The sequence below is a fragment of the Fusarium oxysporum genome, chromosome 15 (genome assembly GCF_000149955.1).
Source record: "Fusarium oxysporum f. sp. lycopersici 4287 chromosome 15, whole genome shotgun sequence".
Classification (NCBI taxonomy): domain Eukaryota; kingdom Fungi; phylum Ascomycota; class Sordariomycetes; order Hypocreales; family Nectriaceae; genus Fusarium; species Fusarium oxysporum.
In genome coordinates this window covers 180,951-250,265 of record NC_031000.1, presented here as the reverse complement: position 1 = coordinate 250,265, position 69,315 = coordinate 180,951, and the positions used below count along the sequence as shown (strand labels likewise).

General features: G+C 48.9%; 14 protein-coding genes across 14 annotated transcripts; 6 read left to right on the top strand and 8 right to left on the bottom strand.

The window, feature by feature from the left end:
- Nucleotides 1-2,296: 2,296 nt before the first annotated feature.
- Nucleotides 2,297-4,393, bottom strand: FOXG_16690 (uncharacterized protein; the record flags this gene model as incomplete). Its single annotated transcript, XM_018396712.1, has 2 exons — nucleotides 2,297-2,855; nucleotides 2,910-4,393. The coding sequence occupies 2 exons, from the start codon at nucleotides 4,391-4,393 to the stop codon at nucleotides 2,297-2,299; spliced, it is 2,043 nt and encodes a 680-aa protein (XP_018257449.1).
- A 6,674-nt stretch (nucleotides 4,394-11,067) lies between these two features.
- FOXG_16689 (uncharacterized protein) lies at nucleotides 11,068-12,705 on the top strand (the record flags this gene model as incomplete). The annotated part of the gene is made up of 1 exon (XM_018396711.1): nucleotides 11,068-12,705. One exon carries the CDS (start codon nucleotides 11,068-11,070, stop codon nucleotides 12,703-12,705), a length of 1,638 nt encoding a protein of 545 aa, XP_018257448.1.
- Nucleotides 12,706-17,891: 5,186 nt separating this feature from the next.
- On the bottom strand, nucleotides 17,892-19,304 carry FOXG_16688 (uncharacterized protein; the record flags this gene model as incomplete). The annotated part of the gene is made up of 1 exon (XM_018396710.1): nucleotides 17,892-19,304. The coding sequence occupies one exon, from the start codon at nucleotides 19,302-19,304 to the stop codon at nucleotides 17,892-17,894; it is 1,413 nt and encodes a 470-aa protein (XP_018257447.1).
- Nucleotides 19,305-23,606: 4,302 nt separating this feature from the next.
- Nucleotides 23,607-31,206, bottom strand: FOXG_22554 (uncharacterized protein; the record flags this gene model as incomplete). The annotated part of the gene is made up of 7 exons (XM_018402969.1): nucleotides 23,607-25,768; nucleotides 25,827-27,065; nucleotides 27,115-27,325; nucleotides 27,372-27,858; nucleotides 27,917-29,033; nucleotides 29,425-29,992; nucleotides 30,049-31,206. 7 exons carry the CDS (start codon nucleotides 31,204-31,206, stop codon nucleotides 23,607-23,609), a joined length of 6,942 nt encoding a protein of 2,313 aa, XP_018257446.1.
- A 3,964-nt stretch (nucleotides 31,207-35,170) lies between these two features.
- On the bottom strand, nucleotides 35,171-35,635 carry FOXG_22553 (uncharacterized protein; the record flags this gene model as incomplete). Its single annotated transcript, XM_018402968.1, has 1 exon — nucleotides 35,171-35,635. One exon carries the CDS (start codon nucleotides 35,633-35,635, stop codon nucleotides 35,171-35,173), a length of 465 nt encoding a protein of 154 aa, XP_018257445.1.
- Nucleotides 35,636-40,343: 4,708 nt separating this feature from the next.
- On the bottom strand, nucleotides 40,344-40,958 carry FOXG_16685 (uncharacterized protein; the record flags this gene model as incomplete). The annotated part of the gene is made up of 1 exon (XM_018396709.1): nucleotides 40,344-40,958. One exon carries the CDS (start codon nucleotides 40,956-40,958, stop codon nucleotides 40,344-40,346), a length of 615 nt encoding a protein of 204 aa, XP_018257444.1.
- A 560-nt stretch (nucleotides 40,959-41,518) lies between these two features.
- FOXG_16684 (uncharacterized protein) lies at nucleotides 41,519-42,156 on the bottom strand (the record flags this gene model as incomplete). The annotated part of the gene is made up of 2 exons (XM_018396708.1): nucleotides 41,519-41,869; nucleotides 41,923-42,156. 2 exons carry the CDS (start codon nucleotides 42,154-42,156, stop codon nucleotides 41,519-41,521), a joined length of 585 nt encoding a protein of 194 aa, XP_018257443.1.
- A 1,108-nt stretch (nucleotides 42,157-43,264) lies between these two features.
- On the bottom strand, nucleotides 43,265-44,304 carry FOXG_16683 (uncharacterized protein; the record flags this gene model as incomplete). Its single annotated transcript, XM_018396707.1, has 4 exons — nucleotides 43,265-43,405; nucleotides 43,469-43,635; nucleotides 43,694-44,126; nucleotides 44,197-44,304. The coding sequence occupies 4 exons, from the start codon at nucleotides 44,302-44,304 to the stop codon at nucleotides 43,265-43,267; spliced, it is 849 nt and encodes a 282-aa protein (XP_018257442.1).
- An 812-nt stretch (nucleotides 44,305-45,116) lies between these two features.
- Nucleotides 45,117-46,688, bottom strand: FOXG_16682 (oxidoreductase; the record flags this gene model as incomplete). The annotated part of the gene is made up of 5 exons (XM_018396706.1): nucleotides 45,117-45,316; nucleotides 45,391-45,471; nucleotides 45,521-45,967; nucleotides 46,015-46,458; nucleotides 46,514-46,688. The coding sequence occupies 5 exons, from the start codon at nucleotides 46,686-46,688 to the stop codon at nucleotides 45,117-45,119; spliced, it is 1,347 nt and encodes a 448-aa protein (XP_018257441.1).
- A 6,363-nt stretch (nucleotides 46,689-53,051) lies between these two features.
- On the top strand, nucleotides 53,052-53,885 carry FOXG_16681 (uncharacterized protein; the record flags this gene model as incomplete). Its single annotated transcript, XM_018396705.1, has 1 exon — nucleotides 53,052-53,885. One exon carries the CDS (start codon nucleotides 53,052-53,054, stop codon nucleotides 53,883-53,885), a length of 834 nt encoding a protein of 277 aa, XP_018257440.1.
- A 2,599-nt stretch (nucleotides 53,886-56,484) lies between these two features.
- FOXG_16680 (uncharacterized protein) lies at nucleotides 56,485-57,981 on the top strand (the record flags this gene model as incomplete). Its single annotated transcript, XM_018396704.1, has 1 exon — nucleotides 56,485-57,981. One exon carries the CDS (start codon nucleotides 56,485-56,487, stop codon nucleotides 57,979-57,981), a length of 1,497 nt encoding a protein of 498 aa, XP_018257439.1.
- Nucleotides 57,982-60,226: 2,245 nt separating this feature from the next.
- On the top strand, nucleotides 60,227-63,014 carry FOXG_16679 (uncharacterized protein). Its single transcript, XM_018396703.1, has 2 exons — nucleotides 60,227-60,556; nucleotides 60,656-63,014. Exons 1-2 carry the CDS (start codon nucleotides 60,422-60,424, stop codon nucleotides 62,921-62,923), a joined length of 2,403 nt encoding a protein of 800 aa, XP_018257438.1. The 5' UTR covers nucleotides 60,227-60,421; the 3' UTR covers nucleotides 62,924-63,014.
- A 1,516-nt stretch (nucleotides 63,015-64,530) lies between these two features.
- On the top strand, nucleotides 64,531-65,424 carry FOXG_22552 (uncharacterized protein; the record flags this gene model as incomplete). The annotated part of the gene is made up of 1 exon (XM_018402967.1): nucleotides 64,531-65,424. The coding sequence occupies one exon, from the start codon at nucleotides 64,531-64,533 to the stop codon at nucleotides 65,422-65,424; it is 894 nt and encodes a 297-aa protein (XP_018257437.1).
- A 2,145-nt stretch (nucleotides 65,425-67,569) lies between these two features.
- FOXG_16678 (uncharacterized protein) lies at nucleotides 67,570-68,137 on the top strand (the record flags this gene model as incomplete). Its single annotated transcript, XM_018396702.1, has 3 exons — nucleotides 67,570-67,819; nucleotides 67,907-68,009; nucleotides 68,080-68,137. The coding sequence occupies 3 exons, from the start codon at nucleotides 67,570-67,572 to the stop codon at nucleotides 68,135-68,137; spliced, it is 411 nt and encodes a 136-aa protein (XP_018257436.1).
- Between the last annotated feature and the right edge of the window lie 1,178 nt (nucleotides 68,138-69,315).

The window sequence follows — 69,315 nt, the reverse complement described above, 5'->3', positions numbered from 1 at the left end:
TTGCAATGTCATTGGCTGATAATCCTTGTATTAACCCCGCATTCCACTTTCACCTGAAAGAGGGTTCTCAATATATATGCTCGGAGCAGAGTTTAAGCCAAAGTGGTGATCTCGCTATTTCATTGGTCGACTTTGCTTTTTTTTATTAAAGAGTTTCGACTTTAAGCTATTTAAATGACCTAAACGCGTCAACGCGTATATAACGTGTATCCTAGTCAGCTACATGTTCAGGCATAGGCGCTCTGAGCAATTGGAGAGTTCTATTACTATCACCCTCTTAAGCCATCTGCAGTATCGATCCTGAAATCGAGATATCCATATTATAAAAAGACCATTCGAGAGTAGTCAAACTGATCGTGTCGCGGTTCCTGGAACGAGCGAGATGACCCCATGGCCCTAACATACCCGCTGGGCCGAGCTGTTCCGTAACAGATCACTCGAAATCATTACCGCCATGGCTAAGCAACCAGCCTTACAAGCAAGTAGAAATTATCTGCTTAGCCAGGGTCCCCTTTATGGAGCTCTGCCGAAACTGAGGCCTAGCTGTAGATTATCCTTTATAGGCTAGACTTGATGTTCAATAAGGCAAGAGCTACACTCGATTGTATGCTATATATCTCTCGCTGTTGGCTAAACATATTTGCGAAAGATGCTTTTTGGCCGCATGGCTTTCGGCTTATACTAAGCTTTAAGCGATATTTAGCAATATAGAAAAGATTTATCTGCTTTATATTTCGCATTCTATAGTACCTGCCACTATAACGCCAGGAAGTATATAACTTACGTCTAGGATCCAACAAGGTAAAGATAATACAGTATATACTGTACTTGGTCGAATAACTATAACTAGGAGGAGATAATTATATTAGTAATAGCTTAGACAGCGAAGATAATAGGCCCCATGTCGAGGACTGGCATGATAACTGCGAAATTCCTTCTAATCCTGAAAATCTAAATACAGATAAAGATTTCAACGAAAGCATAAACAAAAATATTAACTCTGAAGAAGATAAGGAAGTAGAAAACGATTATATATCAGACTGTAAAGGAACCGACTTCTATCTTCCGACTGGCTATTAGCTGCAGCTATCCAAGGCCTTATTCCAGCTCTTAATAATATTCTAGACATATTAGGATCCTGCTGGAAATATGTTATCTTCGGCCATAATTTACTATATTGCTATTATAGGTATATAATAATACACTCTCGCCTTTAATCCGGCGCATAACTCTATATCCGAATTAGCAGGGTTGATTTAGATTAGCCGGCTCTTATTCCTCGAATATGCCCTGCCGGTCTATAGCTATACTACACTAGTCTATAAATAGCCATGCCGTGATTATTATCTATTGCAGCCTGACCGCCTGGATATAATTCGCAAGAAGTACTTGATCCGAGGCTGTTATACCCCATTTAGGGAAATCATTAAGCTTAAAGCTTTTGCTAAGTTAATTATTAAGAGAGAAGGTATTCCAGGAAACCTTTCCTGGGATCTAGACGGGTAATCATTCACGATCAGATATAACAAAAAGTTTAAGCTTTCTGAATTCTGCGTGACCTATTTAAAAGCCATCAAGCTTATGCAAGAGCAAGTAGACGAGATGATGCTAGGACTGGAAGTAGATATCAACATAGATAAGATAGAAGATAATCTTACTTGCCGAAAAGCTGGATGGTCTTTTATCCAAGATACCAAAAACAAGCTAGCGGATTCAGTGACATTCCGAACTATGAGGAGAGCTTGCCTGTCACGGTTGATATCATGGTAGCTCGAGGGTGCGATGGTCTAATTTCTAGACTAGCGCAGGATCTTGTCGAAAGTGGTATACTGAAAGTCCCAAAGGCTGGCGGAAATCTTACTGGAGCATCGATCTTGTTCTAATTTAAAGTCTTGTTTTTAAGGCGAGAGTACTATTAAATCAGAAATGCCTTTCAGGTGTGAAGCGAAGCAATAGTCTAATTAACTCTTTTATGTAAACAAGATGCACGATTTGACTGCATTTATTAGTTAGCTATGGTTGTAAGTGGCTTCGACTTCATTTCTTCCTAGGAAGGGTCTCCAGCAAGCTGCCAAAGGCTGCCCCGCCAAATTTCCCAGACAATACTCTATAATGACTTCTACTGCTGCACTAAAAATTGCTGCAAGAAAGGATACTGCAAGAACACGACCAAAGTTTGTAGCGAGAGAAGAAAGTATTAATAAATCTAGGAGGTGTGAGTGAAGGCCAGTGAAGTCCTATGCATGTGACACAGGAGCCTCCCAGCGAGGTTCAAGTTGCGAACCCTGTCGTGGCTTTAAACAAGATCAACATGCCGCCACTCGGTGTGCTTCGCAATAGCCGCCCCATTCATGACTCCATGCACATAGGCCTCGCCAATAAGACTAAATTGATCCGTTTCTGGTTCCAATCTTCGCAGGACGAGCGGCGAAGGGCATACAGCCAACACCCATATCTCATCTCCCGGAATTGTAGACCCCGAAGCGTGAGCTAGGTGTCCGCCAGCCGTGAGTGCGATGCATCGGTTAAATATAGTGCCTGACAAGATCATGAGGAGCCCTGATCCGTTGTCGAACACCTTCGCCCTGAAAGCGTCGCTTTCCTCCTCGGATACTGGTATATCGTGCTCTAGAGTGGGGAGAAATCCTTTTCCCTTGCAGTAAGTTCGGATAGTTTCAGTACCTTCGACAGCGCCAGGATATCTCTTGGCCAGCGTGTCAAGACCGCACCACGACTCGATGTGCTTCTCTATGGATTCGGCGCCATTCTTGGCAAATTCCCTACGGACAAAGCCTAATGCCTGGATCAGCAGAACATCTCTGAAATGCTCGGTTCCGACGAGCTTCGATGAGCGGCTCGACAAGTCTTGATCATGAATCAGTGTTCACCAAAAGGCTTCAACCGCTGACTGCCCAGTCAAGGGGTAGGTGTCTTCCATTTCCAACAAGATTCCGACCCATTTGCCGAATTTCCCGTACTCTATCTCGTCGGCTCTTTCTCCTATGGCCTGGACCGGGCCAAGAGGAAATCCCCTGAGTTTCAGCGTGCCTCCCCGGACGCCTGGCAACAAACTCCGCGTTAGCCCCTCAATGTGACCGCCTGCCTTCACGGGTGTGACAGATTTGAGTTGAGGGCCGCTGATAGGGTGACTGCTGAGAGGCGACGAGAAGTCCGGGCACCATGATGGCAGCTCTGTAGAGGAACGCTGTTCGGGATCTTTGACAAGCGTGAGCAGTATCAGCGTGCCAGATGTCTCGAGGATCTCTGTTGCCACACTGTGAAAGACGTCGGATACACTCATGTCGTAACTGGGGCGCAAATGCTCCGGCATCTTGAGATACTGAGTGCTGGCTATATGTCGCACTATCCCCCACAGCCCGAATACACTATCTCGGGGATCCGTCGCTTTGAAGCCAATCGTCCAAAGCAGAAGCTTTGTGAGAACCAGACCCACCGTCTCTTCTCCGACTCTCTCTGACCCATTCTGAATCCCGGCTGTGAAGTCGACTAACGGCAACAACTCCTGCCACAAGCTCTGGTCTCCGAAGCACCACTCTCGCAGTATCTGTATCCTTTCGGCCCTGAAGAGAAAGTTCCCTTCAAGCAGATCGACGTTGCGGTCAATTCGTGCAAGTGCATGAGAGATCGCTATACACAAACCACTTACGTGCAGAAATGCTGCCACCGTTCCGAACTTATCAAACGCCATTATGCTGTCGCCATTGATGACGCCAACTTTCTTTGCGAGAGCGACCTCTTGGATGACCCATACTCTGCCAAACCAGCGACTCGCGTATACATCCATGAGTGCTTCCATTTCCTCGTTTGTCAATAGTTCCAACCCGTACCTGTCTTGGATATCGCCTATATCCAAAGTGAAATCATATTGCTGCGCTCTGATAATGCGACTGACTTCGCGAAAGGCCACTTTGTAGATGCGGTCAATCACCTCAAAGCCTAACTGCAATTGCGGAAATGGCTTCCCTAACCAGATCGCTACAAGACTAGCGTTGCTGTAGATCTTGTCCATGATCGCTACTTGGACTTGGCGCTCCTTTGTATCCTCCTGGTTGATGCATAGAGCGTCGATCCATACTAGCTTTTGCGGGTAAAACTGATAGAGATGCTCAAGGGCATCGTGTAGGTTCGGCTGGACCTGGTAGTAACGACCGTTCAACAAGATTGGATGCGTCTTAATCTCTGGCTCGCTTGGCGCAGGTGCCCTTGGAGGTCCCCATGTGTATGAGAGGGCATAATAGCCAAGAGCTGTCGCATCACGCAGTTCGTGCGTGCTCAGGGTGATGCTTAGAATCTGAGCATCTTCCCTTTGAGTGCGGTCGATGGATGCGAGACGAAACGACGTAGATGTCAAAAAGTCGATGTGTGCCGACATCATGGAGGCTGCTCGGGAAAAGTACCTAATTCTTTGGCAAGAGTTTAATAGAAAATTTGAGGGATTAATGGATCTGGATTTGTGAGTGGAGTGAATCAAGTCAGCTTAAGATTGACCCAAAGAAGTTAGCCAGAGTAACATAGTGTCCCAAGGTTCTAATACCCCCCTGCTTCCAAATATCTCATCTCTTTAGTAGTGTGGGGTTTAAGCTAATAGAAGCGCGAACAATACTATAAGTAGTTTATTGGTTCTTTACTTAATTATGTAATAAGTTTTAATGTGATAACGTGTATGATAAGCGAGTGAGCCAGACAAGCGAGTGAGCCACATATCTTAACTTTCCAAATGAAATTCGCAATAAAAACACCACAACCTATCTGATCAATTAAAATTAATCGCTATACTATTCCCTATTGACTTCAATTGCCTCCTGACAGGTCCTTGCATTATGCCCGGTCTTTCCGCAAATACTACACTGCCGGACCTTTGCTCCTTGTGACCTTCCGCGACCACCTCTCGAGGCTTCAGCTGTTACCTGCGCATCAATATCTATCTGATCAATTGCTTGTGATGCTTCCCCTATAGTTAAAGGCCCTTCTTTTTGTACCCTAGTCCTTTTTCCCCTCCGGCGTCGCCCTACTATCTTATTTTGTTGTTCAAGTTGTTGATTCCTATTATGTAGTAAGACCATCTTATCCATAAGAACAGTTGTTGCCTTCTCAAAATGCTTTACGGCTTTAATTATTGACTCAGGGGAGCTGCTCTTATGATTTCTGATCCTTCCTTGCAGATACTTGGAGTGCGATTGGGCCTCTAGTACTGTCTTTGGGGTCCTTGCAGTCCAAGGGGTCGATGGTATTGTAACCTCTACGGGAGGCGTTGGAGTCCGTAGCTGCACATCAAGCTTCGAGATGACATTTTCTGGGTCAAAGGGAGCAAGTCCAGCTCCTCTAAAACCTCCCTTAATATTGCTTTCTGTAATAGCAGCTTGGTGGGCGACATGAAAGGCAGGAAAGATCTCGGTCTTGGTAATATGGGTTATAAAGCATCTGATCAGATGCTCTATTTCTCGACCGTATGCCTTTTTCAGCGGCCCAAAGCACCCTACGTCAAGAGGCTGAAGTAGATGAGAGGCATGAGCAGGCATACAGAGTGTGATAATCTTGTTCTCCTTGCAATATTCCTCGAATTCGACGGAGTGGTGACTTTCATGACCATCAAGGATCAAGAGGCGATAGCGACTGTTCGTTCGCTTAGCTGTAGCCTGATCAAAATGCTTTAGCCACTCAAGGCCCAGCTTATTATCAGTTCATCCTTTCTCACTCAATGCAATAACCCAATCGCCGGGAAGGTCGCATTCTTGGTACCAATTGGCGAGGTGATCCTTACCTGCACCAATGATAAACGGCGGGATCGATTGGCCTTCCGCATTAATCCCCTCGATCACAGTAATCCATTCGCGGTTTCCAGGCTGTACTTGCTTTGGTCTTCCTTGCCTATAGGAGCTTGTAACGACTGTTCCGGGCTCAATTACGCCCATCATAAAGCCGGTCTCATCAAAGTTCCAGATATCATCTGATCGGATACCATATTTTGCGATTGTATTCTCTACGAGCCGAAACCAGCCACGAATAATAGTCGGATCTTCGCATTTAGCTCTCTGATAGTCATATCTCCGAAATTGACGTGTCTTTAGCTCTGGTTGTCGCTTAATGAAGTTATAAGCCCAGCGCTTGCCAACAGGTGGTATATCGCGGTTGGCACATAGAGAATTCGCGATATCTTCCACATACGATAGTCGCGAGGGAAATCCTCGCGAATCTAGGTCTAAAATGAATTGGACTATTATCTGCTCTTCCTGATCAGATAGTTTCCGTGACTTTGTGGGAGTATCACGCTTTGAAAGAATGCCATGCTGGCGGCGACCTAAGGTACTACGGTTGACATCGTAGATATTTGCCGCCCGTCGGACTGTAAGTTTAGGGTTATCTTGAAGGGCCTGAAGGGCAAGAAGGATTCTAGCTTCATTTGAGGACTGTGGCATATTTGTTGGTTGAGATATAGCTGATTGAATTATAATGTTGTAAGGTGAGGGATTTTTGGCTCACTTGCTTGTCTGGCTCACTCGCTTATCATACACGTTAGGAGTTCTTCTCTGGTTTATATCTCTAGTAAATTTTATCTAGGACTTTGAACTTTAAATCTAGGACTTTCAGACTAACAGTCTGAATCCTGAAGATAAGGGGGATTCCCAGTTTTCCAACAGAAAGTCCTCCCGAGACCCTTCATGTAACGGATGGGGGACCCATGACGAAGCGGACCAGTAGCAAACAATCTTGAAACTCAGGCACAACGCCACCAAAAGCAGATTACATGGGCAGATGAGGTTCCCTACAACTCGGCACCCCGGCAATCGATGCAGAGGGGAGGGACAAATTAAGTCATCTTGTCGCACTGGATGTGTTTAAAATGGATTGAAGGTCGGGTCATTCAGAATGAGCAGCAGTAGTGTGTTGATTGGTTCTAGTATCTGTGTAGGGTATTCTATCCCACAGGTTTTACTTTTAATCACCCAGCTTGATTACTAAGGGCTGTTGTTCCTGAGGCGCCCCATAGGTTCACGCCTAGGCGCGATTTTACGTGGTCACGCGTAGGCGGGAGCCAATAGGTTCACGGGTACCCGTGATTCTATTAATTTCACGGGTCCCGTAAAAATGACTAAGCACAGTGCGTCTACCCCCTTCCTGCACGCCACAACAAGTGGAATAAGACAATTAAAGCCGAATGCATGTTACAATTGTACTACAATACATCCCTCACTCTGCCCTTCGGCAGAATGACGAGCCTGCCGAGTCTCGCTGTCTTCCTCTATCCTTTTCCAGATCTCTTTGACTCCCCTTCTTCCATTTCTCATGGGGTCGCTCCCTACTTCTTCAAGTACCTGAGCCTCAATACGATCATCTTCTGCCTTGCTCCAATCGAGGTATGCCATCATTCCTTCTTTCGTCCAGTCCCGTGCACCCCTAGATGAGACGCAGCGTCCCCCCATTTGCTTATAATCTAGACACCAATCGTAACTCACCTTGTCATATCTCAATGGGAGCCCTATCGCCCGGCGGTATTGTTGATTGGTCTTGACACTACCAGCAGGCTGCGAAGCATACCACGCATTTCTAGCAGCAATATACCTTTGATATATTGCCTGCGGCGAGTCGTATCGTGGCGCTTGGGCAGCCCACGTATCAACATCCGAAGCCTTACCCTCTCTCGCTTGGGGGTCGGGCGGGGCTTCAGAGGAGGGGCCTCGGTTCATGTCGCCGCATTCTTCAAGTGGTGATTGCTCACCTGATGGACTATGCGAAGAATTGACAGTACTCGCGGTTTCTGCAATGGCCAAATAGTTCTCCCGTAAGTCATTCGACGATGTTCTCTGGGCTGTACCGGTAGTTGCCACCACAGTGGGTTGCAACATTAGTGTCGGGGTTGGGCCAGCAGACCTGCGTAGTTCCTCAAAACGCAAAGGACAGGTTCTCGATGTCCTGGTATGGCCGAGTTCGCCACACTTGGTGCATTTTGACGGAGCTCTCGCGACCTTTTGGACTTTCTCGAACGCGCTAGGCTCTCGTCTCGTGCTTTCCTTGGGGGCTGAAGATGCTTCAGCCAGCGATTCGATTCGTTGGCGAGGCTCCAAGAGTAGCTGTGGTGCCCCCTCACGTTGCAAATACCAGTGTGGATGGAAATGATCCAGGAGGAGAACTCCGCCTTGCTCCTGCAAATCTTTCAAGGTATGCACACAAGGGAGCCCGTTGGACTTCTTGAAAGTTCCAGTACAGATAGGGGACGGCGGTGGATCCCTCTTCCCAATCAACCTTCGCTGTTCTTCAACCTTCCTGAGGGCTTCATGCGACACCCATCCACGTACCGCGCTGTAGAGAGACCCCGATAATTCAATTGGAAATCGAGTTTGCTGTCGAATTTGATTTGATCTCAACTCGGAAAGCTGGTTCAACAGTGCCTGTTTCATGGCTCTCCAGGCTTCGAACAGATCTAATGTGGACTTCTTGAGATGGGATTTCAGGAGTGCGTGAATCCCCTCAACCCTTGAGGTTGCCGTGTTACCAAAGTGAGCATGCTGATCTACCCAGGCTTTGACAAGCTTCTCTTTATATGGGTCAAGCCAGGTATGCATTACATAGCCGACTTCATGAAGGTGGTCTGGCAAGTACTTCTGTTCAAAGCGCGCCACTCTCTCCTTGAAACAGGCCTCGTTTGGGGAGCTCACGATCAAGTGCCAGAATTGATAGAATTCGCCCCAAGCTTCTTCTGTTTTATCAGTCGGCTGACTGGAGCGGGAGCTGGCAACATCTCGAGTCGTGAAAGCTGGCAGACAATGCCGTAGCACTGCTTTATTAGCATGCCAGAGACAAAGGAGCGACTGAGAGGTGGGAAATGAGGTGGCAACAGCGTTCATACAGGCGATACAACGGTCTGTTAGCACGACAGACGGTAGTTTGGAGCAATGGTGATCATAGAGAGACCGCAGACGATCCAATGCCCACCCATAGTCATCCTCTGATTCTCCGCTCAGGAAGGCAAAAGCTATGCAGAAGGACTTCTGACAGGCGTCGACTCCGATCATGTCAAGAAGAGGCATGCCATATTTGTTTGTCTTATAAGTGCAGTCCAGAAGGAGAATATCGGGATATGCCTGAAGGTACGTCAAGGAGTCAGGGTGAGCAAATAAGACGGCTGTGACTCGACCATCTGAGCCGAATTGCATCCTGCTCCAAAACCCTTCCTCATCAAGCTGATTAGCAAGGGCGTGGATAGTGGTTTGTCCTTCGCAAAGTTTGCGTCGAGTTGCTGCTAAGCAGTTGTAAACATCTTGCTGGGTTGCCGCGGAATTACAGTATTGGCGCAGGTATGTTCTAATGTGTCTAGGTGCAATTCCTGCATTGGCGAGCCTTTCAAGTTGAGTTTGGTCCTCCTCAGGTAGTTTACGGTGTATTGGGTGAGCCGACGGATGCTGACTGGGAGGGTGATTGTGAAGAGAGAAGCGGGTATCCGGCCGGTGTCGGAATGTCCACCTACTCTTGTCGAGTGATTCTTTGGCCAGAACAGAGAATTTACAACCGGTCCCTCGAGTAGTGGACTTGCGTTGTCTTTCTCTCGTCGAACTGGGCGGGCGACATGACCGATCGCATGTGTACGTGATAGTTTGTCTGCCGCTCTTTTCAACCGTCGAACGTCCGGTCGTAAAGGCGTAACCTCTATGGGCCGCCCAATCGTTGATCGCCTTGAACAACGCATCGCGCGACTCATATTCTTGTTCGGGAGGGAGGCAATCTTCAGTGAATGACAAGATCGTTCCCATTGTTTGAGGATCACCGCTGAATGTCGTTCTTCGGTGAGCGCACTGTGACCCAGCCTTCGCGTCCTGACGCGACGGCGTTAAAAAGCAAGACAGTGTGTTTTCATCGACTCGTAGGTTGAAAGCAGGACTAGACGCACTGTGCTTAGTCATTTTTACGGGACCCGTGAAATTAATAGAATCACGGGTACCCGTGAACCTATTGGCTCCCAGCTAATGGACTTGACTTTGGTTTTCGCTTCCAAGCTGCTTGCTGGGTCGATTGTTATTGTCGAACCATATGTTATAATGCCTTAGGATTTTTCCTTGATGATGTTTGTTCTAGGCCTTTGCACATACTCTTTGGCGAAGAAAATGGGCTCGAATTTAGGTCAGGGACGGTGGATATCAGAGGGATGATTTACCTGGCCGGCTGGTTAATTATGATGTAATGTTGTTTCGTTACCGGGGGAATTGCTCCGAGGTTCAGGGAGAGATGGCTGCAGTCCATAGTGGTCTAGACTTCTGCACCTTAGCGAATCGACCATGGTCTGGAACCATCACAGCACTTGGGATGTTTCCGCAAAATTCCCATCTTGTTTCATTGCTACCGCTGGTGGCGCTGACAAGTTGTCCTACGTTTTGCAAAACACCTCGCACGACGGCCGTTCTCATTATTAGTGGCCATCATCCGACTTACCGAGTCAACACCCATATGCATGAGCGCTTTGCCTCTTCACTATAACGGTTTTGACGATATCTGGGCCAGACTTTGTAAACAGTATTTCAGGCCCTCCTCTTACCCATTTTTCGTTGAAAGTTGTTGCTGCTGAATCAGTCGAATCCTCTCCTCTTATTTCATTAACAGTCCTGGTTGACCGATAAAGCCTCAATCCCTGGTTTTAAACTTTATACCGTTCTTTTGGGACAACTTAATTCTTGCGATATCAATAATCAAGATGACCTATTAGGGTCTTGCTCCACTTCCCATATGTCCATAGGACCAAGATGCCTTCAGATCAAAGCAGTTCACGTGGAACCTCATCACTACCAACCGATAATTCGCTCCACCATAACTTCCCAAGCTGCACGCATGAGATAGGGTCCAGCGACCGCCAGGAGTGGTTTGACGACTCAAACTATAACGCGATCATTAACTGCGATCCCACGGACAGTAAAAATTAACACTAGCGAACTGAGGACAGCGGAGACGACACTGATGCAAAGCGTAGCTAATGTACTTTCTGGGAAAGGACTTGTTCCATGGAATATGGAAAAGCCATTCTCAAATAGTCAATACCAGCTCGCCCCTCCTATGCTCATCATGACGCATAGCAATAGCGACGATGACTACCGCAGCATCATTGACGACCTAACACTCGAGATTCAACAGATGAAGAAGGAACTTAAGCACCACAAGAAATTGGGCCGGGCTATGCTCCATAAAGACAAGCTGTTTGAGATCAAGATTCAGGGACTGCCCCTCCTAAAAAAGAGAGAGCTGGAGGCTATACTGAGAGATTTTGCTACCGACCTCGATGAGTTTCTAGACGCTTCATCATCGCAAAAGAAGAGATCGGTATCCCCCCACAGCCGCAATCACACATACTCGAAATGTGGAATTGGGCACAAACATGCTCCTTCCTTTTCAAGTACTAACCTCCGGCCACCCGACTCTGCTTATGCCTCCTTGTCGGCCAATGCCGGGCCTTCGAGCACGCCTCTTTGCCATCCCATTATGAGTTTCACCAAATCATCAAACAGCAAGGTCGAGGATTATCTACAAGAGGTTCCCGACGGCCTATACCCGCAACATATAATCATGACAGACAAGGAGCGGAAAATTCTTGTTGTTCGCCGTCTCGAACAGCTATTTACAGGCGGAACTAACGGTGCTGACATTTCGAAGGTGCCGCTTCTGCGGCCGGGTGGTATCTCCGTTATAACACACGATTTAGCGGATGCACAGATGGCAGACGTTTCAACAACCTACGAATTACCCACTCATGGGACTGAGCCTATCCAGGAAGCAAGGATCCCACCTCTCGAACAACAATCGCACCCTCAGGGAAACAAGTACCACCCAGGGGGCTGTGGTTCGGTTACTGATCCCAATCCGGACGACATAGAGACTGGGGGCAACAACGGTGGCTTGGCCTCGAGTACGAAGCTGTCTCCTCTGATCCTGCCTTTGCCAGAACAGCGACCCATACGACCATGTGATTTGGACCCAGATCGTGCTCATATTTTGTCTGAGAGTATGAACTACATCCGGTATTTGAGTCGATTGCCGTCCGAGTCCTCGCCTGAACAGCAGAGTATCCAAGACGTCTACCTTGATACTGAGGGCTGGGTGTACTTGAACCTGCTGTACAACTTGGCCCAGCTCCACATAATCAACGTAACATCAGACTTCATACGCTCTTCTGTCTCTGAATGCAGCACCAAGTTGCAGTTATCTCCTGACGGGCATAAAATTCGATGGCGAGGTCGATCCAAAGATAACAAGTTCAGTAACTGCAGCTCTAGCTACGACTCGCAAGCCAGTCCTTTTACCGACGATATTGATGGTTCGGAAGAGAAACGAAAACGCCGTAAGACTGGCCGTTTTACTACCAATGAATCCCAATATGGCGGCACAAGTAAGGATATGCCTCAATTTGGTTCGCAGGGTTGCGCTCGAGTTGAAAGTTTCCGTTATAAGCCACTATTTACTCAGCAGAACCCGTCAGCTAGGCACACTTCACGAGATCTGTCGGTTTGTTCTTTCGCGGCGGTGGACGACGATAATCCTGGCCAGGCGGGTTTGGGCTTGAATTACTCCGGAGGGTCGGCTGGTAGATCGCAACACCACGGGGGTGCTATCTCATACTATAGCGGCGCGCCTTTCTGCATTGATTTGTCGGGTGATCCAGCTACCATGTCATCAACCATTCACACTCTCTCGAGCGGCCAAAACTAAAAGGATTCTCAGCAACTACCAGACTTCGCTCAGTCTCCTCGACGAACAGCATCTGGGTCCTTCATCAGCTACAGGCCGTTGACGGATAGATGCCAAGACCTTCGTCAGCAGACTTCGTCCATGGGCGAGGATAATAATGAAGTTCAGGGCCTGATGAACGATGGGAGTGAAAAAAGCAGCGATATTGAGCTGGATTTAATTTGGAACAACGACCAGCACTATATAAGGCAACAACGCTTAGAACCCTGCGGCCTTGGTGGTGTTCGCCCCGATGATCACTTTATGGTATTTGTCGATACTAGGCGGCCTAAGCAAGATATTCTCCCATGGTCCTGTGAACCTCAGATTAGGAGGTCGAATAAAAACATAGAAAGGATCATCCGTTACCGGGCGGCGATAGTGACTTCTGGTCCCGTTATCGGCGGTTCAGAAATAAAAGCATTCGAAGAATCGCGGCCTATCGAGATTGAGTATTTGGCATGGCGCACGGAGAGACTGATACCAGCTCCACTGCCGTCCCCTGCCAGTTTCTTTCCACCGTTCAGCACCGATAATTCTACGTCCGGGGAAGATGACGATCCATCTATAGATGCATATAACGCTGGGTCGTCAGAGGAGGATATAGGCTGACAGATGATTTCATGTCATTGCAGTAGGTACCCTAATAGCGTCAATGTTAGCACCGGCGTCGATGCTAATGAAGTTTCAGCCGAATCGTATTAAGACATAGAACATGTACTCTATTAATCGAAAAACTGCGACGAAGATCTTGCCTAGCCGCATTCGGGAGGCCACCGTTACATCCAACCAGAAAGCCACTACAGGTATTGCCCAGTGAGACGATGATAGCCTTGTTACCTACTACTGAAGTAGCAGAGAGTGAATATAATAGTAGTTGCCAGGACAGTTCCTGAACAACTCATGACTTTTCCAGAAGGAGATGTACGATCGCAGAATAAATATTCCGGGGACAAATTTGCCTCAAGATTAATTAATACCCTATGTGTCTTCTATTCTAGCCAGCGCTTTATTTGCGGTATGAACCTGATGCCAATGATACATAGAGCATAGTAAAACATTCATGTCTCTGAGGTAATAATAGGTGGGATCATGCTATTCCCGGCTATGGTTCATCTTTTCGCCCTTAAAACCTCCAAGATTACTGGGATCCAGCCCAGCATAGACACAACGGGTTTTCAACGACTGTGATTGGCTCACGAAAACAATGGTTACGTCATTTGTAATACTCCGTAGTTTACGCACCCGAGGCGCCGAGCGAGCATCGTCTGACTCATCGAATCACGAGAATCTCCTGTCTGGGCCTGTCATGAGCGTTTCTGGGTTCTAATATTCCTCGATCTTGTCAATGCGCGAATCAAGCCAGGGTAGTAATCTCCGACCCTTACTACCAGCTCCGCCCCTCATCCGTTAGGGACCCATGCCGGGCATCGAACAGCTCCCTCAGTACGATGAAGAGGAGTCTCTAGCCGATGGTCAAGGTGTGAAATGCGGGGGGTTAAGACGCATTGATGTAAAAATTATGCTCCAAAAGAATCTGAACGCTGCCCCGCCAACGTGTTATCCACCACCATAACTGCAAACTGGTCCATTTTCTTCAATCGTCTACAACTTCGATAAAACATGTCGCAAAAGAATGGAATTTTGTCCGTTATGTGCGCAAGGCGCGGGAGAAATCAGGACTTTAGCGACGTGGCTAGAGCTCTCATTGTTCAAGCTGTGGAAGGTGGGAGGTCATACCGAGATGTCGCAACCGAGGCCGGATGTTCACCAGCCACCATCTTTAATATTTATCAACGCTGGAAAACTCACCAAACTTTGGACAAAATACCAAAATCTGGGCGTCCTAAGAAACTCACGGTTCAGCAGATTCGGTACGTACTAATATTATTAAAACGCGACCGTAGGATCACATACGAATCGCTTATTAATTATCTAGGTGGCGAAATCTCACGAACTACAATACGCCGAGTTATCAGATACCATTACGGTCGCAAATGGAGGGCTATGCAGCGGATACCGCTATCTAAAGAAACCGCTCGTCAGCGGCTTTCTTGGTGTCAAGCTTGGAGGGAAGATATCGATGAATTGCTGGAGGTATGTCGTTTTAAAGTTCGCTGATAGACGCCGCTCGGGAACCTTTCACTTAACTGATGATGCCTTCAGACCATTTTCAGCGACGAATCGTCAGTTCAATCGCAACCAAATTATAAACGAGGCTGGGTATTCCGCAAGCCTCATGAGAAGTTCATGAAGGAATTAGTTAATGTGACAGTTCATGGAAAGTCACGATTATCTATCATGGTTTGGGGAGCGATCTGGGGAGGCGGCAAATCCGATATCGTCGTCATGATCCGCGATCAGACCGCCAGAAAGAGAGGATATACTTCTTTAAGTTATCAACAGGCTTTAACAGAAGGTTTACTTCCTATTTGGACTGGTTTTCGCCATTTTCAACAAGATAATGCTCGTATTCACACGTCAGAGTCTTCGACGACTTGGCTGTTGGAACACGGCATATCCTGGATTGACTGGCCTGCTCACAGTCCTGATTTGAACCCAATTGAGCATATTTGGAAGCAATTGAAGCTGAATATTCGCAAGATGTTTCCCAATTTAAACCTCTTGAAAAACAACGAAGTCGATAGGGCAAAGTTGATCAAATATATCAAGTTGGCGTGGGCAGTAATTACACCAGAGCAGATTAACCGTCTGATTGACTCACTTCCCCGCCGACTTGATGCCTGCATTCATGCGCGGGGATGGTATATAAATTATTGAAGTGAAAACTCAGGGCATTAAAATGATATACTCTTTATTATTGTTGGATTTAATTTGAATTAATTGAGTATAAGTGAAGTTATTCCTGTTAAATGGATTGAGTTGCTACGGGGTGGGGTGTTCAGATTCTTTTGGAGCATAATTTTTAAGTAAGACTCCGAATCGCGCCGCTTATTGGTCCTGGCATCTGACCATAGGGCTATGGAACTCGCAATGCGACGGTTCAACTGCATCATGTGAACCCACTGCCACGAAAATACCCCATTCGGTTACTATGATGAAAATATGATATATATTCGTCCCTTGCCCGATCCCCCTTCTACACTCCCACGATGTGAAAGTAGAATGAACAAACGGATTCCATTCTTTGAACCCATGCTATATATGATGGCCCTATGAAGCAAAGAGTTGATCATCATAACGCGTCCTTATTATGTCCAGATCCACCTCTCACTAATGAAGGAGTGCTTTCCCGGATCTCCGGGACACGTAGACTTTTACCAGCCCCTGCCTCAAATTTCAGGAGTCCTTGGCCTGCTTCTGATCAAGGACCATCTCTATTATCGTTCCGTCCTTGAGCCAACATGACGAATATCGCCTGTGATCCGTGTTGGAAACGAAAGATCAGGGTACGTGCGGACATCTCATGTTTCGTGTGCTTCTCCACCGGTATAACAGTCGTCCCGCTAACTCGCCAATGTGTGCTGTTAGTACTGTGGAAAACGGCCAAAATGCAACGGTTGCCTTGAGGGAGGTTTTCAGTGCCATTACCAGACTTCAAATTGGGACCAATACGATGAGATGCAAGAAAAGCTGAAACTCTACGAACAATTTTACCACCTCCTAAGGTGTCTACCGGAGCAGGAGGCCTTGGACCTTCTCCACAAATTTCGCAACGGCGCGCTGTTGCCAGATATACTACTTCATTACGAGTTTCCTTATTCCATTTCTAACACCAGCTCCTCCGGTGCCGCCCGATAGTCTATATCTGGGCTCATCCATACCGTAAATTGCATCTTATGCTCTGCCGTTCTGCATAGAGCAACTGAAGGTTCGGGCAAGCTACCCTACGATCGGATATACGACATCGTATGACGCGGTAGTATTATTGTACCCTTGCTTTACGAACATTTGGATATTAGCAATATGTAGTGTGTTGGAGTGTTACGGTGGAGGAGATCAGCTTGAGTATTGACTGGCGCGAAAATTCCCTAGGTTCGCCATTTTCCTGGTCGATCGACCTTCATCATACGCAGCTCAGTTATGCCAATATCAGCCATCTGCGCCAGTTTGCACTCCGCGATAGGATCGTTGTGGGCACAGCTTCTTCAACGACTGCTGTGCTGGCTATCGTCATTTCCTACATGTCAATCTCAAGCTGACTTTGGTCTTGGTCTCTGCTGCGATGGATCGACCTTGAAGGGACAAGACATTCCGTTGGGGCTTGGGTTGGTTGGTGCCACATGGAAGGTGATTACTGAATATTCAAAGCTGGTATATTCAAAATCTACAGTAGCTACATCGTTAGGAAAGATCTTCACTATGTATAGGTTGTATGTTTCCCATCGCGGCTAAAAGAGCCTTAGGATTCCAGGCATACCGAAGCATATCCTCTTACAGCACGGGCATCTTTTAATACTATTGAGGTTCTGGTTGCTAGCCAGATGGGTCGGCTAGCTAAATCATAATGGCTAGCATTTAGATGTTGTATTCCTGCTTCGGTTTATGATGCTCATTCTCTCGCTGGGCTTCCATCTCTTGTTAAAGGTGGCTGTGGGTAGTCAACTTCAGCTCACAAGCTTTCTTCTCAGGTGATGAATGTTGGTTGGCATTATCACCAAGGTTGCTAGAGCTCGGTACTGGACACAAAGGGTCTGATATATCTCGCCGAATGGTCTTAACGATACTAATATTGGAAGATCTATTGGCTTGCGCAGGGCAAAATCACCGGAATCGAAATACTTTCTTCCCTTCCATTGATTACCGAGTCAGCTTAATTATCGCTTACCATGAAGGCCGTAGAGCATTTTACTAACTTCTGACTGGTGATGAAGAAGATTCCGTCTGCTGGGGACTATTCTATATAGGTGCAAGAGGCGCTTATCCTTCTCTGTAGTGAACTGGGAGGGTTTTGGTTGATCCATATGATATGTAGCAGGTTGGAGCTCACAAACTGTTTCTCAAGCGAAAGGGAGGAGGGCAGTCCCTGTCACTACGGTATCTCAGAAGACGATAGCTTGGATGAAGTGAAAATCAGAGGTTTATTCAATACCGTGAAAGTTTTATTCCATAAAGGCTGTCCAAAGGTTCCGTGGAACAGAATGTACGTAATCTCGCATTTGGCTCATCCCGAAGAAATCCCACCACCTTTGGAACACTTTACCACATTAAACCATGTCCCTATCCACTTCCTTAGTCTCGTTGTCTCGCGCAGATAATCTAGCACCACCCTGGCGCCGCCAACCGAAAAGAACATGAGGTTTGTTTCTAATAGACTCTCTAAGCTTTTCTTCACTACGATCCATCCAAGTATGGCCCACAGCACAGCTGACAGGGTGCAATGGCGACCCCTGCAGTAGAAAGTGATCAGATGCGCGTCGGTCAAAGGAGGCAGTGATATCTAGATCGTTTGCAATCTGTTCGCAAAAGACGTCAAGAGGCAGATCGTTGACGTCACGGCCAAAGGGATTTTCGATTTCTTGGCCGATAAACAACAAGCCAAAGATAATATAAGCCGCTGTGATGGTAGCAGGGATAGCAATCCAGCCAAGTGGGCCAGTCAACTGGAACGGCAAGAGCATAACATACACAAAAGTAATCTGGCTGATGGCAATGGTGTATGCGACAGGCAGAGGGGTATTGAGGACACGATCGCAACCGACTGCAACGTCGTTAAGAGTGGTAAGATGATTGTAAGCGATGGTCTGATGAATTGAGACAGGTAACTGTTTGTTGGCGATGATGGAGTCGAGAGTTATTGCCAGGTGGTTCAAGATCTCAAGAGGAAGGTTTCCTTGATGCTCCTCGGCCCTCTTGAGGTGCTTTCGAGGGTCACTTTGAGCAAAAGAGAGACCAAGGTACTCGCCGGCAAACTTGCTGAAGTTTGTGACCCGTTTCGTCGGCGCGGTTGTCTTTCCAGCAAACGTATCAAGATGTGCGATGTAGGGTTGCATGTCAGGTTGACTGGCGCAGTGTTCGAAGCGGAGGGTGTGTTTGAGGGCAACAGCGTAGCCGGCAATGAGTTTCAAGGCCGCAAGCTTCTTAAGGAGAAGTTCGCGAGGGTCTTGGCCGCCAGCACCGCTGTCATCAGCATGGATCCAGATGATACGGCCAAGAGTCTGAGATGCAGTGGCTAACGTTCCCCAGTATCTGCGACCCTCAGCATAGCGTTCGTAGGCAGTAGACGATCGGAATGAAAGGCTAAGACCGACAACGAAACCGAGAATGGTGAGCAGAACAGAGTTGACGCTCAGGTCATGGACCTTTTTGGAGATGACAGTAATGGCAGTTGCCCAGCAGGCAACGAGCAAGAGCGGAAGGATCAGCGAGGGCATGATGGACCCATGCAGCTGTAGGATAAGGGGCCATTTGGAGTGTCGTTGAAGATCCCGAGGGCCACTGAAGTAGTTATTGTCATCTTCCCCATCGCTGAACGTGGGTTGTCGGTTGGCATTGATGGACGGAGAAGGCGGGCAATTGTGGTGGTTTGAAGAGTTTCCAGGGCCTGATATGCGTTCTCTGATCTGTGCCTCCGGATATGGCTTGGATTGCGGTACGTGATCTCCACCGGCGTCTGACATTTTGATGAAGATCTTGAAACTGGCAAGAAAACAATTGACTGTGCTTTTAGGATGCAGAGGTAGAGCCAAGAGACGAAAGGGACTAAGACCTAGAAGTGATGTGGCCAGGTAATATAGCCAAAGTGTACAACGACGCTTACCAGGGAGGGAAATTGAAATTCCTAAAGGGTTCCCAACATTCGAGCAGCTTGCAGTGCATTTAGCGCTGATGGGTGGCGGGACTAGCGCTCAGACTATTGAAAGTCGTGAAATAAGCTTCAACATAAGAATTTGCCAAGGTGGCCTAGACCAATGTTTAAATCCTAACTAGACGCAGAGCTGTTTAACATTACGGACTGGCTGGACGCCACAGGGGTTCCGCTTCTGACTCGCTGATCTCTGCTTCTTTATTTACAGCTATGGAGGTGCTGATCAAAATGGATTATACTCTATCAATTCATTTAGTAAACTCGAGGCATTTCGGCATCGACCTTGTCCTGAACAGATATGCAGCCTCGGCGCTTAATCGCTGGCTTAAAAGGCAGTTGACTTTTGGGGCTAGTCCAAGGTGAAGCTAGTCCGCAAACCATCAAAGCTGAAATGAAGACGAAAGCCAGCGCTCGGCCCATTAAAATGCTCGCGTGACCACAGATACGGTATGGCGCTGTCGCGCGACGCATCACAGGGAAATTGCGTTATTAATACAGTCCACCATGCAGATAGACTTCTCACACTTGCGTATGTGCTATCCCTTGATAGTTTACAAGGGTTAACAAATTCTTGAACCCTTGAGGCTGTGGCGGTGCAGCGACATCTCAAAATATACGTGGCCGGTTTTCAGCGGTACCTCGATGCTGGTGGTTTGTCTGCGTATAGAGGATGTATGGTTGATGTCGAGAAGCCTGCTTGAGCCCGAAAATATTCGGTACTAAAAGTCATCCCTGCAGTGCGCCGTCCTGTTCCTAAGGGATGGACACTCCCGCCTGGAATGAACTAAAGGGATCCGTAAATTTTTTTTGAACTATTCCTCTTTTGTCTGTAGTAGATCCCAACCTCAGGACTTGTTAGAATAGTATGCGCACACCTTTACAAGAATTACGAATGATTCAATGTCCCTCATCAAGTGACTATGCATCCATACGGCCCATCCCCACAGACATTCGGCCGTGGCAATAGTTGTTACTAGTTTATACCATAAAAACAATCTATTCAAACTCGAGGCACTATAAAAAGAAGTGGATTTTTTAATTATAGGACACCTCAGATATACACTACTTAATTAATTCAGTCATAATACCTATGAGAGCAGGTTTGGCTTTCGGAAACCTATATTAGTGTGGACGGGAAGCCATCGGAGCGGGATGCATAGGCCGATAAAGCTGATGATGTAACTAGCAAGTGGTTGTGCCATAGTAACATTATAGCATTGTTAGAAGGACAAGGGTGAGGATAGTAACTGAAAGTCCGGAGTTCTTTGCCGAGTACGAGGCGCCGGTAATATCAAGCGATACTCGGGTAAAAGCTCTCCCACTTGGTTCATAAATCAGATACAAATCAATCAATTAGCAAAGCATCTAGTAGTAAATACCTTCGAAACTTCTTCTGGCATTCTTCTTGATTACTTCTTGAAACTCTCGATTCAATTTTTGTGACTGAGCAAAGAATATTGGAACCAGTTTTTGTACACTGGTCGAGATAGAGGTATTAAGAGAATCAGACGACTCATTCCTGGACAGAGAAGTTTGTCGCCTTAACTGCAATAATGCGCCTCAATCGCTTGTTTTGATCACCGACACTGAACAGAAGCTCGACATATAGGAACTCCCCTACTAGGGTATGTAAGAAAGCAGGCTTTGCGAATAAGTAGGCGTTCGGTTGCAGCACTTCGAGGCAAGCTTTCAAGCTATTGACAAGAAGGACTTCGAAATTAAGCCAGGACAGACATCGTATGAAAGGCGCGTGGGGCTTGAATTCGTAGCAGTGGAGGTCTCAGTGCCTACACCTCACTAGTCATATGAGGCTGACTCGAAGCGTCTCGGTATCCAGCTTCTCGGCCCATAACTTGTTATAGATAGGCGGATGATTTAGGTGTAAGATTCTGAAGCACTACTCGTGGCTTTTTGGAAGTCGACTTTGCTTTTCATTTGCCTACATTCTGTTTCCCGCCTTCAGGCTCCCTTGGAATCATTTACTGCCTTTCCGGGAAGGGAAGAAACATTGAAATGCAATGCCTTCGATCCACGGCACTGGATCAGCTGACAAATGCCCCATTAGCGGCCTCACTTTACCCTACTCTTCTATTCCTAATTGTCGTGTACCTGTCTACATCCGGTTTGTTCCCTTTCTACCCGTACTATGGCGACTGATTTGTCCCATTTCTATCGACGATCTGCACGCGCGTCACACACGTGTCAACGCGTACTCTAGCTTTCATACGTTATCCTCTTTACTGTAATCTCAATCTAAGGCTTCTTTTCAACGCTCCTTACGAGCTCATGTCATCGAATGGCTCGTAGAGTATACCCGCCTTCCAGTATGGAACTTGAAGATCTCTTTTACTACGACCCTTCTTGGCGTATCATTGTTTACAAACAGTGTGGCGTTGTACCGCAAACCAACATCGCCCAGCATGTCCGATAGCACCACAATGCGATGCATGCCTTCAAGGTCGCTGCTATCAAGCTATTTAAGCGGAGCTTTGTGATCATCTACCTCTTATACGAGACGCGGATGAGGTATTCAGGGGGTGTGACTGCTGCCGATCGCCCTTCCGATTCATGTCAGTGTTTTCTACGATGAAATTCGCTGTCTACTTTGTCAAGACGATGGAGATCGGTATGTATGCCGAGGCCGCACAGCAATAGAAGATCATCTCAAAAAGGTTCATAAGCAACCATTACGCCAATCAGGGCGCTGACGAAGGGGAGAAGTTGGAGGGATCAAGAGTTTGGCCCAGGCTGGTCTGGTCAGGACTCCAGTCTCTTGACAAACCCTCTTTCACGGTTCACGATGTACGGGCACCATTCTGCGCTTCACCTACGTCAAGTTAGCAATGGCATCATGACCAACAAGAATCCTACATGTGTGCCGTATCGCTTGAAGTTCTCCTAATCACGTGGAAACGAATATGGAGAATATGTCAGGTCTCGAATAACAGCCACTCTGGAATAGTATAGAAAAGGTAGACTCGAATTTGCTTAGAATATATGTCCACTTATGTATAAGATTTCTTATATATTTCTCAGAACCTTATTATTTTTAGTTTTTAATTTTATCTAGCTTTTAACCATAGGGAATGGCCTCTAGCTTTTTACTTTCCTCAACAGTGATTTAAACATTGCGACCTCTATACACACCGGTATATCAATGGTCAAAGATCAGTATATAGTTCAGCTGCCTCAATGACACAATTGCTGCCTTAGCCAAGTAGCGTAAATGCCAGCTAAAGATCTCTCAGCAGCTGGCACCACAACCTTCTTCCTTCAACCCACCTGGGACGATGCCACGCTTCTATGACGCGGGGTAGTTTTGTGGGGTCCAGGAATTGCGTTTAGTTGGTTTGTGTGAGTTTGGTTGGCGAGAGTCAAAGAAATTGAAGCCGGCACTGAAACTAATTGCTGATCTTGCGTACCGAAAGTAGCAATGAAAACAATGAAGTTAGTAAGAAAAAAGTGATATAAAACGTAATTTGTATTCTGATATTTTCATAGGAAATTAAGTTAACACTATAATTTACATCATGTAATAAGCTTTCATATATGAAATACGAAATAATTGAGAATTTACTAAAAATATAATTGAGTAACATATAGATTATCATATTTTATTTATATGGTTTGCATATAATTTTGATTATTTATGTTATGTTATGTATATTTTTCGTCCGGGGGGACATCGGCCCCGAAAGTCCCCTCCTGGGGCACAGGACGTGCTGAGCTAGAGAAATTGGGACCTATCTGCACACTGATTACAGAATACTATGACTTCCTCTCGAATCCAATTCTGCAGACGCGTCGATAGACCACACACTATCCAGCATATCAACGGCACAAATGGCGCATCTTATCGAGCCTGTTACCCGTCAGCGGGATGATCAGGCGCGGCTGATGAACGACAGCCGCAAGGTAAGCCCGTTGTTAGGCGATCGTGAGCCTCTGGGCGCGGTAGCCTCAGGGCTGCCTTCAAGTGGTCACGGTCAGATAGAGGGCGTGCTAGCGCCCTTCATCTGGCCGAGAACAGGTAAGAGAGAAAGGTAAGAAAAAGGAGGTGTATAAGGGTAAAAGAGGGGAGGAAGGATGCGAGTGCGTCCCGGGTCGTGCTCGTCTAATAACGAGGACAGATCTTTCCAAAGAAAGCGCTGGCTTTAGACAGTTCGGTGAACTTGGTGAAGTCTCTTCCTATTGCCAAGTTGACTGCTGCATTCGGTGAGGGTGCGAGCCTCATCCGATGACGTGGCGGTACCTTTCTGCAGTAGAAGATGTGATCCGGTGCTTTGCGTCGGCCACATGAGCAGACTAGGCGTGCATTGTCGTGGTCGAATCTTTCGTGGTATGCGGCGAAGTCCCCGTGGAGGGACCTCGCTGCCAGCAGATGGTGCAAGGCTGCCCGTGGGAGCGAGAGCTCCGGCAGACAGCCTGCAGTCGCCTTGAGATTGAGTTTCTTGTACTGCTCAGGAGCCGAGGTGGACCACCATGCTTTGAATGCTTCTTTCGGTTTCTGTCTTGCGATTCTTCGTAGGCAAGCCAGCGTCGGCAGAGCACCTTCGGGCTCGGGGAACGATGATGCTGCTTTTGCCAGCTTGTCGGCCTGTTCGTTGCTAGGGATGTCGGAGTGTCCTGGTACCCAACGGACCTGGATGGCTCCATGTGATGTCGCCAGAGCCTGGAACTCGAGAAAAACGTCTTGAGAGGAGTCAGAAGGTGTGCCTCGTAGGCATGTGGCGGCCGCGAGGTTGTCTAGGCAGATTATCATGTTTCTTGTTACTGATTCTCGCAGGTTTAGGGCGGCCTTTAGGCCCTCTAATGCTCCTGTGGCTTCGGCGTCAAAGACTTCAGCAGGCCCAAGGCGACCCGATCCATTAAGGATGGGGAGATTGTCCTGGTGAATGGTGAAGCCGTAGCTGGCAGCCCCTTCCGAGGACAGAGAGCCATCCGAGTATATCACCAAGGTGAGCGGGTCGAGAGACTCGACCCAATGGAGAAAAGCGGTAGCTGTTTCCTCCTTTGATGCTGCCTGTAGCGGTACTATATCTTCTTGTTGGAAGCATCGCTGGACGAGCTTCGGCCGCGCGCAGGGTGCGAGCAGCTCGTCTGTGCGTCGAAGACGTTTCCTGAAGCCGTTTTCTGTCTGCATTTGATATCTTCGTTTGATGAGGTCGTGGTAAGTATGTTGGCGAGGTGGGTGCGTTCGACTTGCTAGAGGATGGCTCTCGTCCAGCGACTTGAGTCGGGCGGAGAATCTAAGTCGCCTTGCATCAAGCAGTTGGTCAATTGGTGGTATCCCACTTTCTCTATGCAGGATGGTGGTGGGCGTCGTCTTCCAGACGGGAAGTATGGCTCTCATAGCCTGGTTCATGGCCTTGCCCATTCTCTGTAGGAGATGCTGATTACTTGATGGCAGGTCTTTCATGGGCTGTGTCCACCGCGGCCTGGCCTTACCCGGGTACCACGCCTCGGATCCGTGAAGTAGAACCGGCTCGACGCAAGCCCTGACGGCACTTCGCACAGCACTCGATAGAGGGCCGTGTATCGTGTTGGTTAGTCCTCGCAGGTGATATGCCACTGCCTTCGCTTTGGCCGCCCACTTTTCGACATGGATCCGGAAAGATAGTCTGCTGTCCAGCCAGATGCCTAGCCAGCGTAGAGCTGACTCGGGATGTTTCTCGATGTCGCCGTGGCGTACTCCCGGAGCAGTCCTGAGTTTGCTGCGGGAGAAGTGCATGACTTCGGTCTTCTTTGGGTCGAAAGAGACTCCATTTGCCGCACCCCAGCGTACCATCTCGTCGATAGAGCTGGATGCCATTGTGGAAGTTTCCTCGGCCGTGTCGCCTATGGACAGGATGGCCGTGTCGTCTGCATAGCCGAAGCGGCCCTGGGGGTTGCCTAGTCGGTAGATCGGCTCAGTATAGAGTAGAAAGAGGATTGGCGATACCGGTGAACCTTGGGGAAGGCCGCACTGGAGAGGAGATAGTGGAGTGGTGGTGTCTTGATATCTGACACGGGCTGATCGTTCCATCATGAAAGACTCAACCCATCTAGCTAGATGGTCAGGCCAGCCCTGTTCACGGAGACGCAGGACGAGCCTGTTGCGCATGACGGTGTCGAAAGCACCTTGTATGTCCATCGTGACCAGGTTGACGACCTTGTTGCGTGCAAACACTTCTTCGATATCGTGGATCAGGGCGGTCACCAAGTCTGTCGCCGACCTCTTAGGGAGCGCTCCGGCCTGCTGAGGGTGCAGGACGCCGAAGTGAACAGCCGCCCAAGCTAGGCGACGTGCGATTAGCCGTTCCAGTCCCTTGCCAAGGCAAGAGAGCAGAGAGACGGGTCGCCAGGGCCCGAGGCGACGTGAGATCACGGCGTCCGGGTTTGGCGATCATGACCACTTCTGCTTCCTTGAACGGCTTCGGATGGTGGCCTATAGTGAGGCATCTTTCGAACAAGCGGCAGAAGTGTGTTCCAATGACGTGCCACGCGGCCTTGAGCAGGTTCACAGTAATATTGTCTGCCCCTGGAGATGTATTGCCTGTGTGGATGGTGGCATACCGCGCCTCGTCCAGAGAGATTTTGTGTGAAAATGGGATCGATCTAGAGGGAGAGATTGATGCCCAAGGGCTATCGATGTCGTCGTCTGCAGTTCGCCGTTCCAACGTAGCCTTTCGGAGTGCGTTGGCTTTATCCATCTGGGTTTCGTACACAACATCGTCGACCTGCAGGGGTGGGGGCTGAAAGGCGCCTCGTGATTTCAGCCACCGGACAGCCTTGAAAACAGAACTACTGCTGGAGAAGCTATCGATGAGGTTCCGCCAGTACTGTCTTTTGGCCCGACGGACTATACGATGAAAGTCTCTCTTGGCGATCTGGACATCCTGGTTGAATCCAACAGGGTAGAGTCGTCTGATGGCTCGGAAAGCAGCCACAGCGACGGCGCACTCTTCCGTCCACCAGGGGGCTGGCCGTCCGCCTTTCCGCGCGGGCCGGCCAGCTGCCTTGGCTGCTGACGTTAGTAGACTTACGAGTGAAGATGCCAGCTCGTCCAGCTCTTCAGGGGTCGAATCTATGAGGGGGATTTCCGTGGCTCCCAGTTCTACAATCTCGACGAACCGTTTAAGTTCGTCCTCCGTTGTCACTCGGGTCTTACCCGGCTGCATCGGAGTCGATCTAATGTCGGGGAAGGTCAAGCTGAGCGTGAAATGGTCAGAGCTAGTGGCGAGATGGTCCTCCACGGTAGCTTCGGCCAGAGGCATGTTAAAGGCCAGATCAATCGTGTTGCCATGTGGGTTTGTCGGTATATCTGGAGTGTTGAGAAGGTCGAGGTCATTCTCTGACGCCCAGCCTGCTATCTCTTGGTCACGGTTCGTGGTCTGGCCAGTCTGCCAGCTACTGTGTCTGGCATTGAAATCGCCAGCGACAAGGCAGCGTTCAGGGGCAGGCCATCGAAGCAGCGTATTCAGGGCATCCCCCTCATCGTTCTGGCGATAGAAGTTGACTACCCGCCATGCCGTTGATCGTGAGCCAAAGGATATCGCGAGTCTGAAAAGGCCGGATCTGGTCAGCAACAAGTCTTGGGTCTCGTCGGACATATGTCATCACTCTGGGCCGAGTGTCGTCACTGTTCCACATGTCGACTGGCGTGAATGTGTCGTATGCGGGGTGAGTTTTGGTCAGAACGCGGGTCTCGGTATGAGCTGTCCACGGCTCCTGCAAGAGTACAATGTCATATCGTTCCGAGTCAGCCAGCGCCAGGGCGCAGTCGTGGGCCGGAGGGATCTTGCCGACGTTAGCCTGGAAGATCCTCAGCGGCTTCTTGTCGTTCTTTCGTGTCTGCGAGTGTCGTCTATTCCCGGTCATGAGGACGAGTGATGAGAACGGTTCGGCGCTTTCGCGGTGAGCCTGGTCTGGGATGCTCAGGCTCCTCTTCTGCTTCGTAGCCGACCTGGGGCGTTGTGGCTACCATGATGCACGAAGGTGCTCCTGATACCGCTGGGCTTGGAGCACGAACGCTCGGCTGATCTTGTGATGCGTCATCCTCGATTTGTCGTTCAGACGCGTCGTTGTGGGCTTCTTGGTGCGATCCCGGTTGTGGTTCTCGCTCTCGCTGTCGTTGTCGGTATGCCTCCGCACCTACGGTCCGGACATGGCCTCGCTGACTCTTTGGTGAGCCGGCAGAGCACGTCGCGCACTTTCTTCGGCCGAGCTGGGCACTTGTCAAAGTTGGCCTGATGAGGGCCCAGGCAGTTGATGCACTGTTCTGGTGCAGCGCAGTCATCCGTAGGGTGGCCGGTCTTGCCGCAGCGTTGGCAAACTGGCCGTTTATAACAATTGCGGGCAAAATAATAGCCCTAGCACGTCTCACACTGTCTTAGTCGGTCAGCTTTGTCGACGAGTCTGGCTGCGCTGCTGCCAAACAGCGACCAGAATCTCTTTGTGGGCTTCAGAAATGACACAAATAGAGTCTTGGTCAAGGGGTTGTCCGAGAATTGTCGCGAAGGGCGTATATCAACAGGCTTGAGCCCCGTCTGGATTTCTATCTCGTCGCTGACGATGCTGTCACTATCCACCTCTTTACCGTAGAAGTCGGTCAGTCTTGTGGGGAAGTCTGAGACCACATAGGTGAACCATTCTTTGTTCGTTTCAACCGCTATAGGGTTTAGTTCAGCGGCCCACTCAGTCTGCTTTTCTACCAGAAAGTCGCGTGTTGCCGAGTCGGCAGCCAGGACGGCCCATCCAGACCGGACCTGGAACACCTGTCGGACCTTGTCTGAGACGGCGCCGAGTTTCTCCCGGATCAAGGTCCGGATGGCATAGCCACTGTGGGCCCTGGCCGGAGCCTCCGCTTCTAGGCGGATGAAGACGCGGAGATCCTGTCGGGGTGGGGCGACGCTCGTTTGTTGCCCTTGGCGATGAGGTGGGTCGGCTTGTCGGTGCTGTTGTTGTTGACGATGGTGGGTTGGGTGGACGTGGGCAGCGGGAAGCGAGGTAGCGGCGACGCTGCTGTAGGTAGGCTTCGGGGTCAAGGGTCCAGAGCTGGAGAGCTCTCGTTTCCAAATGCCAAGAAAGCTGTCGGCAACTTGCCTAGCGAACCGTCGTTGCGGTCCAGTAGCGAATTGCTGGGCCGCTTCTTCAAACTTGGCGCAGAAGGTCTGGAAGACCATCAGCTTGGCGTTGTGCTCTTCCGCGTGTTCTCGCGCGAGATCATTGGCTGACTCGATAATCGAGATTGGTTGTTGTTCAAAGATCGACGATGAGTTAGTGCCGGACCCCTTCGATATGGGGATCCACACTCCCGCTAATCTAAACCGAGGAGCCCGTGCAGCTCTTTTGCAGAACAGCCCTGCGACCGTGAATGGCACCATTGGTGTTTTACCCGTTCCCGGGCGGATGGCCCAGACACCATCCTCGCCACTTATCGCCGCCACCGCGGCTGCAGTTACGAAAGGAACTGCGCGGGCGGCAGACGGGCTCGCTGTAGACGAGGCCATCGCCGCGGCTTGCGACTGCGCAAAGCGCAGATTGAAAGGTTTGTTGTGCACTTGTTATGGATTTTGGTGTAGACAGGGCCACTTTCTTAACACTTGTATGCCAAGAAAGTGTGATGACAAAGGAAGGTGAGCTCCCAAGGCATGTCACACCACCACTTCCTATCTCTTTGAGTGTAACAAGCCTCCAGCGGGGTCACGACAAGGGTGTAAGACCAATCAAAATGATCAGAACGAAGGGTACTTTCAAACACAGCTAATTTGGTGTGTGATAGAAGTACCAGCAGGTCTCTCTGTTACAAATAGCTACATCACACACTTTGCATCCGTACCTCGTCTGCCGGCCCCTGGTTTTTCGTGCATTCCCTGTTATCGGCTGCAGGGATCCTTTTTCAAGCTTCCTTTTCTTGAAGGGTCGGGGCTGTCCCCGCTTAAAGCCCTTACAAGCTAGGCAATCTGATTTAACGCCTCGCCAGATATGGTTGATATCTCTTTGCATGTGTTTTTCGTGTATTCCTGTATCGCCGATGTCCTCTTCTTTCCCTGTACGACATCTCTTCCTTGCCGAGCTTTCGTGCGCATATGTGATGAAAAGAGCGTTGCAGATGCATTCCTTCCACTTCTGAAGGGTCTTGAAGGGAGGCCACCTAGGGGATGTCGTCTTGAGCTGTAAAATGAAGCTATTTGCAAGGGCAACATCGAGAAGGAAGGACCAAAGGAGGGCTTGCCAAGGGCCGCGGCGGAAGCGATGCTCATAGCTTGTGTATGATCTCAACTGATCGCCTCGGTCAACATGATTCATTTCATCGTTATAAGAGGCAGCTACCGTAGGGATCGCGATAATCATTGAAGAATTCTTTCCAAAATAGCGCTGTATCTCTCTTTCTTTCTTGCGAGATCCTTTCGTAGCCGGCTTCTTCCTCTTTCGCTGTATGCGCTCTTCGTCAGCCCCTGTGTGCACAGTTGAGAGAAAAAGCACGTAGCTGCTATCCTGCCAACCGATTTTCACGACCTAAGAAAGACGAAGTAGTAAAGAAAATACATAGAAATCCCGTCTGACGACCGTACCTTGCAGTCTTCTGTAGGGATAGCTCGTACCTCATTATACTGAAGGGGGGGGGGGGGGGCTTTGCCGGCTTTATCATCCTCTTTGGCATCCTTCAGCTCCTTCGTGATGCCACAGTTAGGGCGTGCTGTGCCTGTGGCACCGTAGCCGGTATCACGAAGGGCACGGAACAGATTTGGTGAGGAAAAGAGGTTATCTGTGAAGACGTGATATGTCGCTTTTGGTAGCATTTTACATAGGTGAACAACGACGCTTTGTGTATTGCTGAGGGCAACATATTCCTTTGGTTTCCTCTCCTTTCTCTGTGACTGTGACTTTAACTGTGAGCTCGGCATCTTGATGATCACAGCGGTGTATGGTGATGCCTTCAGGTGCCAAAGCCAGCGCAAGAAGAAGCCATTCTGCGCAATAACCCAGACCTTGAACCCTACCGGCGTTGGCTTTCCCTTGACGAGGGTTGTCTCCTTTGATCTGCCTGTGAAAGGAACCATACACTCATCTACCGTGACATTAGTCCCTGGAGTGTATAATTCAGCAGACACCTTCTGTATGTGGTCAGACCACGGTTCAGCCGCTTGGAATACCTTAGGAAGGTCCTCTTTGTTGCCAAGATCGAGTGTTGTGTAGTCAAATGTGCGAAGATAGCGTGAGATTAGCTGGAACCGGTATAACGGCATGAACTTAATGATTGAGTGTAGGGGGGCCTGAACACCTAAGGAAGGGGTATTCCAATGGCTTGCAATTGTATTTTCCCTATGAATTCCTAGGTAAATCAGCACATCGAGCCATATGTAGACTTGTGAAGAGGAGAGACCCTCCCATTTAGTGATCCTCGAGTGGTCGGAAATTGGGGTATTCCAGCTATCAATGACGCCATTTTCCAGCAGATGAAGGACCCAGCTTTCAGTGTATTGAATCCATGAGAGCATAAGTGATTTAGGTATAAAATACTGGAAAAGCTCGAGTGGTGTTGGAGGGAGGATATTGATGTGAAAATCATGATATTCTATGTTGAAAGGTGTGAAGTTGTGGCCGGCTCCCTCTTCGGGCGGAAAAATAGGCACTCCGGTGGGGTCATCAGCTGTGCGTTGCGAATGTGTATGAAAGCTATGATCATCAATTTCAACGTGTATCTCATCCAAGATTTCTTGAGAATTCATTATTTTATTTGAGACTGATTTGGGTTAATTTGAGTGGTGTTTCGAGGAAAGTGCGTCGTCTGACGAACTTCTCGTACCCCGCATGTACTTTTATGATGACTAACGAGAGTGGGGCGAGGTACGAAGTGGAGGCTTGTTACACTCAAAGAGATAAGGGATTTCCCGGTGATCCGCCGGATCCGGTGATCTGCCGGATTATTGCCAACTTACATGGGCGACTTCAATCTAGCATAGCTCAACAAGCACTTTTCAAAATGCGCTAAAACTACGAAGATGATATAATTATTTCCTTAAGACTTATTTCAATTAACTTCGAAGTCATCAAGCCATCGCGGTCGTTTCCTGTTCCGCTGCGATCGCCCCGAGTCCCGATATGCCACCACTACCTCCCGATCGCTCTCGACAACTAAAGAAGGCCTTTTAGGCCGAGTTTTATGGCTGGGTGGCGTCGACGCCTTTGTATTTGGGGTACTTAATGCTTCGTTGGGTGGCTTGAATAATACGGGGGTTTGGGTGACTGTGGGAAGAACGACGATGATTTCGTCCTGAATGCCCCCATTCTCTTCGAGACCATCTGAGCCATTCTGCCGTGCCTGATGCTTCGGTTGTATACTCCGCTGATTCTGCTTCTTCATCTCAATCCGAAGCTGTCGGTTTGCTTCTCTCTCAAGCTGCTTTGTTTCTTTTTCCCGCCGTTTTCTTTCTTTTTTCTCCTCCCGCTGCCTCTTCCTCTCTAATACCAGTTGCTTTTGCTCCTCTACTCTTTTCTGCCGCAGAGCCTTTTCAGTTCTCTTCTGGAGAACCTCCTCTTCCTTCTGCGCCTCCATTTCAATTTTCTTCTGGCGAGCTTGGGCGATCTTTTGCGGGCTAAACACCTGAGCTGAATTAGGATCCACACGATCAAAGATATAGTCTTTCAGGGCTTTACCACGCTGCCTGCGCTGTTTTTCACGGATAATTGTCTCACGGAGGCCTTGGTTCTCATGCCTGAGTAGTTCAACCTCGGCCTGAAGGCTTTCAAGGGTTCTCTTTAGCTTTCGGGCGCCTGTGTCAGAGCTGACTGAGGATTGCTTCACGACATGATCAACAAGTCGTCGTAATTCTCGTGCAGTAGGTTCTTGTAAAGCAATGGAATCATCCAAGCCACTTTACGCATCTGAGTCATCGTCCGTATTCTTCGAAACCTGAGATAGGACGACGTCCGGATCGAAAGGCTTGAGACCCGTCCGTCTCCACCCACTGGCGATGTTCTCCGGAGTGAAAGCAGCTTCCAATGCACCCCAGAACAGGACCCAAAACTCGCGTTTGGATAGCCCAGTGAGGCCTTGCGTCTTTGAAGTCCACTGAACAAGTCGGTTGGTATCGGCTGTTGATAAGGGCCCGAAAAGCGAGACGTCCAGGGGTTGCAGCCGGTGAGTAGAGTGAGGTGGGAACACCGCAACGATGATCCGATGCGCGTCGCACCAGTCCAAGAAGTCCATATTGATGTGGCTAGAGTGTCCATCGGTGATGAGAAGGCGGTAATCGCGCCCATTTCTTGCTTTCGCCTTAGTAAAGCGGTCGAAAACACCAATCAGCCACTCTTTCCCCAGTTCGTGACTCGTCCAGCCAGTTTCGGACGTGGAAAAGAAGGCTGATTGATGCTCCGGATCAAAGTCAGTGAGCCAAGTGTCCTGAACTTGTCCCGGCTTGCCCTGGTAGATGAGGAATGGGGGTAGCGATGTCATGTCTTGGCAGATGCACGCCAGGAATGTGATCCACGATCGGTTCCCATCCTGGGAAGCACCGAGCAATTTGCCTTGCCTTTTAGCATTGACATCAAATACTCTCTTCGTTCGGTTGATTACGCCCAGGTGAAATCCCTTCTCATCCATGTTATACGTGCTCTGAGGTAAGATGTCGTATTTGTCGATTTTTTCACGGATCTTCCATGATTAGCAACGGACCAAAGGCGCTACGAGTCTGCTTACTAGATCAAAATATGCTCTATACCGAGAAGCATTGTCGGCTCTTCTTCGTGCTATATCAAATCCATCAAACCAGGTACAATCGATCTCGTTGCGATGGCGCTGGACGAAGCTGTATGGCCAGTTCTTTCCGACCTCGATTTTGGCTATGTCCTGGGCAAAATTTCGGATCATGGATAGGGTTGGCGGAATGCCACGCAGTGAGAGTTTACGGATATAAGTAACAAGATCTTGTTCCTGTTGTTTTGAGAGACGAGATTTATACAAAGAGTCGGCATCGCGTCTTGCCCTCTGTTTGCCCTGATGGCGGCGGCGCAGGGTAGTCTCGTCACATTCGAACTTTTTAGCGGTAGCAGCATAGTTAATAGATCCTGAGGTTTTCAGAAACTCGAGTGCTTTATCGATTGCTGCCATGGTTGTTGAGTTATTAAAGATTAAAGTTGGGAGTGAATATCGGTGTGAGTCCGGCAGATGATCGGATCCGGCGGATCACCGGGAAATCCCTTAGGGTATGCTCGGACTTATTGCTACGCTCTAGAATCAAGATGACTGCGAAATGGTCTAAGTGGGGCGTAATCCTAGGACCGGTCGCCATAGGAATATCTAACCTAGCGGATCCCTCGAGATGCTCGTAAAGCTTGGCCAATCACGTATCTTGATGCTTACTCGACAATAGATCCCCTGCACAGGACAAATCCCCATGATCCACAAAGAGTGCCACATGAGTTCTTATGACGGAGCTGCATATCATCAATACCTCAATGCTCGTATAGCTCTGCGAACCAGCGATCCGCATGCTTAACAGCTGCTCGTTACAAAGCTTACAGCGAGCCAATACGCTGGGAGATGTCGGAAAATCTGGGAATCCCCCTGCCCTTCAGGATTCAGACTGTTAGTCTGAAAGTCCTAGATTTAGAGTTCAAAGTCCTAGATGAAATCGTCTAGAGATATAAACCTCAGACTAGCTCTCTTCAACAAAAATAAACTAAAAATTAAGTTCAATAGAAAACATTTTCACCCACCACTACTGTGCAGGGACCTAGGTCAGTGGGCATCGCAGCGGGGCAATCTCTGTCCTCTGAGTCATGATGCGATTGGCTACCAATTACGAGCAAGTGTCTTGTGGCACCATACAAAATAGGTGTGTTGTCAAGGACCTTAAATCCAAAGCCTTTAAATTGGATCAGGCCCCTGCGATGACTCCACTAGAGCCTTATGGCAACTGTCTGACAGGGAGTCCTAGCCGGGCTAGCATGCGAGCGAGCTTGTACATCTCACCTAATAACGAAATGGAATAAGAAGAGGCTTAGACCAGGATCATAGGCTACTCACCTGACCAAGCTCGACTGGACCTTGCAAGGGTGAATACAAAAAAAGTAAAGATACTATTGTACTACCCGTTGACCGTCGGGGCAGGGCGCAGCCAGCCAGCCTAGCAGTAGTGCTGGGTAAAAATACATTTTATAACACTTGATTTTGATTTTCTTTATTTTCTATTGTTCTTATTCTTATGGAGATGAGAGTTCTTCTCGGACTCATATCCGTAGGTAGTTTCATCTAGAACCTTGAACTCTAATTCTAGGACTTTCAGACTAATAGTGTGAATCCTGAAGGAAAGAAGGATCCCCGGACTTTCCAACAAATAGCGACAGATTGAGCCCCCCAAGCTCATCTATCCAGTTCTCCATATATCTTATCCAGCTCAGCCTTTCCTCGACTGCTGCCCTTCTGATGCTTCCCTTGGTGCAAGCTTCGAAATCGATCGACCAATCGATTTCGATTTCGACCGATCGATCAGGGCTGCCAGTCGATCGATATCGATCGATTACCAGTCCCGATCGATTTGATCGTCGATCCAGTGGACCATATATAAATCGGTGAAGTGCAGGATAGGCTGCCCTAGATTCTGCCTCTGTGTGGATCGCAACACGTCGCATGCCCTACAAAGCATCCCTGGCAGGCGCGATTGGTGGAGAGACGCTGCTGTTGAGTGTTTTCTAAGGAGGAAGGCGCCCCACCACCTTCCTTTTTAGGATTCCGCAGCTTCGTTGCCTCGTCACGTGAGGCTCTGTCTGATCTATTTGATCGATCGATATCGATCGATTGAGGGTGACGATCGATATAAATCGATCGATCAGGGCTCGGAATCGATCTATACGATCGATTTCGAAGCCTGCCTTGGTGACGGTCCGAGGAAGAGTGCCTTTGGCAACAATAAAGATAAGACGCTCATCCTCGATTTTTTCATGCGTATATCTTCTCCTGTGAATCGGAGTGATCATCCCAAGTATTTCTCTCTTGATTTGGGACTCGTCGCTCACCTTGTCATTCTTCAGCTCAACCACCATCGCTGGCGAAGGCCGAGCAGCGCCCACAACAACAACGCCGCTAATGAGATCTCTGCAATTCTGCGCCGCATTCGCCTCGATCGAACCTGCATCGCACCCTAACGACGTCTCCATCTTGATCCAATCATCGTTACGGCCCCTGAATATATACTGTCCTGGAGCAACCTCGACGAAGAAGTCACCAGAGTAAAAGGAAGCTCATGGAAGTAGCTTGAAAAGCTGATAAATATTGTCATTAAAGATGTCAGTTGCCACCTATTGCCACAGCTTAGCAAGCAACTTCCAGTTGATTCCATATAGAAGAGAAAAGCCATATAAAGCTTGCATTAAACCTCAAGCAGCAAGCGAGAGATGGAGACCGGACAGAAGAAGACGAATAACATATAATTCATCCCAATATTTGACACTCTGTCTGTCAATATTAGAGCTTATTTTAAATTGCCTTTCCCATTATTTCCATGTCGTCGCATCAGTTAACACTAGAACCTCTCGCATAGCCTTAGCAGTTGGTCGGAGCTTGGATTGGGACAATGGCGGTGACGTAAAGACAGGCTCGTAAACAATGACCAATAGCATCACCATAAAATAATGCATGCTGATAGATCGCTAGCCAACAGCCTCGAAACAAGCACGATTTCTACTTGCTGACGGAGCGAAACGGTAAGTTGCCCACCTACAACCGTCTCCGTCATGTCAGCAGATCGTGATACGTTACCCGTTGGATGGGTGGCCCCAAGACTGGGATATGGAACTCGTATATGGTGGCCAATCGTTGTAGCGCTGTACACCGACTTGGAGTATCTCTTTGAGTGTCACGGCCCTTCAGTACAGTGGGATGCAAGAAGTTTGAATCCAGGCGCAAGTACTCGCCTCCTTGCTAAACCGATCGGGAGCTATCCCTTCGCTCGGTATGTACCTCATCAAGCCAGCTAGCTGCCTACCTGGGCTAGATGTCTACCCGATATGGCTAGTCAGGATTCTGACAGGACTAGAGCAACGAGGCAGATACTTCATCTGGTATTCAAACGTATTGCACCTCACTGTATAAAGATCAACGAGGGGACAAATTTGCAAGATGAGCAGCAAATATGGGCCGGAGTCGAGTTAGTAGGCTTCGATTGATGATGTTGTGCCACAAGAATAAGCTCATGTAACTAGTCCCTGTCTTATGAGTCTAGTTGTCGAACCAACGGAATTCTAATTGCCCAGGGTTCAAATCCATACCACGAAATCCACATATGGATCCATAATGTGGATCCATATCCATTCCATTCCATTCCACGTGGGCTTCAGCATTTCCATATCCACGCCACGAAGCCCCTTCCACATGTTACACATGTGGAAATCGTGGAATATTTTAGGTGGGGTTCGAAAATGCCTTGATTTCCTTGTGAAATCCCGCATATCCTAAGTACTTTCTATCACCCACAACAACACAACATCGATTTGCCACCCCATTTTCCTCCGTACACAATGAGTCCATTCTGGGGGCTTCACTGTTACTCGCGTTACTACCCCAAATCGAAATAGCCACTCCCCATCCTACCAAGTCAACCACATCCGTTCCAGAACGAACAGAAGAGGACAATCAACGGCTCTTTCAGCTCTACAAAAGCTGGATCTTGACGGAGAGAGACGGCAAGGCGCGTCTATAGGTATATCGGTTCGGCTACGAATATCCAGCATAACAAGAAGCAGGAACGTCGGTGGGTGTGTTGCCTTTGCGTCAAGCAATGGCGGATTTTAATGGACCAATGACAAAAACATTGACGCCACCGAGGGCGGGCGGGACCCACTAATTACCATTGTTGGACGAAGTAGGTTTCCATTCCACAAATTCCACAATATGGATCCATTTCCGTAATGGATCCATTTCCACCCATTCCACATCGAAATTATTAGTCAGCATCCATATCCACGGCGCCCCATAGGGACACGCCTAGGCGCCTCTCCACTTCTGCACGCGTAGGCGTGCGGATTATGTCAGCCCCCAATTTGGCACAACTCCACAACTGCATTTCTCAGGGGCTGCGGCTATTGCTGCCATTGCTAACCACAACCGTAGTTTTCAGGGGTTGCCGTTATGGCGCAGACGGCATTTCCTGATGATGTGCTTCCGCCAGAGGGCACGTACGACTCGCGAGAGGCTCTACTCACAGCTATCAATGAATGGGCAGCACCAAGAGGATACGCGTTCGTAACTGGGAGATCGTCGCGATCAACCAGCGGCAGGCAGATTATCACATACGCATGTGATCGATGGTGTCGGCCACCAAGCGCCTCAAGGGACCACCAGCGCAAGACTACTACGCGAGGAACCAACTGCCGGTTCTCTATCATCGCGAAGGAATCCCTAGATAAGACGACTTGGTCTTTAAGGCATCGTCCGGATCCACAATTTTCTTCACACAACCATGAACCAAGTTGGCACAAATCGGCGCACCCAGTCCATCGGCAGCTCTCGGATGTGGACAGGTCAACAATCAGCCGCCTTACGAACGCTGGTGTAGCGCCAAAAGGTATCAGGACTTATATTCGCCAGAACTCGAATACCATTGCAACCCAGCAAGATATCTACAACCGTCTCGCAGATAGCAAACGAGAGCTCTGTGAGGGTCAGAGCACTATACATGCTTTTGCTAACCAGCTAGACAAGGAAGGGTTCTGGAACCGGATGCAGCTTGACTCAGATAACTGAATCACGGCGGTGTTGTTCGCCCATCCGGATTCATTGGCATACTTGAAGGCTTACCCAGATCTACTTTTCTTGGACTGCACATACAAAACGAACAAATACGGAATGCCGCTGCTTGATATGATTGGTGTTGATGCCTGTCAGCGATCCTTCTGTATCGCCTTCGCATTCCTTAATGGCGAGGCTGAGCAGGACTTCATATGGGCCTTGGACCGGCTCAGGTCCCTGTATGAACTCTGCAACACAAGGTTTCCATCTGTTATTCTGACTGACCGTGATAAGGCCTGTATGAACGCTGTAGAGAGCTGCTTTCCGTCTTCGATCTCTCTGCTATGCCTGTGGCATGCGAATAAGGCGGTCCTCCGCTATTGCCAGCCAACATTCGTACACCATAAGCAAGGGTCTGAGGCCTATCAGCAAGGTCTGAGCGATTGGAATGACTTTTTCAACCACTGGCATTCGATTATGAGGTCGTCAGATGAACAGGCATTTGACCAGCGCGTACAAGAGCTTGAAAAGCGCTATCTGCCTCAATATCTCGAAGAGGTTGGCTACATCAAGTCCAACTGGCTCGATCCGTACAAGAAAAAGCTCGTTAAGGCCTGGGTCGACCAGCACCCTCACTTTGGTAATGTGGTCACCTCACGGGTTGAGGGTATCCATGGGCTCCTTAAGAGCCACCACAAGAAATCTACGCTAGATCTCTTCGAGGCGTGGAGAGCTATGAAACATGCGCTTCTTAATCAATTATCTGAGCTGCGATCCAACCAAGTCAGGCAGCAAATGCGAATACCAATTGAGCTCTCTGGATCACTATATAGTGCCATACGTGGCTGGATATCTCACGAGGCTTTACGCAAAGTTGAAGAACAGCGGAAGCGGCTTATGAAAGATGACCTGCCTAGTTGTACCGGTACATTCTCTCGATCCCACGGCCTCCCTTGCGCCCATATTCTCAAGGCTCTACAAGAGCAAGGCCAAACCCTTCGCTTGGAGCATTTTCACCCGCATTGGCATTTGAGTCGTCATGGTGTTCATCAGGTGCTATTGGAGCCTCGACACCGATCTAATCGAATAGCTGCCGATTCTACCACAAGTAAATCGCAATCGAGCACTCAGAGAGAACCAAGTGCATTCGAGGCAGTTCAGGCAGCAGCGCAGCCAAAAGCACGACCTACATGCAGTAGATGCCACAAATTAGGTCACAAGATGACGTCAAAGGCATGCCCTCAACGGTACGAGGGGATTTTGTATTTGTCATCATCGTCAGCACAGGTAGAAGCAATGCCAGTGGCACTCTCGCCAGCATTATCCGGGGAAGCACGACCAGCAGCAGCAGTATCTGCATCTGTATCATCTTTGCAGGAAGGACAACCACTGGAAGACCCATCATCGGGATTATCCGGACATGCTGGGTCTGGCAGGGATGATACTAGCTGCATTGTAGTTAGTATAGAGACAGCAGCATCATCGGCAGTGTCATCAGCAAAACCATCGACACAGGGAGGGAAGTCGCCAGTAGCATCATCTTCAACAGCATCAGTGGCGCCGACACTAAGATATGATGACCCACAAGCCATCTATCGGAGATATGTTGCTGCTCGAGATGCTTGGTATAAGGCGCAGCCTCGTGGTAGCGTCAAAACTAACCAGCAGTATCGGAGGGCGTTAGGTCTACCTTTGCGGTATGACAAAGCAAGCTACCAGTGGTGTCTTGACTGGAAGCAGATGGGCAAACTCTGTACGACACCCACCGGATCTAGAGATTGGAGTAAGGAAGAGATGATGGCGTACCTGGATTGGAGTAAAGCAGAAGATGATCGGGTGGAGGCTCAGGTAGCGGCAGCAATGGAAAGTAATCCATTTTCTAGCAGAAGAGGCATGCGCGACATCTTGGAGGCGGCTGAGAATGATGGAAAAGAGCAGCAGGAATTGTATTCAGCTTGATAATTAGGAATTCATTGCAGTTCTGAATCTCGGGATTCTGAAACCCGCCAGCCTCAAAACTCGAAATGCAGTTGTGGAGTTGTGCCAAATTGGGGGCTGACATAATCCGCACGCCTACGCGTGCAGAAGTGGAGAGGCGCCTAGGCGTGTCCCTATGGGGCCCCGGGGCGAGTGACCTCCCTAAGGGCTGTCGTGCCAGTCTTGGCCATAAGATTCGTCACCCTCGCTGTCTGAGCTGTCGCTGACGTTGCCATCCTCTCCTAGTTGCAGTTGACCGACCAGATATAATATATGCTGCATCATCTTAATCTCATTGGATCCCAAACGCAAGTTATATACCTCCTTACGCTGCCGAGACGGGTATTGCAGAGCGCGAAATACGAAGCAGATGAATCTTTTCCATATTGCCAGATACTTCTTAAAGCTTGGTATGGCCCGAAATCCATGCGGCCAAAAAGCATCTTTAGCATATGTATTTAGCCAACAGCGTGAGATATATGGCGTGCGATCAAGCGTAGCTCTTGCCCTGTCGAACATCAAGTCTAGCCCGCGAAGGATAACCTGCAACTGGGCTTCAGTTTCGGCAGAGCTCCAGATATAAAGTCCTTGCCATTGACCAAGTAGGTATCTTCTACTCCATTGCGAGGCCGGTAGCTTCGCCGTGGCGGCAATGATTTCGAGTGATCTATTCCGGAACAGCTCAGCCCAGCGTGTGTGCTGTAGCCATGGGGTCGTCTCGCTTGTGCCAGTGGCCGCAACATAGTCAGTCTGAGTGTTTTCGAATGGTCTCTTCATGATGTGATCGTTCTGACATCGTGATTGGTATTTCCAAAGAGATGATGGCAATGAAGATTTGTAACTCGTTGGGCTCATATGCCTCCGCAGGTCGATAGCCAGGGTACACGACATACGCGCGTCGCCGCGTATAGGGCATTGCATAGCTTGAAGTTGAAACTCTCTGATGGGCAAAAAAAAGCAAAGTCGACCAATGAAATGACGAGATCACCACTTTGGCTTACATTTTGCTGGGGTATGTTGTTCAGAGTCCTCTTTCAGGTGAAAGTGGAATGCGGGGTTATCACAGGGATTACCAGCCAATAGTATTGCAAAACGTCCACTTTCAGTGAAAGTGGGAGGATCGATGATGTAGACCGAGGTCATGTTTCGCCCATCTTTTCTGGAGCTGATATTGATCGATGCATTGACTTGTACATTGACCCTCTCATCTTGGATAATAATCCTTTACATCTTAAAAAAGAGGCTTAATATTTGAATTAGCTCATTATAGCTTCCAATCTGTGTGTAATACTATTGGCAATAAAGAAGTAATCTCATAGAGCCCTATTATGCCCGATCTATTTAGTAGAAGGGTTAGGCGATATAGTCTTGTTAGGGAACTTCCTAAATATGTCCGCAATATGATCAATAGGGGCGGTGATTAACCCCATCACGGTTTCAAAAGGCGGATGCTCGCCAGCGCTCGGGTGACTCCGAGATGGCACAAATGCCTTGGTCAAGCCAAATGTCTTAGCCATTGATTCCGAATCACCGGAATGCTTCTGCAATGCATCTTCAAGAGCTGGCAAATCCGAACGTTCTTCCTCTTCGATATGTTTCGATAGCACTGCCCACAGCTCCTTGAGCTTTGGAATATATTCGGGCTCCTTTGGCTTCATGTTCTGAAATTCCTTAAGGAGCTCTTTGACCTTTGTCTAATTAGCACTTCATCCTATAGCTTTTAGGTCCTGAATAGACTAACTCTATGGTGCTCCTTCCGGTCATCCTCTGCCATCTCTTTACCCTTGGATCCCAGATATTTCTCGAATGCGGGATAGACAATAAGCTCTTCGCCTACTGAGTGGCGAGCGAGCTCCCAGGTAAACTGATTGCCGTAACGTTCTTGATGATCAAGATCTGTGGATTTTACTACCTCATTGTAGTACTCTTTCAGCTCGCGATGGTCCTTGGTTATAGCGTCTGAAATGGAAGCCATGGCAAGAGTGGATTTCAGTGAATGTTGTGTATAATAAATTGGTCGGTTTCTAAATACGGCCCTGAGTTGTGGGGATGTAATGGCGCGGGTTGGAAACATTGTTGATAAGCTAATAAATGGGAAGTACGTTACGAAGTTGAAAAAGAATTTATCAGCGAGGGATGGCCCTTCATATCAGTCTATCATTATATGCGATGATGGAGTGATGACGATTTCGCCACGGCATAGTAACAGACGACGCGCTTTAACTGGTACGAATTACAAGCCCAAAGGAACTTGTAATTTACGTCACACACTTCTGGACCGCGGATGAGAGAACACCACCCAATGAAATTGTTAGCTTTAAAAGCGCGAACACCATTGGTTGCTGTTGCAAGTGGGCGTTCCACTATGACATTAGCGGCTACACAACGTTACACGAGTCTCAAGGGGAGGAGGAGTACTCAACTGAAGGCTTCATTCTCGACCTATCCCTCGTTAGGACACGTAACCACTTAATGAACATGGAATTCAATGATTGTTATATCCTTATAAGTCGCAATTCCATTTCGAGCTCGTTGCTTAGTATGCTATGGGTCCGGCTTGCCCAAATGGCATAGCTGTAATTGGATTAAATCTCTAGGAGTGACCGCATCAGAGTCTTTCGATAATTAATGTAATAAGCTACAAGTCATACTTCAAACATACGGATAACATCAAGCCGTCATAAACAACCGAATTATCAAATACCTGTTTCTAGACTTAACGCAAGTAGCCTTGGGAAAGTTTTGCGTCATAGTAAAGTAGTTAAATGATCATACATTGTGTTAGGTTTGTTTTGCATCATATGTATAACATGCATAGCCCGGGCACAGATTGATATACTTCCCATACTTGCGACGCCAGTCCCTCGCACTTGTTGAACCACATGTAGCCCCTCTAACTTGTTCTTCAAGATATCGAGAAAGACACGCCCGCGCTCAGCACATTTGGTAATCAAGCTCTCCGAATCAATCAGGTCAGGTGCACGAAGTGCTACAGCAGCACAAACTGGATGTCCAGACCATGTGTAGTCGTGCTGCCAAACGTCAGAAGCCATTAGTTTGGTGCTGGTACTGTTGAATGCCGTCTACCATAACTCGTTGGTGTATATCACGGCACCCATGGGTAGGTAGCCAGAGGTCAGCCCCTTGCTGATAACCATGATATCTGGACAGACGCCATAGAGCTCCATGCCAAACCAATGGCCGGTTTTGGCAAATGCCATGATCTAGAATTCATGTCGTGCCATTGATCAGTACAGCACAAACCAAACGGGGATGCATCCCTTCACCTCATCAGCGATCATCGATACGCCGTGCCTCTTAAATATCTCTTGTGCAAGAGGGAAGAACTCTCGGTGCATATCTACGGCACCGCCATCACCTTGGGCCGGTTCAAACACGAATGCAGCAACAGTTTCGGGTCCTTCGCCGATGATGGCCTCTTCCAGCTGTCTCGCTTTTTGAACCTAAGCGTCAGCAGAACGCCGAGGTCCGCAGGGGTTCACAGAACTTACCAGCCCCTTGGCCGACATTCTCGCCCGGCTTCATCTTTTTCTTGTCCATAAACAACTCATGTGGCGAACTTTTGCACACATTCTCGGACTCGCCCTCCATCCATCTCTTCCATCCATAGTCCGAAAACTCTGGCTTCATGGAAGCTGGTATGAATGTGCTACCGCGATAGCAATTGCGGAACGAGATGAGCTTCTGTTTCCTATATCCCCCGCCTAGGCTCGAGCCCAGAGGACCAGACTTATTCCAGTAGCGCAGCGCCAGATGATAGGCTGCTTCGATTCCCTCGCCACCGCCGGCAGTCAAGTAGACCCGGGAGCCAGTCATCTTTTCCTGGAATGCCTGTGCGGCAAGACCGGAGAGGCGCTCACATACTTTGATGGCGTTTGTACTCGTAAGATTGCGCTGGTTCGAGCTTACCTCCAGCTTGGACATCTACGCCACGGCTATTAGCCAAAAATTACAGAATTGAAGAGATGGCTTTGGTTAGACTGGGCCACTGAACTTGTTCGTATGCCACTTGGGCAAGGTCCTTACGACCATGGCCTAGATGGGCCACTGCGATGCCTGCCATAGCATCAAGGTACTCCTTGCCTTCGACATCTTTGAGCATGGCACCTTCACCAGATTCGAATACCACTAGTTACCGGGGGCCCTTTTGCATAAATGGGTGATCAAAGCCATGCTGCTGGTGCGCTTCATCTGAAACTTTCAGATCGGAATATGACGCCGTCTCCTTCTGTTGCGACATGGTAAAGCAAGTTTTGCTGAATAGCCGCGCCTGTTGAATCTCTCGGATTCTAGTGGACGGTAGACGGCGAAGTGAGCGAAATGCAAACATCAGAAAAGATGAATGATGAGTAGAGTGAGCAGAGTTTACAATTAAGTTCAGGTATTTATGCCTTGTTCTTTAACCTGGTGCGTAGCGGGGTATGGGATGGCATCACAATGCGATAATGATGTGTCATGCTATGCCCATTTGTGTGTTCGTTTTCTCGTCATCGACCTGTTCATTTTTCATAAGTTCTGCTTATCGTCATATGGGGCTGGCCATGCGGCACTTGACATGTTACAAAGCACGATCGTGGTCGCCGACTCCTCGCTGCACGGACTGTTTGAAGATTGGCAGCGAGCGTCATCGCCAGCACATTTATTGCGTGTGTTACAAGTATATCCGGTGTTTGATCATATTAAAGTTTATATGGTATGGTATAAATTCTCAATTATAAACGGTCACCGCCCTTCTTCGCTTTCTGTCCTTCGTTCCAGGGTCAGTAGGGGAGATAGTTTCTTGAAATTCCATACCCTGGCAGTGCGCTCGACTTATCTGAGTGCATATTATAGACTGACGACTGAATCTTAGTTTGCACCGTTTTAAAATTTCCATTCTGCTGACGCTTTTCTCTGGAGTCTATTAAAAATACATCATAGGGTGGTGAGTTCTGGCGTATCTGGGGCAGGCCGAGCCGAAAAACGCGTCTCTACAAAGCACTTGACGAGACCCTTTTCCCTCTTCTCCTGCACGTAGTACCCTTTAGCAATATCATCTATCTTGAAACGATGAGTAAGCATTATAGTAGGATCAATTGTTAGATTTTCGACCTTATAAAGGAGGTCTTCCCAGTCTACAGCGTCGGTTAGTGCTTGCACTGTACAATATGTTGGAAATCGCCCAAAACAGGCAACGGAGTGGATGTACATTTTTGAACTGGAGCTTGGCCGCATCCGATCAGGCGGATGCCGCGCTCCATGAGAGAACCCACGTTGAAGTGGTTGGTGACTGCACTATCATCATGATGACTGCAGCTGATACTCGTTGGAACACTCACCTCCGACGTAATCACCAATTATGCCAACTGCGCCGAATTTCCTCGTGGAGCGAATGCACTCGTTTATCATCTCACTCGTGTCCTGCTCCAGACCTGCCCATATCTCTAGCTTATGCGCCCACCCTTTGGCATACTCGCCGCCAGTTGCATCAATGCTAACATCAACCCCGCCAGGGACCATCTCGTGGACTTTATCCGGCACAGTTTCGCCGCTTGCAAGGGTAGTGTAATTGATTGTCTCCAGGTTTTCAATCTTGGGCTTTGCATACTCGGTGCGCCAGTTGTTGTCGATGGCTATGACGCGCTTAGCCCCCATCTGGAACGCCCAGACGCAGGCCATGAGGCCGATAGGGCCAAGGCCCCAGATGGCAACGCAGTCATTAGCTTTGACTCCTGTGTAGTAGACACTATGATATGAGGTAGGCAGAACATCAGACAGGTACAGTCCTATTGAACGTTAGGAAAGCGCATGCAGTTTCAGTAGGCGAACAGACCTTTCTCGTCCGGCACAGAGTGAGGCAGCCTTAGCAAGTTGTTATCGGCAAGGGGAACTCTCACGAACTCGGCTTGGCCGCCAGCATAGCCGCCAGTAAAATGAGAGTACCCAAAAATGCCGCCCATCCGTGAGCCATACAGCTTCTCATGAACTGTCGATGCATTTGTCTTTTCGCAAGCCGTGGTTAGGTTCTGTTTGCAAAATTCGCATTTGCCACATGAGACAACGAAACTATTGACGACGCGGTCTCCTGGCGAGAATTTGGTCACAGCTGAGCCCACAGCCTCGATAACGCCGCAGAACTCATGACCTAAAATATCGCCCTTCTCGGCCTGAAGAATCGCTGCATGCATGATATGAACGTCACTGCCACAGATCGATGTACCAGTAACTCTCACAATCGCGTCGTGGTCCTCAATAATTCGAGGTTTGCTAGTCTCAACTGATTGGCACGTCAGCAAGTCTATGCTCATACTCGCCGGGAATAGGGAACAGACCAACGCGGACATCATTCTTGCCGATCCAGACTAATGCCTTCATCTTCTCCCCACTCTCATCCGCGTACTTGTGACCTTCGCGGTCTGGATTCGAGATATCAACGTGTGTGGCACGGTCCTGGTCGCTATGACCCAAAACTGACTCCGCCGCCTTCGCCATCAAGTTCTCAGCCATTTTTAAAGAGTAGTATATAATTATGATACAAATTATAGCTTCAAAAGCAAAGATCGTGATCTTATTCTAAATTATCGACGGGAACACACTGCTTTATTAAGGGTAATGCCATGATCTGAGGAACGAATAAGAACGTCATTGTACTATCACACTTACCGCCTGTGACGGAATTATTAGAAAGATATCGAGTAACGTACATGATAAGCGGGTGCAACAGACAAGCGAGTGCAACACAACATCCCAACATCTCAAATAGAAATAGCCATAAAAACACAACAGACTATTAATTAAGTAAAATTAATCACTATATTCTTCCAGAGACATAGCGACAACTATCTGACAGGTCCTTGCATTATGTCCTGTCTTGCCGCACGCTCCACAGCGCCTTTCCTTCATTCGCGCAGGCCCTCCTTGACCACCACTTCTCGATGGTCCAGCCACCGCCTGCGTATCAGCATCCGTTTGATCAATTACTTGCCTTCCTTCCTCTACTGTCATCACTCCTCCTTTCTGTAGCCGGGTTCTTTTTGCCCTCCGCCGCCGGCTTAGTATCTCATTTGCCTGTTCAAGATCTTGGACCCTGGCCTCTAATAAGGCAACCTTATGCATAACTATCTTTGTTCCCTTAGAAGAAGACCTCAATGCTTCCAGAATCGACTCTGGAGAGCTACTTTTATGCCTTTTGATTCTCCTTTCAAGATATTCAAGCTGAGAGTCGGCCTCAAGGATAGTCTTTGGGGTCTTTGAGACCCAAGGGGTTGAGGGGCTAACTACCTCCTCCGCAGGCGTCGGAGTCCGCAGCTGCACATTAAGCTTCGAGATTACACTTTCTGGGTCGAGAGGAGCAAGTCCGGCTCCTCTAAAGGCTGCTTTAATATTTTTCTCTGTCATTGTGGCCTGGTAGGCGGTGTAAAAAGCTGGGAAGAACTCGGTTTTGGAAATGTGGGTTACAGAGCATCTGATCAAATGCTCGATTTCTCGCCCGTAAGCCTTCTTAAGCAGGCCAAAGCACCCGACATCAAGAGGCTGCAGCAGATGAGACGAATGAGGCGGCATACAAAGCGTGATGATTTTATTTGCCTTGCAATATCTCTCAAAGTCGACCGAGTGGTGACTTTCGTGTCCGTCGAGGATCAGAAGACGATAGCGATTTTTTGATCCCTTGGTTGTACACCGGTCGAAGTGCTTTAGCCACTCAAGGCCTATCCCGTTATCTGTCCAGCCATTAGGGCTCGTCGCAATAGCCCAATCGCCCGGGAGGTTGCTTTCTCGGTACCAGTTGGCGAGGTGATATTGGCCCGCACCTATGATGAACGGCGGGATCGCTTGGCCCTCGGCATTGATCGCCTGAATGACTGTAATCCATTCCCGGTTTCCAGGCTGCACTGATTTTGGTCTTCCACGCCTTTCAGCACCTGTGACGACCATTCCGCTCGCAATGACGCCCATCATAAAGCCAGTCTCGTCAAAGTTATAGATTTCATCAGGTCGGATGCCATACTTGGCGATTACATTTGCTACGAGCCTAAACCAGTGGCGAATAATGGTCGGATCTTCACATTTGGCTCTCTGGTAGTCATATTTACGGAAAAAATGCGTCTTGAGGTCTTTGTGTCGCTTGACGAAGTTAGAGGCCCAGCGCTTGCCGACAGGCGGCATCTCGCGGTCGGCGAGCAATCGGTTAGCCATCTCCTCAACACAACGCAGTCGCGGGGGGAATCCTCGCGAATCCAGATCGAGAATGAACTGAACTATGATCTGTTCCTCTAGATCAGATAGTTTGCGTGATTTTGGGATAGAATCACGCGTAGAAAGGATACCCTTCTGTCGGCGATGTAAAGTCCAATAACGGACCTGGTAAATGCCTGCGGCGCGTCGGAGACTTAATTTTGGGTCATTTTGAAGGGCACGAAGTGCAAGAAGAATCCTAGCCTCAATATTTGGGTCTGACATATTTGGTGGTTGAAAATTAATTGATTAAATTGGGAAGATGTAAATTGCGGGATTTTTTGTTGCACTCGCTTGTCTGTTGCACTCGCTTATCATGTACGTTATGGCATCCGACCTGATGAAATCTACAACTTTGACGAGACTGGCTTTATGATGGGCATGATTGCAAGCGGAATGGTCGTCACAGGTGCAGAGAGGCGCGGAAGGCCAAAATCAGTGCAGCCTGGAAGCCGGGAATGGATTACCGTCATTCAAGCGATCAATGCGGAAGGCCGGGCGATCCCGCCGTTTATCATAGGTGCGGGCCAATATCACCTCGCCAACTGGTACCGACAAAGCAACCTCCCGGGCGACTGGGCTACTGCAACGTCCCAAAATGGCTGGACGGATAATGAGATAGGACTTGAGTGGCTAAAGCACTTCGACCGGTGTACTACCAAGCAATCAAAGAATCGCTATCGTCTTTTAATCCTTGATGGGCACGAAAGTCGCCACTCAGCCGACTTTGAGATATATTGCGAAGAACACAAGATCATTACGCTCTGTATGCCACCTCATTCGTCTCACCTGCTTCAGCCCCTTGATGTTGGGTGCTTTGGGCTGCTTAAGAAGGCTTACGGTCGAGAAATAGAGCATCTGATCAGATGCTCCATAACCCACGTTTCCAAGACCGAGTTCTTTCCGGCCTTCTATGCTGCATTTCAAGCTACTATGACAGAAGAAAATATCAGGGCTGCCTTTAGAGGGGCCGGGCTTATTCCTATCGACCCGGAAAGTATAGTCTCAAAGCTTGATATACAGCTACGGACTCCAACGCCGGCTGAAGAGGAGGTCGACCCCTCAACCCCTTGGGTTTCGAAGACGCCCAAGACCGTACTTGAGGCCCAATATCAGTCTGAATACCTCCAAAGGCGAATAGGCAGGCACCATAGTAGCTCACCAGAGTCAATTTTGGCAGCCTTAAAGTCTCTTTCTAAGGGAACACAGGCAATGATGCATGAGAATGCCTTATTGAGGTCCGAGGTCCACGACCTTCGACAGGCGAATGAGACACTAAGCCGGCGGCGGAGGGCAAAGAGAAGTCGGTTACAGAAAAGAGGGGTAATGACAGTAGATGAAGGAAGGGAAGCAATTGATCAGATGGATGTTGATACGCAGGTAGGGGGCGAATCGTCGAGAATTGGTGGTCAAGGAAGGTCGGCGCAAGCGAAGGAAAGACGCTGTGGATCATGCGGCAAGACTGGGCATAACGCAAGAACATGTCAGATAGTTGTTGCAGTATGTAAAGAATAGTATAGCGATTAATTTTAATTGATTGGATGGTTTGTTGTGTTTTTCTGGTGATTTCTATTTTGATAGCTGAAGAAAAGTGTTCCGCTCGCTTGTCTGTTTCACTCGCTTATCATGTACGTTATACATAATATAAGTTTTAGCTATATTAACCGTATCCTGGAATTTAGATAATATTCCAGAAAAATTAGCGTTAAAAGTGTAACTACAGGTAAATTTGAACGTATTTCACTTGCTTACTATTTCACGCGGTATCCATGACCTATACGTTATATATTCCTAGAATAATATTCTTTCCATTTTCTAGCCCTGGGCAATGCAAAGTCGCAAATGCGCAACTCCTATTAACCATCTAATTTCAGTCCGTAATCGCGGATGCGCTGTTGCGATCAAAACCCACTGAGAATGATCTACATGGTAATCCACAATGCCAAGGTCCATAAGGCTGCAAGGACGGAAAATGGGCATTTGCTCAGACCACGCTCGGGCCTCTTTCGAACATACGACAGTCGGGAACAAGACCTGCAACCTTACAGCTAGCCACCTCAGCTCAGGTAGCAATGGGCGGAGGAAACTTCCGCTACGTTGGTTGAGAAAATGGCGCAACCACACCACCATACACAAAGCAACTCGTCACTCGTCGGTATTCAGAATGAAGCGAGACAGGAAACACCAATACCTGCAATGCAGTCGGAGGCTTTTTTCTTTGAGAGCGAATCCATAATACACGTTCCTTCGTCAGGTCTTAATTGTCTTCGCGGAGCGGGCCGATCTGCCTAACAACTTGATACTAACATGGTTTGCGGGGTAAAGCGTGTCACCTCGCAATTGAGGAAACATACGACAGCCAATGATTGCCCATTCGGCTCTCCTCACTGCCATGCCGCAATTGTCCTCTCGCACCACTAAGTGACTCGCCGAGCCGCTTTTGAGTTGCTCGCCTGCACTTGTCAGTCTATCAAAGTGCCACTGAACGCCCGATGGCCCTGTGCTTCCATCGCTGCGTAGTCGGCTGCCCGCCACCAAGCCCTGTTTGGTCAGTCTGTGCTGAGGGGCTTTTATGGCTGCAGCCGGTCAAGCAAGCCGTTTTGGGGATTTTGACCGGGATTGCATTAGAACCGAAGACGGCCATAGACCAAGGCTGTTTTCTCTTTCCTCGGGGAAGGAAGAAACTCTGTTATCCATCCCTTTAGTGGCCCTAACGCCCACTATATGGCAAAGCCATGCTTTCGGAACGGGCTAAATGGCACTGGAGCAATGCTACGAATGTGAGTGAGATGATCTAGGCCATTTTTAGCTTCTGTCTTTTCCGGAGAAATAACAGGGCACCTAGGCCGGGTTGTATTTGATCATCTCTTTGTACATACGGTCATCATGCACTATGTTCTCTTCCATTTCAACATTGAGCCGATCAAGCCGCTTCCTACTTATTTGAGCGACAGGGGATTAGTACACTAAACCATACCATGTAAGCGAGGGAAGGCGCACAGGCCGAGTAATTTTTGTATTCGAACCTAGAACCTAAGATCAAGAGACTGATGCACGGGCTAGAAAAAATGATATTGGGTGCCATTACCAGTGGTAATTGGTACAGTAGGTCCACCCTATCCCTAAGGTGCTAAACGATTTTTACTCCCAGTGCACTGCATAAGATCTTGGTTGCAATCGGGATTGTTCGTTGTCGGAAGGTCACGGACTCTACCGGTCACGTCTTGTGATTGGGAACGGCAGCGACTCGAAACATTATCTCATTTATATAGCTTATAGAGCTTATCCGGAGAAGAGCTTATGAGAAGCCAAATTGTCGAGAACCTGTTTTCATGCTGCCAGTCAAAATAGACTTTTATATGTAAAGGTGGACAAGCAGCGAGTGAATATCTCTGTGAGATGAATGCACTGATCCTGGGATGCCATCCTGGTCAGCAGAACAGGGCGCCGCGGTGTACAGCCCTAAAACGCAGTTGGACCTCCTCGTCTTGCCAACCAATGCTGTGAATGTGGGGTAATAACTAACTACAGAATAGCTTTAAATTCGGTACGGGTACGGATAGACTAACGTTAGTAGACTAGGTCTGGTCTAGAACGCCTAGCACCATGAGATCGACATAAGACAAGCTTGTTTTTCCGGCTTTGCAGCGAGCAACATTTTCCAGGGTTCTGCCATAAGTGCCGACGGTTTACGGAGGTATTTTATAACTAAACAGATTATTAAATAGTACTATATTGCCTCTTAGGTATTTCAAATATGATATTACTTAAGTAGATACTCTTCTTAATACTAAGAATTTTACTAATAATATAAATAAGAAATTACTACTTAATATAATAAAAGGCACAAACTATATTTTCAACAATAAATGCCACAGAGCCTTCTCCTGTGTTTCCTGTGAGGCATGCTTGGGCCTCGTTATGGCTAGCTAATAGGCAAGCCGCATGCCCCCTGCAAATTCGATCCACTTAAGCTGGTATCCTGGAAAGAGAGCAGCCAAGGATGGCAGACACACTGAGCTGAAATGGCCCCTCATGCGCTGTGGCTTGATAAATCCAGTGTCAGAATCGCTTCCCCCTGCCCCATGGTTCGCTGTGGCTGGCTGATATGAACAGGTAGCAGTTCGATAAAGGAATCTGGCCGAAAGATAACTCGGCTGTGTAGAGAGAAAGAGTCAGCTGTTGGCTTTTAAGACACACAGCGCGCATGGCTGCCTGAGAATTAATAGCCTGGTCCCGGAGAACGAATTGCGACGATGGCTGGAAAGCCTCATTCTGACAACTAACTTTTGTGTCTGACAATGTCTGGCTGAAGACGACATGAATGGCCTGACTGGACAAACTTCTATCTCAATAGTCTAGTGACGGAAATGTGATATTGTTTGTGGCGAGCTGAGAACGAGGTCTAGATGTGTTCTTGTGTCGGACTGAGCGAAGCTGAAGAGGTGGACCTTTGCAAGGAGAAGACTGTATGGGAGAGTCCGACAGTTCGACACCAAGATGATCAGTACAGGGTATATAAAGAAGGCCATAGCGCTACCAAGAACCCAAGATCTAACCACAAACAAGCTCAAAACACCAGACATTACATTTACACCAAACTTCATATTCACATCTCCAAACAACATCCTAATCATGGCCTACCAGAAGAGAATCGTCGCCACCGGCACTGCCTTTAACATCGAGAACAATGGCGTATGGACCTTTGCCGACGTCGACGGCAGCGGCACGCAGGACCTCGTTTACATCAAGACGCGAAACACGGACACCAATAAGATCGAGGTGCATGCTGTCAGCAGGGAGTCAGGCTTCCAGAAGTTCATCATTCAGACAGGCACCGTCTTCGACATAGAGGACAACGGCACCTGGCTGATGCAGGACTACACGGGCGACGGCAAGGCCGACCTTGTCTACATCAAGACGCGAAATACGGGCACCGGAAAGATTGAGGTACATGTCGCTGACGCTGCGTCCCGTTACCAGCGGTTTGTGCTCCAGACGGGCACTGTCTTCCACATTGAGGACAACGGCGTCTGGACTATGTCAGCGAAGGGAGACCTTGTGTACATCAAGACACGCAACACGGGCACCGGCAAAATCGAGTACCACGTCGCCAGCAAGGAGTCTCGATATCAGAGCTTCACCAAGCAGGTTGGTACCGATTTCGCCGTCGAGGACAACGGTACCTGGTGTCTCGCTCCACGAATCGGCAGCGGCCAGTTTGCCGACCTGTACTATATAAAGATCAGAAACACAGGCACCGATATGGTTGAGGCCCACGCGGTCTCAGCCCAGTCCGAGTTTAAAGCCCGCCTTATTGACACCGGCACCGGTTTCAACCTAGAGGACAACGGCACCTGGCTCATGACTAACCATCTCGGGGACCCACAGCGGGCGCCGGATCTGACCTATATCAAGACAAGGGCCACTGGTACAAACAAGATCGAGGTCCATATCAACGAGGCCTGAATGGTTCATGATAGTCGTGCTGGATGATTTCAAGTCCCTCTTGTGTGTTTGCAAGCTGAATGACACGGTAGTTAGCTTACAATTATATAGTGAATTTAGCTGTATATCCTCCTAATCCCAATAATCCTGCCGATGGCCTTTAAAAGTGCCGGGAGGAGCTTTTCCTTAAGAGTGACTGCCGGCTGTATCGATGTCCTGTATATTGCTCCCGACCTGAAGTACGGCGCTTCTGCTCTACGTGTTGGTATTTACGTTGGAACTATGCTTACTTGTAGGCTGGTGGTCTTCTTATGGCGGTTTGCGATACAGGTGGTCAGTTACATCTATAACGTCCTGGTGATGGTCACCCTTAGTCTTGTCGTCGAGACGTCCTGGCGATATGGTCCTGCACCCTTGAAACCTACTTATTTGCAGCCTTTTGATGGCACGAAGTTTTAAAGATTGTTGGAGGAAACCTCGTATTGAAATTACAGCAAAGAGAGTAGACGGTGTAAAAAAGCTGAAGTAACCGTTTACGCGTGTAATGCGCCCGCAGACTGTCGATCGAAATGAGAAAACATAAGTCACCATAGTATGGCCACATGGGAATAGACGGGAGGTAAACAAACACGTGAGAAATAAACAGGGGTAGGCAACAATTAGGGGTACACGACAATTAGGAATAGAAGAGTAGGCGTTTTAGACTTTCAGTACGTATGCAATGTGTATATACCTACGTATGTATGACAGGAAGGCCATGAAGTGTGCGAAATAGTGTAGCTAACATATAGTTGATTTGGCGATGATCTTCGAGTGACATCGCACATACATATGTGGCTGACTGGTTTCAGAAGCGGAGAGTCGTACGATTAATTCAGGGCCAGATTAGTTGCGAAAATATATGTGTCCATGTATTCAAACTGTATACAAGATCTTTCGTATTTCGTCTTTGGAAGGGTTTTACAAAATTAGTTTCAGGTAAGGATGGCTACCGTATGGTTAATATTTTGCATATAGCAGTGGTTTAGTAGTTATCGAATAAATACTACTGTAAAGGATGACAGCCAAAAATGGCTGTTGAAAATGGTGACGAATTGTATACGTAAATGTTGTAAAATAGGCATAAAATAGTTTTGAATTATGTTTTTTCCTCCGACATAGTTACTTCAGGTAAGTAAAAGCTATTTTTAGCGACTCCTCGCATTACACTATCTATGGGGTATACCAAACCGGGGCCTTGTCTGGCTTGACACTCCGGGCCGCCCAGTTTCTCCACTTGCCAAAGAACCTCAACCCTATATCGACAACATCCACTAACAAAGCATCAACGAAGGGAAAAGGGACCAGCTAGACTTTACAGAATTGGCCCACTCAAGTATATCAACATTGAACAGGATCCTTTTCTGGTTTTGGCCCAATAGCAATCCATAGCCTTCTACGCTTTTTTCAAGGTTTTGTGGCTGATATCTGATCTTTTGGTCAAACGCAAGTGAATCAATGCACTACAACCAAGAACTCCAATACTTTAGCCATGTGATATGATAATAGCCTGTTGGCCGAATGTCTTCAAGTGCCGAAACATGTGGTGTTCTGGAACTTCCCACGCCCCGTTCATCGCATGTTCGCAACATCCACTTCTTGCGCAATACACCCACTAACTAAACCTGTGGCCTGAACTCTGGAAATTCTGAACAGCAGTTTGAGTTCGCACTTCAAGGCAGTCTACAGACGAAGAAAACGTGATACGCTGCTCGAATAGGGATATGACGACCAAACGCATCATGACGGCTCACATGGTGCCGTTGCTACCACGTGAATTGTGTCTTTCGACCGGATGCGCCGCTCCCCAACCTACCTCTGGACGAGCTTTTCTCCCTATCGCAGGAAATGGCCGTCTTTTGCAAGTTGACAGCTTACCTCCGCAGCTTAACGGAAGTAGGGCTAACCTTGTAAGTTCGGCGGGCTAACAGAGTTTAAATGCTATTCACCTAGTAATTCTGATAGGGTATAGTTACCAGGTCTGCCGCACGAGATCGTGAGGGGCATTACGCTCAGACCAGTACATATTAGAGTTCCTCAGGTTATTGTGCAGTAGGGGCCGAGGCAGTGAGGCGTTTAAATTCCAACCAACGTGCACGGATAAAAAGGATGTAGTTTCATGAAGATAATGGAGACAGGGGGCTAGCGCACGGACGAAAAATGTGTAATTTAGTGAATTACAAGCAGACAGTAGGCACCCGCTCAGCTAAAGGAGGATACGTATCTTCGCAAGTAATACGACATTGTGTTCTAAGATATCTCTGACATGCTAATGCAACCTTGCTTTGTGCACGTCTTCGGGCCTGGTCAGTGTCCATAGTAGCGTCAGATCTAGCCCTACTGGAATGACTTGTGGAGTACCATGGCTCAGGCTGTTTTCTCTTAGAGTTATAAGATTCAACGCACTCTCGTCCTGTCCTTATCCGCTCAACATATTCTCTGTCATGATAACTTATTACAAGTCAAAATAGGGAGATTCTCACCAAACCAACTTTTACAATTTTCTCACTTCAGCTCTCTTCGTCATCCTCACTCTCGATAAACGATTACTCTTTTATTTTGCCACTCTCCTGTAGAGAGGATGGGTAACGAGATTGGTGCTGTGATTGAAACCGGTGGAAAGGTGGTTGAAGGTGCGTTTGGAATCGGTGCAAATGTAGCTGGCTCGGCTATAGGAACTGTTGCCTGGGCTGCTCAAGCACTGGCTGACCCGAACGAGGCTCTGGAAATCGTCAAAGAAATATTGCGCAAGGCACACGACGACAGCTTGAGAAGCTTGCTGTCTCAAGTGACACGGCGCATTCAAGAGGCAGTTAGCGAGACAGAGGCGAACATCATCCTGGAGGCGGCAAGAACAATCTTCTGCAAAGGGGCGGGGAATGTTGTGAAGAATGTGGTTTTCAAAGTCATGAGATGCACCCTCGTGGCAATTGGCCAGACAGACTTTGCGCAGGCGCTCCAGATATGGACAGAAATATTCACCAATGACGCCAATAGAGAGACCCTGGTATTCATACTGGAACGCAAATCCGATTTGGTCTTATTTCTGATCGGCTTAGTAGAGCCAGCAAAACTCTATGCTACTGCACTTTCGATGGACGGCAGTCCGAACGGCGGAAACGTACACGGGAGATACAACCGCTACAACGAGTTAGACCTCACGAGGGCGATGAACAGGCACACTCTGATTTGTCAGCTGCAACGCCTAGCTAAATCGCTCTCTCACATCTTCTTGATGGGCAAGCAAAACAGGTCTCTCGACCAGCTCCCCATAAACACAACCCTGAGGAGCGATTTTGGCAACAATGGGACAGTCATACTTCCACCAGCACTCACGACCAGAGCTCCAGACAACACCCCCAATCACGGCGAGCAATGGCTTTTTGTGAATGGGATTTGTGGAGAATACTTCTGGTTTCAATTGTACTGCGAAAAGCTGCGAGATACATTTAACAGGGATATCCGGGGCGTCTTCAACAGGAGTGATGGTATCCTTTGGGACTTGATCGAGTGTGCTGGAGAGAGAGACACCAATGGACGGCAAAACGCTCTCATTGAAAGGACACCGAGTAGCATGGCCGCTCAAAGGGCTCTGAGCCGTGAATTGTCAGCCGCGCTTCAAAATGTGGGGTCCAATGGCTATATCGTGATGATTGCCTACTCTCAGGGATGTCTCTTGTTGAGGCTTGTTTTGCAAGATTTTGTAAGGAACAACATGCATCGAGCTGCAATGGATGCTCGACTAAGGGTCTTCACGTTCGGGAATCCAAGCATCGACTGGATAGGTACGGATGCTGGGGGAAACAGGATCCCTCTCTGCGAACGCGTCAACTGGACCGAGCATTTCGCAAATGAGAGGGATTTCGTGGCACAGCTTGGAGTGCTGAGTACGGATCAAGAGGACGCTCTACGAGATCTCGGCTACATACACGACAGGTCGTCGCTTTTCATCAACCGCGGCCAAGACTGGATAGGTCACCTGTTCGGGACCCAATACAGCCTCAGATCAGAAGAGTATGTAGATGGAAACAGATCGAAATTGTTTCTAGCTGCTGGCAATACGGCAATGGCTCCATAAGAGAATGAACTATTTAGGAGTATCTCAAGGCTTATAAGTAGGTAATGTTTTTAGTAGGGGTATAATATGATAATTTATAATTAACTAGTTCACTATCTTTTTTCTTAGATATATTTCCGAGTATCAGTCGCGAATATTATTACTCGGCCAAGATATATTCCTATAGAAATTGGGTAAAAAGGTGCCTTTAAAGTAAGTATTACTTAGAAGGTCAGTAACTAGGAGTAATTATATAATATTACTAGAGAATATTAGGGACTAACGTGGTTGAAAAGCTTGTGACCTAGACAAGTATGTGACCTAGTCTTATTTCCACCTTAAATCCGGGCTTTAAAGAATTCTTTAAGAATTCAAACTAAGCCTAAAATAGCTGTAATTTTAATAGCTTATAACGTACATGATAAGCATGTGAACCATCCAAGCATGTGAACCATCCAAGCATGTGAACCACTTTTCCCTCCTACACCTAACTTTTCACTTAATCAATTGATTTATCAACCACCAAGCATGTCAGACCAAATTACGAAGCTAGAATACTTCTTGCCCTTCAGGCACTTCAAACTAATCCTAAATTAAGCCTCCGATGCGCTGCAGATATATATAAAGTTAATCGCATAACCTTAAGTCGCAGACAGAATGGTCTCCAATCTCGACGCGACTGGATTCCAAAATCACGCCGTTTATCAAATCTAGAGGAAAAGATTATAGTTCAGTTTATTCTCGACCTAGATACGTGAGGATTTCCTCCCCGACTGCGTGCTGTTGAAGAAATGGCCAACCGACTGCTCGCTGACCGCGACGAGCTACCTGTCGGCAAGCCCTGGGCTCATAACTTCGTCACGCGACATAAAGAGCTCAAGATGCGTTTTTTTCGTAAATATGACTATCAAAGAGCCAAATGCGAAGATCCAACTATTATTCGCGATTGGTTTAGGCTTGTAGCGAATACAATTGCGAAGTACGGCATTCGATCAGATGATATCTGGAACTTTGACGAGACTGGCTTCCTTATAGGCATGATTGCAAGCGGAATGGTTGTCACAGGCACAGACAGGCGTGGAAGACCTAAATCAGTGCAGCCTGGAAACCGGGAATGGATTACGGTCATTCAGGCGATTAATGCGGCAGGCTGGGCGATCCAGCCGTTTATCATCGGTGGGGGCCAATATCACCTCGCCAACTGGTACCGAGAAAGTAACCTCCCGGGCGATTGGGCTATTGCGACAAGCCAAAATGGCGGGACCGATAACGAGATAGGTCTTGAGTGGCTAAAGCACTTTAATCGGTGTACAAGCAACCGATGGGTTGGTTCCTATCGTCTTCTGATCCTCGATGGCCACGAAAGTCACCACTCTGTCGATTTTGAGAGATATTGCGAGGAACATAAGATTATTACACTTTGTATGCCACCTCATTCATCTCATCTACTCCAGCCTCTTGATGTCGGGTACTTTAACCTGCTTAAAAACGCTTACGGTCGAGAAATTGAGCATTTGATCAGATGCTCTATAACACATGTTTGTAAGACCGAGTTCTTCCCGGCCTTTTATGCAGCGCATCAAGCTACTATGACCGAAAAAAATATCAAGTCAGCCTTTAGAGGAGCCGGGCTTGTTCCTTTAGACCCAGAAAGTGTGATCTCAAAGCTTGATGTGCAGCTGCGGACTCCAACGCCTGCTGAAGAGGTCGCTAACCCTTCAACCCCTTGGGTCTCAAAGACGCCAAAGACCGTGCTTGAGGCTGGCTCTCAGTCTGAATACCTTGAACGACGAATCAGAAGACATCACAGTAGCTCTCCAGAGTCAGTTATTGAAGCTATGAAGTCTCTAGAGAAGTCAACAAAGGAATGTATGCATAAGATTACCTTACTGACAGCCAGGCTTGATGATGTTCAAGAGGCAAATAAGATACTAAGCCGGTGCCGAAGGGCAAAAAGAACCCGAATACGGAAGGGAGGAGTAATGACAGTAGATGAAGCAAGGCAGGCAATTGATCAGATGGATGTTGATGCGCAGGTAGTTGCAGAATCGTCAAGAAGTAGTGGTCAAAGAAAGTCGGTCGGACCGGGGGTTCGGCGCTGTGGAGTGTGCGGTAAGCCCGGACATAATTCAAGAACGTGTCAGGTAGTAATTGAGATGTCTGGGGAAGAATATAGTGAGTAGTTTTAATTGATTAATTGATTTGTTGTGTTTTTATGATGATATCTACCTATGTGGTGCAGGAAAAGTGGTTCACATACTTGGATGGTTCACATGCTTATCGATGGTGCCCGCAATTACGTCGTAATTCGCCCAGACCACGTGACGACTTATCCCCCGCAAAAAGCGGCCCGTGAAATCGTGTGCGCGGCGCCTGATAAGTGCATTTGATAAGTTCCCCGCAACTTATCAGGCCCCAGACAGGAAACAAACACCACGTAGAAAGGCCTTGATCGACCGAGATGGCCGCAGACGACTCGTACACGGCCGCAGACGAGCGTGCCCGTGCCGCCCGGAGGGCGGGCCTTCAGGCGAAGAAGGACGAACAGCCGGCGAACACGGCACGGAGTTATGCTGCGAAGCAGCGGGAGTGGAAGGCGCGTTCCCCCGGCCGCCGCCCTCTCTTTTCCCCTGTGCCCTTGTCTCTTTTTTTTTACGTAGAGTCCCATGGGCGGCTAACTGACGAGAACTTATAGGCCTGGTGCCGTACGCCTCGGGCTGCGGCAGACGGCTCACTTTATAGCTGGCCCGACGGCGAGCTCGTAACCCCAGACAAGCTAGCAGCGTGGCTCAAAGAGGATATCCTCTTACGACGCGTTGCCCCGCCGCAAAAGAAACCACGGACACGGGGTAAGGGCAAGGGCAAAGGAAAGGCTGTACAGTTACGGCGGCAGCTCGAACAGGAGCAGCTCGAGGCCGCGGCCCTGGCAGAGGCCGAAAGCCTAGCCGAAGCCCTAGAGGTCCCCCTGGCCGAGGCCGCCGAGCTGCTTGCGGACGACCGCGAGGGCTACGTGCCACCCACGGCCCTTGCGCCGGCTGCAGCAGACCTTGCCGAAGGATCTCTGCTTACGAGGGGCACTATCGACGCCTATATCGCGGCCGTTATCGAGCTCTGGCGGCTCCAGGTAGCCCACGGCAACGCAAACACGGAAAACCCCCGGGGCGCCGCCGTACGAGGCTTCCTTGAGCAACGCGGCCGGCAGCGGGGGAAGCACGACCGCGCCTCCTTTAAAGACCGCGGGACTGATGGGATCCCGGCCGGCTATTCACCCGACGAATGGCTCCGGGTCCAGGATCTCCTTCTCAGCGGGGCCGCATACATGCCGCAAAACCTCCGTACGCGAGTTGACCTCCTATTCGGCCACTACTACCTCTTACGGGGGGAAAACCGCCGTAAGATGGAGCTTGCAGACCTGTCTCTACTCGACTATCCGTCTTCAGAAGGCCCGACCCCCTGTGGCTGCCTCGTTACCCTTTTGCGAGACGGTAAGCTAAACAAGACGGCAAAGAAAGAGTTCATGGGTGCCCTCCGGCACAAGAACCCCTTGTTCTGTACGCAAGGGGCCTTAGCACAGCTCTTCTTCTGGCGCTGGCACGTCGCCGGCGAGCCGTCCCCGTCATTCCGGCGCCGCCAGGACTGGTATCGGATCAAGGTTCTTGTCGGACGGGACCGCGAGCAGGAGCTCTCGTACCCGACGCAGCTACAAGAGACCTGGCGTATCTTCGGTGCTGCTGGCCTTATGGCGTCAAAGAAGACGCACCTCCCGCGCAGGGTAGGCGCCCAGGACGCGGAGACCCACGGCACGTCGCTCGCCCAGATCTCGCAGGCCGGCCGCTGGAACCAGAGCGTGCTCTGCCAGGCCTATCTTACGCATCTACCGCGCCAGTTCATGCGTATTGTCGCCGGCTTCTCGGCATCACCCGGGGACTACTTCCTCGCGCGTGCGGCCCACGAGCCCCCGTATGTCTTACAAAAGCAGCTCTGGCCGTGGATCGAGGAGTGGGAGCCTCGCTTTGAGGCTCGCGCACGCCGGCAATGCTGGGCAGAAGGTGGCCTCGACGACGACGACCTAGCCGCCGACGGCTTCCTTAAGCTTATGCGGCGCCTGCGCATAGTACTGTTACAGGACCTGGCTGTATTGCAGCCTCGCTATCCGTCGCTACCCTTCTTCGCCTACGCCCCTTTTAACGGGCCCGAATGGGATGAGTTCGCCGTCGCCGTTCGCTCTGACGCGGTAGGGGCTACGGAGCCGTTAAGCCTGCTCGTACAACGCGCGCTGCCAGAGCTTAGCGGTGTGTTAGAGAGCACACGCGAGGCCGTCTTACAGAATAGCCAGCGGCTGGCCATCCGGCTAGAGGCCCGGCTAGAAGGAATTCAGGGCGGCCTCGATGCCGTCCTCCAAGGCAAGGTCCCTGTCACCTTTACGGGCCACTTTGGAGCCGGGCCAGCAGTGTCGCTGGCGCCGGCTCCGGCTCCAGAGCCTCCAGTACCAGGTATGCCCGTCGTTGTAGCCCTGGCCAAGGTCTTTACAGTGCGGGATGTCTGGAAGGAATGGGAGGAAGGGATTGCAGGTCAGCCGGCCGTACGGGTGCTAGAAGAGACGTGGGGAAGCCGCTGGCGCCCGGGGAACGGGATCAGGGTGCAGTTCTGTCGCCGGAAGGTGATCTGGGACGAGCTTTTGGCCCGCACGGCGTCCGGCAAGAGCAAGGAGGAGGCAGTTGCAGAGCTAGAGCTCTTACGCGCTGGCCGGAGCTTGAACCGGCTCGTCGACGAGCTCAAACAGCGCCGCCGGCGGGGCCGGGGCCAAGGCCAGGGCCGGATACGGGTACAGGTAGGGACCCCCGTGCCCGATGACCCAGGCCCGGGACCAAGGCCGACTCGGGGCCAGGGCCATCGGGGGCAGGGCCATCGGGGGCGCTGGGCTCGGCTAGGGAGGAGGCGGACCGCCCCTCGTCGACGGTAAGCTGGCCGTCAGGTAGGATCTTTATATATTTATAGCGGTAACTAGTCCGTATCTATCTATCTATCTAGAAGGCGTATTTTTTATTAATTCTTTTTTTTTTTTCTTTCTTTTTTTTGAATATTAAGGAGCAGCAGGATCAGCGCATTGCTATATCGTAGTCCTTGCAGCGAAGCCTGGCCCCCCAGCCGCTGCACACGCAAATATCTCAGCGCCCGCTCGTCTATACAGCTTCGCTCTTGAACCAAACGGACCGCCAGAGCGTAGCAGTCCTCCAGCCCTGGAATTGCATCGATTTGGCTCCTAACCGTCGAGATATTCGCGTGCGCGGCGCCGGGCACTTATCAGATGGTAGTTGTGTAATCACATACGATTTCCCGAAATTACTCCGCAAAACGACCCCACGATAAGTTCTGCTTATCATGTACGTTAATTAAAACTTGCTTTTCTGTTGCTATGGTATAAACCTTATTTTTTCAATTGTACTATTCCATATTATGCCCTGCCCCAAATGGCGGATTATTACGGCTTCCCCTAATAACCAAAATGCATGGGCCATATAAACTGGCCAATCATTTCACTTAATATGGCTCTGATCAACCACATCAAATAAAATATCCAAAACTTCAAACTGGTCGCAATACTTTAATGTGGATTTAAATTAATTAATAATTTGGGAAAATACTCCCCTGATTGTTATCTTTCGATGCCTGTCACTTTGATCTATTTTACCTGATATTGAATCTACGACCGTGCCCCCCGTACTTCAATAGCGCCATTTTGAATTATATGGGAATTTCTATGACCTAGCAGGCAAAGTCCTAGCTGACTAGTTGGTAAGGGAAATTCGGGGTAAGAAAATGGAGATTCTGATTGGTGCAGAAGCACCGACCCCCTGTCGACGCCATGTCACTGACCCGCCAACTATGCCGTAAGAGGAACTTCCATAGACGCCAGGGGTTTCCTCTTTCAGTGAAAGTGGGAGACAATAAGGATGTAGGGACAACATCCACTTTCCGTTACGTTCTGTCTTCCGCAGTGACGATCCTGTGTGCCGAGCGATAGTAACATATAGATTAAGTCTGTAATCTTCCCTTGTGGCGTCTTTATCTGTTTATAGGCATACCCAGGCGGATACAAGAAATTTGAGATGTCGTGCTCTTCTCGGCGAGGCAAGCCGCGTTTCATCTCACAGCGTAACGCCACTGCCAAAGCCAAAGATTACTCCCGTTCGGTAAATACCGGTTTCGCATCACATGATGTGTTTTTGCTGAAGAAAGTGGCTTGAGCTAGAGGCTGCACCGGCCTCGCGACATACGGACATGGATCATGTAGAATTCGGCATTACCAGCCCCCGACCCCCCTTTAGCAAAGTTAGCCCATTCGGGGCTCACCTGGCAGCCAATGTCATTGGGCTTGAATGACGAAGTCGTTGGTTGAGAACTTGGAGGCCAGCCAGGGTTCCCCAATGTGCCGCCGCCGGTCGATGCTAATGGAGGGTGCCACAAGGCAAGCTCCTGACTGGTAATTCGTTTTAATACCAAGCCGTTAATCACTTTCTTTGCACAACGTGCCATGATCAGCCCGGTCGCTCCAGCTCAGCAACCAACATGACTGGGGAAACGGGCCCCATCACGGCATCACTACCGGTCGACATGACCATCGCCGGCTTCTTCGCGATCGCGTGCTACAACTGTGTCGAGATCCTCATCTCGCTGCTCAACCGCTTTAGGCGCCATGACAGCTTGTACTTCTGGAGCATCGTTGTCGCGACGCTAGGGATTGTGCTGCACTCGATAGTCGTGCTGCTGCGCTACTACAGCCTTGGACCGAATTTTCCACTCGCGGCTTTAACGTGCGTCGGATGGTATGGCATGGTCACTGGGCAATCTGTTGTTCTCTATTCGAGGCTGCACCTCATTGTCTCGGATAGGGCAAAGACGCGGTGGGTGCTGGTTATGATCATCACGGATTTCTTCATCCTGCACGTTCCGGTTACGGTCATGTTTCTTGGTAGCAACACGCGGCAGTCGAGTCGGTTTCTGCCCGCATTCAACCTTTACGAGCGCATTCAGCTCGCAGGCTTCTCCATTCAAGAGACCATCATCTCCGGCCTTTATATCTGGGAAGCATCTCGCGGTCTCAAACCCATCTTCGCCATCAGAAGGACGACGGAGCGCAAAGTCATTCGACACCTTATCATTGTCAATGTCCTGGTCGTGCTCCTCGACGTCAGCCTCATTATCACTCAGTACCTGGACCATTTTCAGATTGCGACCACATACAAGCCTGTGGTTTACAGCATCAAGCTAAAGATGGAGTTCGTCGTTCTAAATAAGTTGTTGCTTCTTGTGCGGCATCGGGAATGCAACTGTATGCAGGTTGTAGACGAATCTGGGAACGGTTTACCCCGACCGTCGTACCTCAATATGACAGAATATCGGACGGATGAGCAAGCTCCTGCGGGATTCAACGACACAGGGATCCAGCTACATCAACTCTAAACTACTAATTCGACTCACCCGCCAGATACTACTTGCGGTGCATTCTTCCCACCACTGCCAGCCGTCTTCGAAGATGAAGGGACCCGTCCCCGCTTGGTGGAGGTGGATATGCCGAACATAACCTTGGACGAGGTGGAACAGAAAGTCATGGCGGCCAAGGCATGGAAAGCACCCGGGGAAGACGGCTTACCAGCAATGGTATGGAAACAACTTTGGCCAGTGGCCCAGGACCGGGTACTGCACTTATTCCGAACGTCATTGATAGATGGAGTACTGCCGGACCAGTGGAGATGCGCCAAGATCATCCAGCTCAAGAAGCCAGGCAAGGGCGACTACGCGATCGCCAAGCCATGGAGACCGATCTCACTGCTATCGACGCTGGGCAAGATTCTTGAGGCGGTTGTGGCGGACAGGATCTCGTACGCCGTCGAGACGTTCGGACTTCTACCGACAAACCATTTTGGAGCAAGGAAACGGCGGTCGGCAGAGCAGGCACTGCTGCTCTTCCAAGAACAAGTATACAAAACATGGAGAACCCGTAAAGTGGTTAGTCTGATCAGCTTCGACGTTAAAGGCGCCTATAACGGCGTATTCAAGGAGCGACTACTGCAGAGACTGGAAGCCAGGGGCATGCCACAGTGGCTGGTCAGGTGGGTCGGTGCTTTCTGCTCGAATCGCACAGCTAGTATCGTAGTGAACGGCCATACATCAGAGCAACGGGAATTACTTCAGGCAGGTCTGCCACAGGGATCGCCGCTGTCGCCGGTCCTGTTCCTCTTTTTCAACGCAGACCTGGTGCAAATTAGAATCGACTCGAAAGGCGGATCAATCGCTTTTGTCGACGACTACTCGGCCTGGGTGACGAGACCGACGGCGGAGGCCAACAGAGCAGGTATCCAGGCCATCATAGACCGAGCATTGGACTGGGAGAGACGAAGTGGAGCGGCGTTCGAAGGTGGTAAGACAAGCTTCGTACACTTCACGCGTAACCCCGAACGCACAAGCGAGGCACCTTTAGTGATCAAGGGAAAGGAGGTCAAACCGAAGCAAAGTGCTAAGATCCTGGGAGAGGTGAAGAATGCGAAAACTACGGTACAAGGAACACATGGTAAGAATAGCGGCCAAAGGGCTGTCGGCGGCCATGTGCCTAAGAAGACTCAAGATGTTACTGCCCCAGACAGTAAGAATCCAGATGAAGTAATAGCCAGATACTCCTCCACAATTGGCTCGAGAGACGACCAGAATCCCGCGATTCGCCTATATCCGCGGCTCGCTTATAAAACACCTTACTTTATTTTGTTCTCAATACCCGAGATTCGTAACCTGTATCTGATAAAAACTCGGACTTTTGAAGTCAAGCTTTGAAAATTCAAATCGACCACTTCAAACTTCGTTACTCAAAGCTGTTTTGTGCAAACCGTGACCGGCTTGCCTCTCTTGTGCATTCCTGCAATATCGGTTCCAACTAGGCCGTGTCGCTGATTGGTTGAAACTCTCCGGGCCAGGGTTATGTGTTAGACGCGACAGAGGGTTAGGGTTCAAGACAGTCAAGGAATAGCAAGCCAACGCTACGTCAAGGTGCAGAATCATTATTCACTCAGTCCGGCTCAGTAGGGTCGACGTATGATGGAGAATTACGTACAACTGAATGAGGAACCCAGGATCACTGAAATGGCTGAAGGAAGCGCTCATAGAGCAAAATAGCAAGCAGCAGGAGACGACCCAAAAAAGTCTATCCCAAGCCCTTTGCCATGGCTTACATCGCGTTGACTGCAACCTTGTTAGTAGTTTAGCCGGTGAGATACAGCAAATCAGGGCAATGCGGCGACCTGGTCCTGATCAGAGGACGTTGCAAACCTCTCTTGGGCTTGCGTCACGTTGGCATCACCGATGTGTGTGCTCGGATCATCGACCACTTCACCCTGACGTTCACTTCCCGATCGCGGGGTAGATTGCAGATGGCTCACATGCTACACTCGGCTTCAGCCGAAAGTTCAAAAGATCGGGTTTCCCCAGGTAACATGTCTTTCCGCTAATATTAATTCAAAGATCACAACGTACAGTTCCATCACCTTTCGGTGGATGAGCCTTGTTTTGAGACCTAATTCCATTCATCCTAACCAATCCGCGTCTGAGACTGCCGACATGGACTATAGTTTGCTCTCTACGCCGCCATCGTGTTGCGCCGACTTTGCTCTTGTTCCTGTACGGGCCCCTCTAATTCTTGGGCTGCCAGCGCCCGTCATGCCCTTCCGTAAGGATGAAAACGGCGCTGATTCCAGAATACAGATTGGGACAGGCAACCCGTCGATCGCCGCCGAGCTCGCAGAGGTGCAGCGATATCTCAAGTCTAGTGGGCTAAAGCACACAATGTACTCCACTGGCACCATGCTCGGTGAGCCTTGCTGATTGCGTGCTCTGGGGATGGAAACCAAATTTTACGAGGCTGACAAAAGGGCGTACTGTCCACTTGCATGTCTAGAAGGTAGCTGGGACGAAGTCATGACGGTGATCGGTAAAGCACATGCCGTGGTTCATCAGCGTAACGTGGCAAAGGTTCAGTCGACGGTGACTGTCAGCACCAGGTGAGCTTGCCCGTCCACCATCTGGGGACTACACCTTGAAATGGAAAAGAGGCTCACAACACATGGACAGGACTGATAAGCGGGAGACGGCGGAGGGCAAGGTAGACCCGGTCGAGAGTGCAGCCTGAGAACGGACAGTTTTGAACTTAGGAAGGAATCATAAGGAAAGGGTGGTGACCTCGAATTAGATGCTGATGGTCAGCTTAATCGTACGGCTTATGTCGTTTCCATTTTCCTTGAAAGCGAGGATGAAAGTTGCCGAGTGGGCTGCACACAGAAAGTAGTTGGAGGCGGCCTTGGCGACTGATAAAACAAAAATGGGTTGATTGTGTTGTTCTTCTAAGTTATATATGTCCGAGAGGAGCACAGCTCCTTACATAGTATCCACATCCTAGCCACCAGCAGATCGGACCATCTTCGTCGTACCGTCTCAACACGCAGGGTTCAAATCCACGACACTCCACGACACATTTGTGAATATGGCGTGGATATGGATGCTGACTAATAATTTCGATGTGGAATGGGTGGAAATGGATCCATTATGGAAATGGATCCATATTGTGGAATTCGTGGAATGGAAACCTACTTCGTCCAACAATGGTAATTAATGGGTCCCGCCCGCCCTCGGTGACGTCAATGTTTTTGTCATTGGTCCATTAAAATCCGCCGTTGCTTGACGCAAAGGCAACACACCCACCGACGTTCCTGTTTCTTGTTATGCTGGATATTCGTAGCCGAACCGATATACCTATAGACGCGCCTTGCCGTCTCTCTCCGTCAAGATCCAGCTTTTGTAGAGCTGAAAGAGCCGTTGATTGTCCTCTTCTGTTCGTTCTGGAACGGATGTGGTTGACTTGGTAGGATGGGGAGTGGCCATTTCGATTTGGGGTAGTAACGCGAGTAACAGTGAAGCCCCCAGAATGGACTCATTGTGTACGGAGGAAAATGGGGTGGCAAATCGATGTTGTGTTGTTGTGGGTGATAGAAAGTACTTAGGATATGCGGGATTTCACAAGGAAATCAAGGTATTTTCGAACCCCACCTAAAATATTCCACGATTTCCACATGTGGAACATGTGGAAAGGGGCTTCGTGGCGTGGATATGGAAATGCTGAAGCCCACGTGGAATGGAATGGAATGGATATGGATCCACATTATGGATCCATATGTGGATTTCGTGGTATGGATTTGAACCCTGTTGACAACACGTATATGACTTGCCGGGGCGAGTGACCTGCTGCAGTTTTGTGCCACCTAAAGAGATAAATGGATCTTTTGGACCAAGTCCATAAACGAAGTACCATGC

Bases quoted from the DNA above. Each gene is read 5' to 3' on its own strand.
- FOXG_16679 (XM_018396703.1), top strand. From the start codon at position 60,422: ATGGCCGCAGACGACTCGTACACGGCCGCAGACGAGCGTGCCCGTGCC. The intron at 60,557-60,655 runs GCGCGTTCCCCC...GAGAACTTATAG, and splicing joins CGAAGCAGCGGGAGTGGAAG to GCCTGGTGCCGTACGCCTCG.